Source organism: Amphiura filiformis, chromosome 18 (genome assembly GCF_039555335.1).
Source record: "Amphiura filiformis chromosome 18, Afil_fr2py, whole genome shotgun sequence".
Lineage (NCBI taxonomy): Eukaryota > Metazoa > Echinodermata > Ophiuroidea > Amphilepidida > Amphiuridae > Amphiura > Amphiura filiformis.
In genome coordinates, this window is record NC_092645.1 from 27,946,276 (window position 1) to 28,018,364 (window position 72,089).

At 36.9% G+C, this 72,089-nt stretch overlaps 2 protein-coding genes and 2 long non-coding RNA genes across 4 annotated transcripts; 2 read left to right on the plus strand and 2 right to left on the minus strand.

The window, feature by feature from the left end:
- Positions 1-9,089: 9,089 nt before the first annotated feature.
- Positions 9,090-17,593, minus strand: LOC140139423 (uncharacterized). The gene is made up of 3 exons (XR_011857115.1): positions 17,450-17,593; positions 12,374-12,544; positions 9,090-9,586 (listed from the first exon to the last, which is right to left on the minus strand). It is a non-coding gene; the product is annotated as an uncharacterized lncRNA (long non-coding RNA).
- Positions 17,594-23,130: 5,537 nt separating this feature from the next.
- LOC140139062 (uncharacterized) lies at positions 23,131-25,466 on the plus strand. The gene is made up of 2 exons (XM_072160844.1): positions 23,131-23,451; positions 23,764-25,466. The coding sequence occupies exons 1-2, from the start codon at positions 23,133-23,135 to the stop codon at positions 25,464-25,466; spliced, it is 2,022 nt and encodes a 673-aa protein (XP_072016945.1). The 5' UTR covers positions 23,131-23,132.
- Positions 25,467-29,665: 4,199 nt separating this feature from the next.
- Positions 29,666-33,366, plus strand: LOC140140086 (uncharacterized). Its single transcript, XM_072161906.1, has 3 exons — positions 29,666-29,779; positions 30,548-30,879; positions 31,491-33,366. The coding sequence occupies exons 2-3, from the start codon at positions 30,561-30,563 to the stop codon at positions 33,200-33,202; spliced, it is 2,031 nt and encodes a 676-aa protein (XP_072018007.1). The 5' UTR covers positions 29,666-29,779; positions 30,548-30,560; the 3' UTR covers positions 33,203-33,366.
- Positions 33,367-49,488: 16,122 nt separating this feature from the next.
- LOC140140087 (uncharacterized) lies at positions 49,489-64,430 on the minus strand. Its single transcript, XR_011857211.1, has 3 exons — positions 64,298-64,430; positions 57,767-58,057; positions 49,489-51,158 (listed from the first exon to the last, which is right to left on the minus strand). It is a non-coding gene; the product is annotated as an uncharacterized lncRNA (long non-coding RNA).
- Positions 64,431-72,089: the final 7,659 nt, after the last annotated feature.

Sequence of the window (72,089 nt, forward strand, 5' to 3'; positions counted from 1 at the left end):
CTAAATTGTTGGTCTAAAGTAAAGCCAAGAATTTTCTGCTTTACAAATGCTAAATTCGCTTTTCTCCGCTTTATAATTTTAGCACATTTCTGACATAGTAAAATTTCACAAGAATCTTGTCACGATCATTGCAATTTGCAAAGTTGGGATGGGTGATTGGGTATCATGGCTGCAATGGGAGGTAGGACAGGCGTTGTACGGTAAATCTATGACGGATTTTACTCTATTTTTTTTCCTTTTTCTAGGTCATTTTTGCTTATTTTTTATATTTTTTCTTAGAAATGCGTTTTTCCGCTTTAACTCAGAATTCATGATTTTCACGGAATTTCAAGAATGAAAATTCTTGGCTTTAGTCTAAAGTATATAAAAGTATACATATTTAGAATGGCAAAGACTTGATAAGTTCATCTGTGAGGTCAAATGTGGGCCAAAATGCCATTTTTCTAGCCCAAAATCCTAAAAAATAACAGTTTTTGGCCCACTTTTTTCAGTACATCGTAACAAAAAATTCTTGGGCCAAAATTTTGTTTTAAATTATTAATATTTAAAACTTGAATTCAAAAAATAAAAAACGGGTCCTAGATATTTTTTAATTTTTATGGCGCTGATAGTACATTACCCGGAGATTACCCCACTGATCTCTAACCAATGTCTGTGGTTCACATACATGGATAGGCCTCCCAAAAAGCATTTTTTCAGAAAGAAAAGTTCTGGTAGATTTTTGTTTTGCTATTAAAACCAGCTACATGTGTGTATGACCTATAATATAATAATAAAGGAATCATGGGTTTTCATTTGTGTAGTTTCATTTTTTTTTCGCCTCCAAAGGCTAGATATTTTTTTTTCAATTTTAATGTATACTTTTATGCAAAGTTGGTTGGGGAATTTTTTTTTTACTCATCAGTGAGGCAAAAATTTTTTTTTTCATCTCACTAGTGGGCGAATTTTGTTTTTTTTTTTTCGTCTCACTAGTGGGCGAAGTTTTTTTTTTTTTCAAAAATCTCCCATGCCCCCTGGAAATCTAATGGTGCGCCTTACCAACATCGTAACCTTGATATCGCCTTCTTGACTGATCTGTATTCAGGGAATGTTGAATTCCATTACCCCCTCAGTGACTCAAGAATGTAGGCCTACTATTTTCCTTCTGCCTTCAGTCTTGGAAAATAGTAGACATATACTCTCCAGATCACCTTGGGGTAATAATTTGCACACTTTCTATCATGAGCAGCCAATATTCCCACCATCCACTTGGTCATTGGGCTATTCCAGTTGAAATCCACACTCCCCCTGTGGAAGATTTAGCCAGTGTTCCACAGATGGAGTATGAGTTTTCGATTAGAATAGACAGTTGGGTAACTTCCATTTGAAATACTCACTCCATCTGTGGAAGATATAGGTAAAGCCATAATGCAGGGGTGTATGGGTTTCAAAATGATTAACCCTGACCAATTACATTTGAAAAACATACTCCCCCTGTGGAAGGTATTTCCAAAATCTTCCACAGGGGTAGTGTGGATTTTAACTGTAATAGCCCAATATGAAGATATGACCTTAATCTCCCAGGAGTGTGAATTTCAATTGTGGTTACCTGAATTGGCGACTCTACTTGAAATCTACATCCCCTGTGTCAAAGATTAAGGTCATGTATTCCATAGGGGGTGTATGGATTTCAACTGGAATAGCCCATTTGGTGTATAACAATGTGTTTGAATAATAACAATGAAAAACAGACACTTTATCACAAGTTTGTACTTAATCATTAATATCTTTTATTTGCTAAATAAAGTTATCTCCATTTGTAATAAATGTGTTTGTTGAATATAAATTACTGACATCATTTGCCACTTGTATTGTATTATATCATACTGTTATAACATGACAGTGCCGAATAACAACTTACTAAATGTATAACTATAAAGCGTCCCCATTTGTTGAATTGCTTCCCCGGGAGTGTTTCAGTTGATGCTTCAAATTCGAGATTAAGTTTTTGTATTGTTTTATTATGTCAACAGACTCACCACAGGACTAGCGTAGATATTGAAACAATATGAATTTAATACACCCTTGATGCCATTTTCCAAAAAAATGCTATGTCTCGGAGCTTGCAAACATTTCAAAATCCAATGATTTCAGATTTCAGTTCATATGCACTACAAGTTGTCATATTTGGCTGAGAAATAGCACTTTTAATCTAGGCTATGGAGCCATTTCAACAACACCTCTCATTCAGTAGAAAAAGGTCATTGAACTTTGCACTTTCAAACTTGATCATAACCATAAGGGGGTACTACACCTCTGTGGTAAATTTGTGACTATTTTTGCATTTTTCTCAAAAATTAATAACATATACTGGTAACAAAAGTTATGTATATTATTGGGGCAAGGAATCCAATTACTATACTGAAATTTCAGTGAATCAAGACAACAAGCGGTTCAGTAAATATGATACTATAGAAATGAGGTACATCCTAGCGGTACATGTACCTCATTTTCTATCACAAGTATCGAACCGCTTGTCTTGTGAAAGCACCCAAAGAGCTAATTAGGTTGAATACAATACTTGCACTTAAAAATTATGAATGATTAGAGTTTTGCCTTTTCACAAAGAAACAAACAACTGAAAAAATGGCCATTACGGGTAAAAACCTAGGTGGTACTACACCCCTTGATAAATTTGCGATTATTTTTGCAATTTTCTCTAAAAGTAATAACACACTGGTAACAATTAAAAGTTATGTATATTATATATGGGCAATGAATCCAGTTAATACACTGTAATTTAAGTGACTCAAGACAAGCGGTATGTTATTGATGATAAGAAAAGAGGTACAGCTAGAATGTACCTCATTTCTTAACATATATAATGAACCACTTGTCTTCAATCACTGAAATGTCAGTGAAGTATTATACATAACTTTTGTTACCGGAGTGTAGTAATTTTTTAAGAAAAATGCAAAATTAGTCACAAAATTTATCAAGGGGTGTAGTACCACCTTCAAACCTTCAATTTATAATGTACATCAAGGTTTAGGTGTAAGTAACATTAAAGGAGGCTGGTCAAATTTCATCGCATGATATTTCTACCATGGATGAATGATCTCGAAGTTAATACTACTGCCTATACCTTGGGACAGAATATTCCTTTGTTGCTACATCATAACCAGTGTTTACTCAGAGGCCGTATGTCTCAATTTTGGCCCAGTGAAAATTATTTTGTCTCACAAAAATTTGTAATGCTGTATTACAATTAGTGAATTTGGGGAATTACTGGGCCAAAATTGGGCCAATTTGGGAAGAAAATGTTTCATTTGGCGCACTCAATTTCCAGAGAGAGTAAACACTGATGGACATACGAGGGTTCAGAGGTCAAGTCCGCCCCTTAGATGTCAGCAGAATGGCCCAAATTTTGGATATGTTATAGAGGAAACTATAAGGTAAAAATATAGATGGGAGGGAAAATCAACGGAAGTACAAAAGAAATCAACATGAAGGGACCATCTTGGATTAAAATTCGTTAAATCACGTTAAATTCTGGTTTCTGGTCTAGATGCGCTCTGTAGAGACTCACGAGGGTGCAGAGGTCAAGTCCGCCCCTTAGATGTTAGCAGAATGGCCCAAATTTTGGATATGTTATAGAGGAAACTATAAGGTAAAAATATAGATGGGAGGGAAAATCAACGGAAGTACAAAAAGAAATCAAAATGAAGGGACCATCTTGGATTAAAATTGTTGAATTATGGTTTCTGGTCTATACGTGCTCTGTATGGACATCAGTGTTTACTCAGAGGCCGTATGTCTCAATTTTGGCCCAGTGAAAATTATTTTTGTCTCACAAAAATTTGTAATGCTGTATTACAATTAGTGAATTTGGGGAATTACTGGGCCAAAATTGGGCCAATTTGGGAAGAAAATGTTTCATTTGGCGCACTCAATTTCCAGAGAGAGTAAACACTGATCATAACACAAAAATACTTTTTTTTATCTTGAGACGACATTCCAGAAACAGTTTCTTAATTTGTTTGATATCGGCCTTATTAACAAAAAAAATAACTTAATAAATTTCACATATGCCAATATGCACAAAATGATGCATAAAATCAGAGTCTCCGGCAATCATAGCATTGTGCCTTATAATTATATGTTAGAAAAATAATTATGAAGCATGAATCGCATGGTTTATTTAAAACAAACTCATATTGACTATAAAAACGAATAAAACAGTCGGCTCTCAACACGCGATATTCAAAATTCCGCGCTGAATCTGTCCAAGTGCAATGACATAATGGTTATTTGTACCGGTACTCAATTGTCATTACACTCGACAATTTCAGCGCCCAGGAATTTTGAATATCGCCTGCTGAGAGACGGGTGTTTTTAATTGCTTTATGGTCACGAAGAGTTTGTTTTAAATAAAACCATGTGATTCGTGGCTTGATAGTTATTTTTTACATATAAGGCATAATGTTGTGAATGCCAGAGACTTCCTTTAAAGATACTTCAATGTAGGCCTAGTTCACCTGTCAATCAAACTCAGAAACAGTTTGTTTGTATACATTTTTTTTCTTTTTGATTGAAATTTTTAACCCATCGGGAAACAGCATGCCCTATGGTTAGTTTTTTACCTTTAAACATACAAACTCTCTAAAAAGTTAGGTCTTAGTAATAGGAAACTAATGCTAGAAAACAATTCCTAGAAAAGTTGCCCTTTTCCTTCCTAAAGTTCAGACATCATTGGCCATTGTCTCTGATTGTGTGCTTTTAAAGTTAAACATATCACAGGCCGTGGTGAGGATTGACATGATCGTCAGATGCAAAATAGTTCACTCATTTCTGACTATCATTATGAATACATGTTTTTGAAGCTCCTAAAAAATTGGTTAATGCAAACCATGCAATACAAACAAAATGCCCTTTTTAATATGATACATGCAGCATGCACTTTGCCCAGTGTGCTACACTATATATATGCAGTATGCTCTGTGTGATACAAAAATACACAATTACTTTACTATCAACAATAGCATTGACATAACTACACAAAAGATACAGAAAAGGGATATACAGGGTGTAACAAAAAAGTTTACCATCAACTTTTGCTTGTGAAGTTGACCAGGTGCATATAGCCAGGATATGTGGCTGCTAAGGGGCTGTTATTTTCTTCGGGCAGGGAGGGCACCTATGTTTCAGATGGACATTTTATTTTCAAAAAGACCATATATATACAATACATAAAAAATATTTCGTATAGCCCCCTCACGAAAACTAGTGCATTGCATTTGTGCTTGCTCAATTAACATTTTGTGCAAATTTTAGTACACAATTTGTTACAGTTCTTTTTTTATGGACCTTTTCATTTTACATGTAAAGTCTATGGAGATTAATATTAGAGAAGGCTGTTAATTAATGGATGCTATAGCCTCATTTTAGGCTATTTTAAGAACTTACAAGTTCATAAAAAATGGCAACAAATTGTGTAATAAAATAGAAAATGCCACTTGAGCAAGTCCAATTAAAAATACGCCTGGAGTGGGGGGCTATAGCTAAAACAAAAAATGTCCTACACCTTAGGCCAAGTAAAAAAATTAACATATTTCACGTCCGGGTTTTTGAAAAAAAGGAGGAAGAGGGGCAGGCCTTGAAATAAGGGGCGCAAAAGAGCAAATTTGCGCCTGGTGATTGGCAAAATGCTCCTGCTTCTGTTGGAAAATTACACACAAAGACATAGACCAGGAGCAATTTATTGTTAAATTATAGTACAATTGCTCCTGGTTCCGAAATCCTTATTTCAAGGCTTGAAGAGGGGCCTTTTTATTTTGTATTTTTTATCGCAAAATCAGTGTAAATACCCATAATTAGAGCTGTTTTAGCGTATACAATAATGCCTGGAAAAAGGAGGAGGCCTCTTTTTATTTGTTGTTCTGAGAGATAGGCCCCCTCTAACTATCACAAAACCTTATAAAAGTGTTCCTTGTATATTAGCAAGACTATACAAAGCATCTCTACTTCCTAGACATATTTTTTGAAAAGTTGTAACTGAATTTCAAAAAATAAAAATATAATTGAAGAAACCTCAAAAAAGGAAGCGGGAGGGGACGTGAAACATGTTTATTTTTTTATTTGGCCTTAGTGGTTATGAAACAAAGAGCTACAAAGGTGAGGGGTCATGAATATGTCAGTGAGCAGAGTCGATTTTTATGAACCCCTTCCATCGTGGGCTGAAAATTTTGTGACCCCCTATCTTTGGCGGAATATTTTGATGACCGCCCTTTTGTACGCATACCAGAGACAAATTTCCAAAAAAGTTAAGAAATGTGTGTTTGATGGAAAGGTGTGCACAGTACAGAAACATTATTTTGTCATTGTAACTAAAGATTGTAAAATTTGTGATGGAAAGTGTAAATGTGCTCGTAGGGCACCCACATTTTTTTTAAGTCACACGCCCTTTCACTCGTTTTCAGAGAAGAACGGCAGCCCTTGCTCAGATTGACGCGTATGCCCTGTTATTCTGTTAATGAGCGACATATACAAGGAGCTTTGTTTGCGCAGACCGCTGGCTAAGGCGCGTAATCGGCCAATCAAATTATCACGTCTGTAGTTATGTTTGTCAGACGATTGAATCAGCCAATCAGAACCAGTGCCGTAACTACCGGGGCAGAGGGGGGCAACGTGCCCTCGGCGCTACCCTTAAGGGGGCACCAAATTGACCAATTCAGCATCGATTCGCGCCCCTCCAAGCGATGAAAGTCAAAATTTTCAGCACAAAATCAATTGAAAGAACATTTTAAGACCGATATTCAACTTCTAGTAACCAAAATTAATTAGTGGTAGGCCTTATTTGTCCAAATGTTTCAAAAATTTCCACGTCTAAGATATTCTGGGGGTGTAGGGGCATAAATTTTGTTTCTTGCCCCAGGCGCTACCAAACCTAGTTACGCCACTGATCAGAACCCTACTACCGTGTTTACACTGCGCCCACTCTCAAAATGTAAACAAGTGCCATTCTTCTTTGAAGGAAACTGTAGTAATTATAACCTCCTTTTTGGTGTAAAAATTATGACCCTCACTATTTTTGGTATACAATTTGTATGACCCCTAGTATATTCATGACCCCATTCTGAAGAAAATGACAGCCCAAAAAAAAAAAAAAAAATTGTCTTTTATGGTCATTTTCACAGTAAAGGGTGTAACTTTTGATTTTTAGGGTCAAAATTTCAAACCACTTAAATATGTTTCTGTTTATACTGTAATCATGCATAGAAGCAACTTAAATTCCAGTAATATAATGTTTCAAGGCTTAAACCTTTTGATTTCTGATAAAAAAATTGACATTTCCATAACATTTTGGTTAAAATCTAAGAAAAAATGTATTTTACATAAGCTCAGAAAATTATGACATGAAAGCTGGAATACATGTGAAATCCCATTCCAAAGTAAGTCAACAGATATAAGTTAAATTATATACCATGTTTTGCTATGTTTGTAATTGCAATTTTGAAAATGTTTAACATCAAGGGTCATTTGCAATGGAAATTTCCCAACCTTAAACATATTTTTTAAGTTTTAATTGGGTTCCTAAAATAATTTGAATGTCTAACTTCATGTACAAATACTACTTGATGAAAGGAACCTCCCAGCCAAGTTTCACAGAAATTGGAGTTATTTTTAGAATTGGCAATTCAAGCGATTTGTGTTTCGGAGGCTTCAGTTAACAACACAGGTGATCATAAAAGTAAAATATTTGGCTAACTACTACAAGTTGACATGAAAAATAGGTAAAAATATCACAATTACCAATTTTCATGCTTTGCTTCTAAGTATTGAATTTCAGTTGTGACAAAACTTAAATTATCACAGCAAGTCATGAAATGAGGCTTGCTGTTGTTTCGGAGGCTTCATGTTAACAATGGTTAAACATTGCAGAAGTAGTTTTTTTGAAAACAACACTGTTGGGATCATCTAAGCTGTTATTTTCTTGTGTCAATGATTCTATGCGGCAGATATTGTAGATTTATAACATGGTAATTTTTTCACCCATTTGTTAAGTATGGTGTTATTTGCATGTGAAGCCTCCGAAACGGACTTTCTTGGGTATCAGTATATTTTTCAAACATTAACCATAATATCAATTTTTTTTAAATTTATGACATTCTGCACATATCATGTAACAATTACAATGCAGATATCAATATGGAACACATCAATTTAGATATGCATAGATGATAATTAACCTTAACATTGTTTCGGAGGCTTCATTTGTTTCGGAGGCTTCAATTGTTAACGGAAAGTTTGTATTGGGTCCCATTTTCAAACAGTGATATATATCTCCATGATTTAAAAACAAGTGACTTGAGGATCTACTTTGCTACATTTTGATAAATAGATTGGGTGAGCTCTTTTATTTATATTTGCCCAAGCTTGCTGAACAGTTTGTTTCGGAGGCTTCAAAAAAGTTAACGGAAAATTGGCTCTTTGAAGTCAAGATTTTATAAAAATTTTAAAAGCTTGCAAATCGACTAATTTTTGTTACCCATTTTAAGTTAAGATATCAACTGTTATGAATCAAGAAGAAGTGAAGAAATAACCAAGAATTATGAACCAAAGCTATACCCACAAAGTTTGTTAACAATTGTTAACGGAAAATGAAGCCTCCGAAACAACAAATCTCGAAGTCCGGTTCTAAAAAATACAGGGCTGTTCACAATTAAATCTAATGTGGCAGTGTTTACTGAACATATGACCGTACTTTCAGGATAAGAAAAATTATCCATGAACTAACTGAAGAAAACACAGGGTTTTACAAAAATGTTACTGTTTTTTATAGTTTTTCAAGATGGCAATATTAGGTACATTTAAGCCTACTAAAACTGAACGCAGTAACTCCCGAAGATGATTATGCTACCCAAGGTAGCTGCTAACTAGATGACTTATGTGGCCAAAAATCATGGAATTCTGTGGCTTTATTAGAACACTACGGATCAAAATATTAAAAATCCAAAGTTACACCCTTTACCGTGAAAATGACCATATGCAAAGGTCATTCAGCACTTTTGAGCCAACCTGAAGCATTCATCCTTGTTCACCTTAATTGATATTGGAGGTCAAGCTTCACCTCGATCAGCTTACTTTTTGCTCACAAATTTGAAGTCAACTTTCACTATATAAAGTGTTCTGTTGGGCCAAGCTTCACCATGCATCCAAAAGGATTTTCATTGTCTCACCATGCGTTCAATTTGTCACCATGCATCGGTTCACGATAATAATGCCTGAAAGCGAAAGCCAAGTTTAACCTTAATCATACGAATGCTTTTATTAGTTCAAGCTTCACCCAGAAGTTCATTTTGATAAGTCTAAACTTAATCATCGTAAAGCGGTATCCAAGAAGAAGAAGAAAATAGTGAAGCTTGACGTGGCTTGAGGAGGGTACTGAGTTCCAAGATTCACAATGATGCCCACATTAATGTCTTCTGGATCTTCTTATTGTGGGATAGCAACCCCTGTAAACATGGTAAATGTATTCCTTATTTTTAAGATGCTCGCTTGGCTTCTGTAACAGTATCCACATCAAGTTGTGAAGCAAGTGTGTATGCTGTGGATAGAAAAAAATACGATTATTATTGACATACCTCTGTTGAAATGTTCTCATTCCTAAAACACTATTACATTGTACCAAATCATTGTATATATTATCTTCAATTAATTGTCACCATAATTAGTTCCCTTCTCCTAATAAACAAGAAATCAAGGGCTCAGGGACATAACATCTTAACTCAAAATTGCTAGTTTGAGTGCACTAAATACAAACCATGATGTAGATCTATATGATTTTGTGTACATTAAAATTTTCATATTAAAATCTCATTTTCATCACAACGATACTGTGGCGTATATTGGGGGTGCCACCAGTGTTCAAAATATGCCTCACAAAGTTACAGGTCAGCCAGGCTTGACCTTAAAAAGTTACCGGCCAGCCAACTAGATGCCAGTCAGAAAATTTCCGGCCAGGCCAAAAAGTTACATGCCAATGGCGGCTGACTGCCATATTTCAGATGCTGTGCCACCCCAGTCCCAACCTTTCCCTGGTTCTGGAGTAAGGTGCATCTCATGCCCCTCTTGTCAAGCAAATTTCTTGTCCCTAGTCTCAAAACATGCCATTGGTCAATATATTACTGCATACCAAATTTAAAATTATTCCAAAATCATAATAGGGGGCCTCCGTGATGCTGAAATTGTTGGTCAATGACCATACCCTAATGTTAATGTTAGAAATTATTGCTGCCTTATGCATTTTAGTTGAATAAAGATGTTAAAAAAGCATACTTGTCTCAAAATTAAACATAAGGGAGCTATCTACAAAGACCAAGTTTATGTAAACACAAATGGCTGCCTTGTGCTGTCTTTACTGTGTAATTGTGAAATTGCTAAAATATTCATAACTTTCCTATTTGTGCTAACTTTGACCTGTTAGGCAGATAATACTACAGACTTGAGATCACACACTTGCATCTAGACCTTGCTCAATTTGATGAGACAACACACACAGGCCTGATGAGCTCGAGGGTAGCCTTGTTCAAGGCCTTCTAAGATTTCCTCCCTGCTTGAACTATTTTTGGGCTCATGAAGTCAGTGAGGGCCACAGATTACAGCTATTAATGACTGTGCGTATGCTGAAAAATTGAACTTGGGCTCAGTCTACGAACCTCCAAACAGCCTTGTATCGCCATTCGAGCTCACAGGCACAACCCGAGTTTGATTGTTCAACTTAATACACATGATTATAAGCAGCCACAGTCTGTGATGGTCATATCATGGACAGGGTTGTAGCTAGGATATTTTTAGTGCTGGGTGGCATTTGATGAAAATCTTGCATATTTATTTATTTATTTATTTATTTATTTCTTATTTAACCTGGGGTGACCAATCAATGCACTGGCATTGTTCTCCCTTGGTTCCCAGGTGGAAATTGTTTGCCAAAATAGACCAAATTCTTAACTAATTCAATAAAATGGTGCAATTTTGGCCTCTGAATGGTGGGCTCCAATGCTAAAATTGGAGCCGAGTGATAGGCTCCAAAACCGATTGGTGGGCTCTACCGCCCACCACCGCCCACTGTAGCTACATCCCTGATCATGGACTTGCCAAGCCCAAAAGTTGTGATAGGATTCAAGTGCTGGTCATGAGGGAGGAAACTTAGAGGGCTAGCCAGAGGGCTGAGGTTCTTCAAATCTTGAGATTGGATATCTTCGATTGGCTTTTGAGGAAATCAGAGCTGGTTTTACTCCATGCTCAACGCTCATTGATATTGAGGGCATTAATGTCATTGAGTGATGCTTTGGTACATGTATGCTTCAGAGTCTCAACATTCTGGGGGAAAGGAAATCAGGACCATATTGTTTATCTCTGGAATATGAAGTGTGATCCAAGGATCATGCACATTGCACAGCTAGATCAGCAATGGCTGCAGATGGAGTCATTTCTGTAGACACTGATGAGGGTTTCCCAAATCCAGTTCCAATAAGGCATATATGTGTCATGATCATTTACGTCATTCTGCTTCATACTTTGTCTTTCATCTGGCCTAGCATCTACAATGCTCTAGAATTTTAAACTTCTGAGTTTGCTCACCACTACCTACTGCAATGCAATCCACAACTTCACGATATAAACCACCTCTGCTGAGAACTCCCATCTGAAGATTTGAAGAACCTCAGCCTCCATTCTTTTAACATATTGGGTGCTGTGACTGCTGTCTCATCAAATTGAGCAAGGTCTATAAATGTGCAATTGTGCGATCACTCTTCTGTAGTAGTATCAGCCTAACAGGTCAAAGTTGGCATGAAAACAGTAAAGTTATGTATTCACAATTACACAGTAAAGACAGCAAATGGCAGCCAATTTTGTTTACATAAACTTGGCCTTGTTATTTTTTGAGTAAGACTGTTATTTTGATCATCTTTTATTCATTGATAGTAGTTAGTACTAAGTTACTAACTACATGAACAAAATGCATAAGGCAGCAGTCATTTGTAATGTACACAATGCATGAATAAAATAGCTGCCTTATGCATATGGTATGGCTATTGACCCCCAAAACGACTTTGGAATAATTTTAAATTTGCAATGGGGACAAGAAATTTGTGTGACATGAGGTGATGAGGGGCACGAGATGTACCCTATTCTGGAGCCACTGATTTTGTTTCTAGATATTTGTGTAACTGCATTTCACAAAATGACCAAGTGATAATTTTGACAAGTTGGTACTTTCACAGCTTTGGGGCACATCCATTTTGTATCCTTGCCCTTGGCGCACAACCCACTAGCTACGTACACCAGGCAACATAAAAAGAAACATATTTACGGGAATAGCTGTTCTTACCAACAATGGCTGGTGTGTGTCATTCATGGTCTTGTTTGATCACATCTAATCCTGTTCTGCCCCACTGTAAAAATCATCCATCAATCTTCTACATAGTTTTGCAAATGTCTTCTCCATATCCAGTGTACTTGGAAACACAAACACTGCCATGCCTGGAGTAAGCTCCACCATCTGGAAGTAGTAAAACAGTTCAGTATAATTATAACACTTACTGGCAAAGTTCATGGAGATTGAATGAAAGTTAAAAATTGGCTCAAATTTATTTAGCTGTCAACGTCAGCCAAGTAGCCTACAGGTACTGTATTCACCATAATTAGTTCCGTTCAACAAATAACCACCCTTAAAGACACTTTTGAAAGACAGCTGTACAACTAAATTCATCAAATGTCTAAATAAAAGTATACCTCAGTTCTAAACAGTGGTGGCACTACTAGGGGGCAGGGGGCAAAAAAAAAAAAAAAATAATTTTATTAAAGAACATCCATGGATCACTTCGCATGGTCTTAGGCAAGATTTGAAGGTTTGGGTGTGTAAATTGAAAAAACTGGGTGTGTAAATTTAAACATTTGTGTACAAAGTATAGGCCATGTGGGCAAAAACTGGACGTGTACAAATTTGGGTGTGTAACATTTGCTGGCTGCCTAAGCCCTACAATCAAAGAAATTAATGTTGGTACACTCGGGCATACTAAATGTAAATCGCCACCCCTCTCCCCCAGTTCAATGTTGATGAAAGCACTTTTTCCATTGGGCTCTCCAGTCTCCCCAACATTGATTGAGGGGAATGGGGGAGGAAGAGGAAAGGAGAAGGTATGTACTTCTCATCAAACATAGTTATACTAATTTCACTTAACTCTCAGAGCGGCAATGAAGAGTTCCAACATATTGTCAAGGTGTACCAACTATTAAATTCCTTGATTGTAGCTTCCAAGACTATTTGTGGTACCGGTACTATTTGTGATTTATCCCTCAGAATGGATAAAATAAAAATAAAATAAAATGCCTTGATCAAACTTCATCCAGCAGGAATATGTCCAATATTCTACATTTCAATTATTTATTTACGATTTAGCAAAGGAATATACAATAGATAATGCATGATGTATATATCGAATTATCGATGACGTATTTTATTGACACGAATGACTTCATTGACATTTTATACAGGTAAAATATGCCCTTCCTGACTGCCATTCTGCCCTTTTTTATGTCCTCTACCAACGGCTAAAATAGTACAAAATATTGCACCAAATGGCGTCATTTGCACCTCAAATTTTTAAAAATCGATAGCTTCACAGGGGGGACACGTACACCCAGGGGCGTTTATTCTTCCGTTAATCGCCCCCAAAGGGGAGGGAATAATTTTACCCCTTTGGGGAAGAATTTTGCATTTTGAAAAAGAAAAATCATAGAGGGAAAAAACAGAAGAAAGTCAACAGGATTCAAGGAAGATTAAAAATAAAATTAACTAATTTGGGGGAAAATGTATAATTGGAACATGTATTATTATGTTTTATTGAATGAAATAGATGTCAGTGGCTGGCAGTGACTGCTCTACAGGGTAGGTGAATTCATCAAGTGTCATTTAGGGAAGAATTATAATGGGTACATAGCATTAGCATACATGTGTGGTCCCTTAGATTTTTAACCATTCCCATCCCAAAAATAATTATTTTCAGGGAAACCATGGACTTTAGCATAAAACAGGGAAAGTTGGGTCAGTAATTCTTCCCTGCCTGGGCATTAGTGACTAGTGGTTATACTCTAGAATGCACACAAACATTAAGGGAGCTCTGCTTTGCATATTTCATACAAAATCAATTTTCTTTTTAGTTTGGACATCTGCCTATCTAGGGAAGCATTTGGGATTCTAAGGGAAGACAGAACCATCGATTAGTTAACAGCTCTATTGTCCAAGTTTATCTTCCCTTCAACCTCGGCTTCAGATCCAAATCCTTGATTATCCTTCCCTAGGCCTAGAATGATGCAATAGTTCAGTGGCAATCTCCGAGCTCTGCTACAGAAGAATTCTAATTCTGAGGCTTTATAAATCAGGGGCATACACCACATTATATAAAAAATCTGAAAATGCTGAAAACAGTTAGCGAAAAGCTCAAAACACCTAGCAAAAAGCTGCAATTTGGGAAGATCCTATACTTTTGTACAGAGCAAGTGTACTGGTACAAAAAAAGCTGAAAATCAAAACAAAAATGCTGAACTCTCACACCCACACCCCTGTAAATAATAAATCACAGCTAGCTCTGAAAATAATAAAGAGCCTAGAAGTGTTTGCCAGCCTGTCTTCCCTTTGAACTATTAGTCCTTAGATGCAATGGTTCAGTGTCCAGACTGTACCATCTAGGAAAGAATTTGGATGTTTTTAGGGAAGACAGAAATATAGAACAACTCACAATTTAGCCTAACAGTTGTATAAAGAAATTTCTGGGTCTGATAACACACCTATATTCATGCAGGGAAGGGAACAAGAAAATAAGGAAAAGTACATGTAGATGTCTAAAAGTAGGGATGACCAATGAACCATCAACTTGATTAGAACACTCCCATAGACATGCAGGGAGCTCAACTGTGCACTGCTTGCACATACATTTCTAAATTGATCTCATTCTTTTATTTTTCAATATTTTTCTGTAAACTTTGCGGAAGTTACTGCCAATTATATTTTGTAACTATCTTGCAAATTACAGCAACATAACTTATTTTGTTTTTCTGTAAGTGCGAGTCAAAATTGGTCCATCGCCACAGTGCGCTTAATTGCCAGTGGCTGAGTATAGCACTGCTCAAGAATGGCACAAAATATTCAAATCAGTAAGATCAGGTGAAAAACGTGGGCCTACTGAGCTGTAATTTGGCAGAGTTGCCAGTAATACCTCTATCATACCCTCTGTAAAAAGGTTAAAAATTGAACAAGTAGATCTCGAGTTACAATTTAAATCACCAGCTTCCCTTTGGAATTTTATATTCCTTTCAAATCATGTTAAGAAGACACCTTTCTGAACATAGTGAAGTTTCGTGCTCATTCGATGTATTGTTCACCTGATCTTAACCCTAAACGTTTTCTTATATTTAGGCCTATAACATCTACAACTTGCTGCTGGCTATACCTTGTTTAGGACTTTCAAAAGAAGTACCTGAATGTGCAACCATAACTGTTTCAAAATAGCCCGCGATAGTCATGCAGGTAACTCCGAGGTCAAGCATTGAATTGGTTTGAACAAAGATACTCATAATGTATTGAGTGCTACTTTGGTTTGAATGAGGAATACTACAGGAATACACATGAGCATGATGAGGATAATCTCTATTGTTGTGAATGAGTCAATGACCTTCAAAACTTAAGATTTTGTTTACATACACCTACTAATTGGTCATATTAAACCCAATAACATTGAAATTCTTGGTTGTGAAAAAAAAGTTCACCTACTTAGTGCAATTTTGATTTTGTGCCATATCGGCTATCTTGGATGATTTTTGGCAAATGTCCTCTAAATGCATGATTTCAATGCCTTGGTTTGAAAAAATAAGTTATGCCAGTGACTAGTTAAGTGCCATTTTTTTTTTTTTTTTTTTTTTACTTTCACAATATGCTTGTTTCATGTTTGCAAATATGTTAAAATAAAGAAATATATAAAGGTAAATATATGCTTATGCCAATTTTGCTCCCAACTGCTATTTTTGGACCTTGTCATTTTATTTCGTTCCAATGACCGGTCAGAATGGGAAACTTTGATAATTCATAATTCGAAAAGTTTTTGACCGATTTTGACCATTTAACCACCAAAATACTTCTGTTGATTAGTTCTACTCAGAAAACAATCTTTTGTAGCAATAGGGTCAACATGAAATTTTGATGGTTATCCCTACTAAAAGCCTAAAATTTACCCTTTTGGGTCCATTTGGGGACCTCAGTTGGGGAAGAATCTGGGGACGGATGTGGAACAGCGCGGTACGGTGAGGGAATAATTTCAATTTTCTGGAAGAATAGACACCCCTGCGTACACCCCTCTGGCTCCCCCACCCCAGGTGCTAAAGCAGCCATTGAGTGGCACTTTGCTGTTTTCTTTTATTTCATGTGGCACTTCAACATATTTGAGGAAGCCTAATCTACATGATACTTGTTGTGAAGCAGCGAGCAGGAAATTGGCAAAGTGTTTCGTAACTGTTTTCCTTTATAAAGCCATTTTAGAGTGTTTTATTTAAAAGGCTCCCCTTACTTGATAACTCTAGCTTCAATTTCAATTTTTTTGCACACGATAGTTACGCATTCGATGCTAGAGTGCATTGCTAAAATGTTTTTCGTGGGACAGCGGTGCAATCTTTTGTTATATTTATTCTGTTGAAATGTTGAAATTTGGATGAAAGTTATTTTGATGAGTCAACTACAGCACGGTATCTTTTGAGCAAGATTTGCCTATTTTGAACAGTCTAAAATTTTGCTAAAGTTTAATTTTAGCAACATTTTTGATGCGATCGTCTGTCGTGATCAGCTGTGTAATTTACTATTTTACTTCTGAACTTCCATTGCTTTACACGGCACGTGTCATGCTCCAGCGAATCCGCTAGATTTTGAATGCAATGGTCTCTAGAATGTGAAGCTATCGGTGAACAAATTCTTGGCTATCTCTTCTCGAGCAAGGCACCCATGTGTGCCAAAAATCACTTGCTCCCCCCCCCCTCGGCTCGGCTTGCCAAAAATTGCTTGCCCCACCCCTTTCGGCTCGATAAAAATTTCTTGCCACCCCCCCATTTTACCGCCAGGAATTTTTATAGGGCATTAGGGGGCGCTGATTTTGAAAAAGTGGACTTTTTTCCAGGTGGGGGGGCAATTTGCATAGCACCCACTCCCACCCCGCAACCCCCCGGGCTCATAATTATTGCACAGCCCCTACGTCAGAAGTAGGTATAGTGCAATAGTTAGAACAGTCCCAGGCATGCCCGGGAACAGCCCCGACCGAGAGAATGGTAAATATAAAGTTATCATGTTTAAGCTTACCCATGTTGTTACCCGGGCTAAGTTACTAAACACACGTCACACATATTTTTAGACTGAAGTACTTACTTATACTAGGTGATAGCTGCTAACGACGCCTCTTTCTTTCCCCAGGCATGCCAGGATATCAGTAAAAGTAATATTAGTGGATGAATTATTCACTAGAAAGAATAAGATGACTGGAATTCTTCTTCGCATGTGTGTACATCCAGCTGATCAGCTGATTCGTTGATTAGTCTCCCACCAGTCGTAAACCAAACTGGTTACGGCATGTATAGCAAGTCAACGGTGCCATAAAATCGTTTTAACTTGAAAGAGATGAAATTCCCCTCAAATTCGCATTTTGAAAAGGAAATTTTTAACTTTATCTGGCTGACCTGATAGCTTATGATTTTCTTAAACAAAATATGGCAAAAAAAAATTTTTGGAAACTTTTTTTGAGGGGTCTTGGACCACGCTCATTCCACCTCCCTTAAAGCAAATAAATTATCACTCAATATAAATAAAACCAAGTACATTATTTTTAAAAACAGATTTAGCAATCGAATGTATCACAATTCAGCCATATATGTTGACAATGTATCAATTTCAAAGGTTTCTTCTATTAAATTCCTTGGTATCACACTGGATGAGTCCTTTACTTGGAACCACCACACAACATATATAGCTAATATTGTGTCCAAATATTCTGGTATTTTATTTCGGCTCAAACATGTCTTACCTTTAAAAACATTGTTTGCATTATATATAAGTTTGGTCTTGCAACACATTAACTATTGCAATATTATTTGGGCTGATCAAAATAACTGTAACTTAAACAAAATTCACATTAAACAAAAGCGAATAATTCGATTGTGTTCGAATTCTCACTTTCTTGCCCACACTCCGCCCCTTTTTGCTTCATTCAATAGTCTCACAGTGTATGATATCCACAAATTGCAGAAAGCAATTTTCATGTATAAATTTTATAATGATCTTCTACCAGATATTTTTGCAAATTATTTTATTAAAGCTAGTACGATCCATACACATAATACTAGATCATCTGATATGTATAGAGCACATCATTTTAAAAATGATTTAGCCCGTAACACTGTTAGACGACAAGGTCCTATACTATGGAATAATGTTAGTTTAAATACCAAAAATTCACTTACTCTGATAAGTTTCAAAAATAAGTACAAATGTGAGTTATTATCTCGTTATGAATAATTTTGTTAGTTTGTATAATCATGTAATTGCATAATTATTATTAATATGTATTATAATAAGAAATCTTAAACCATTGCCAACATTGTCTGTCTCACGTGTCCTGTCCGGTCTTTGTCTGCACATAATTATGTCTTGATACGTCTTTTGATTGTGTTTCGTCCTAAATGTTTAACTTATTGTAAAGGGTGGCCAAAATTGTTCGAGCCATGCTCTGTTTGGTCTCCCACCATATGATTTTGCTATACTTATGTAAAAGTTATTTAATGGTGAAATAAAACTAAACTAAACTAAACTAAACATATGCATGGGGTGCTTTTAAGTATTAAACGCTCAAAAGTAGATATCGGTTATCTGTTAAAATCGGTAGGTATACTTGTTATGCAAATCGCTGGGTATATAAGTGCCAGGAATATGCATCAGTACCCAAAATGGTATTACGATGCCGTTTATTTACCAAAGATTAAATGTGTTTTTGGAATATTCCAGAAGTTGATTTCTTTATTGTAATTACTGCAAATAAAGTTCATGACACCAAACAAAAGAGTTATTATTAACTTTGGATATCGTAAGTTTTGTTTTTTATTTTTTGTTGAGTGAAAGACCCTCGTATTAAAGTGCCACTTAACAAAAAATGAGTGTTCAGTTGTTCAGTGCAATACCATCGTAAGTGGCACTTACCTTTGTAAGTGACACTCAACTGCGATGGTTTGCACTCAACAAAATTAAAACAAATCTATAATCTGAGTGCAAGACCATACAAAAATGGCAACAAATCTAAAACGCACTTACGATATGTAACTGTACAGTCAGCCGCCTGGACAACCAATTCTTTAGAAATGCTTAGTCGCGCTAAAAGTCGATCGATACATGTAAAAAATCAGCACAATTCAGAGATACACCTTTTTGCTATGAAATTAATTTTCTCGGTCAAATATAAAGCAATATTTTTTTTTCTTCAGTAATGTCAGTTAAAAACTTGGTGCTTGGATATACATTTTTTTTTAAATCCTGGTGTTAAAATTAAGCATCAAATTGTGTCTTTTAGTGTGATATTTTTGATTTTTATAGGCCTTGAATTCGCCTGCGAGCTTTTTACGGAATTCATGTTTTAGCGTCTCAAACTAACATAGTTTGCTAAAGAAAGATATTTCCCACCTCTGTAAAGCACATCGTGTGGGTCTATATGTTATAGTTTTGTCAGAATTTCCGTTTTTGTTTTACCCTTTTTCCATTCATGCTTCGAAAATGTCAAACTAAGTCAAAGTAGGTAATGGTGAGTACTTTTATCTCGAGAGCAACCAGAAGAAATAGTCGATATTTCCTTTGTTGTTATCCAGGTCAATTTTTCATTGAAAGCAAATTGCCCGACCAGCGATTAAATCCCCAATTGGGTGTTCTGGTTAAACATGATCAGTAGGAGCGCTATTATAGGTCTGGGAATTTCTTTGCTATATTGAAGTTCTGGCAACACTATAGCCATGCCGGTATTCCTATTAAACCCAGGGATATCGATCCACAATGCTAGATTTCACGTGTTGATTTTGAAATTTTTTCAGCCGACAGTGAAAGATGGTGAAATCAAAACGGAAATTCTGACAAAACTATGATATATCGCTCACGGTGATGTGCGTTAGAAAGTTGGGAAAAATCCTTCATTAGCGAACTATCTTACTTTGAAAAGCTAAAAGGTTGATCCAAAAAAAGGCTCGCGGACAGAGTTTAAGCCTATCAAAATCAAAAATCTTACACTAAATGACTAAATTTCACGCCTAAGTTTAACACTAGAATTTGAAAAAAAATACAGTATCAAGCACTACAATTTTTCCTGACATTTACTGAAAAAATGAAAATGATTGCTTTTCATTTGGCCGAGAAAATTAATTTTACATCGAAAAGGTGTAACTAAAAATTTAGCTCATTTCAACACCAAATTCGATCGTTTGTATTGCCTCATTAAATGACTGAGTGAGCCTTGCCAAACAAAAGAATCGGTTGTGCAGGCTGCTAACTGTGTAAATTGTCACGCGCTTCGGCGCAAAATGTACCCAATGTGTATCCACTTTCACATCAAGTAGTATGCAGTAATTGAGCGGAAGTAATGCTTACTGGGTATTTCTTTGCACCGTCCGGTCGCGTCCCCTCCACAAAAAGTCCTGGCACGCCACTAGCCAAAAATGTCATTTGCGATGATTTCGGTTGCACGATATCTGTCCACGATACATATACCACAAAAGTTATTATATAAACATTGATTTCTGCAAATGTAAATAGATCTTAAATCAGGCGCGGATCCAGGCATGGGTACACCGGGCCCGTGCCCCCCCTTTTCGAGGGTCCTAATTTTTTTTTTTTTTTTTTTTTTTTTGGAAAAGATAAATAAAACCCCTCTGTTTGGCTTTTCATTTTTACATCAACGGACTCCCATGCCAGTGGCGGATCCATGCATGGGCACACCCGGACCGTGCCCCCTTTCATAGTCCATAAATTGGCTTCAATTCGGCCTTTATTTTTATTTTTCCAAATACTGAGGGGCGCATCCTCCCGGGTCCCTCGGACATCCTCCCTCCGCGTATGGATAAAGAAGTCAATAGGCTTCTTTTTTGGACCAGGCGCGGATCCAGGTTGAAGGGCACACTGGCCCGTTCCCCTGCCCCCTTCACGGCTAAAAAAATGAGGAAAGGAAAGAAGAGAAAGGGCGAAAATGAGAGAAGAAAGGAAGAGAAAATGGAGAAGACCGGGTGAGAAGAAGGGAAAAATATTTGCACATAATTGAGTGGGCCCAAGCCTATATACTTGTCTGTGATTATTTTAGGCATTGCTTGAAGGCGGGTCCTCTGCCCAAAAGCCTGTGAAATTACTGCAGGCCCGATACGCAGGGCCCGTCACATTTGATCACCAACATCAGTATTACTTCTGAGGCGAAATAAACAGGTGACCGTTTTCCCTTCTGTTTTGGACATCCGTACATTTTATGTTTTAACATGTTATAAGCAATATAATTAGACCTACAGTAGTGAATATTGGTCTACGAGTGGCTTCAATTGTGCCTTCATTTTCACACATTTTTTAACTTCTCGGAGAGGGGAACATCCCTCCTCAGACATCCCTTTGCTTATGCATAAAGAAGTTGCCATTTTCACTTCTGCTTTGGACACCGGGCCCTTTACGTTTCAAGTAATAATTGATACAATAGTGAAAATTTGTCGACGAATGACTTCAAATAACAGTATTAAAATTTTCCACCAAATGGTTTCAATTGGGCCTTCATTTTGTACAAGTTTCCAACTTCTCAGGAGGGAACAACCCCCCTCTGCGTATGTATAAAGAAGTTGCCATTTTCACTTCTGCTTTGGACCCTTTATGTTTAAAGCAAACATTCATAGTGAAAAATTGTCGACGAATGACTTCAATTGGACCGTCATTTCACAAATTTTCGGCTTTTTCAAATCAAAACTTTACGAAATAATAGTGCCAAAAATAATGGTCCACCAAATGGCTTCAATTAGGTCTTCATTTTGCAAAAGTTTCTCACTTCTGAGGGGCAGACACCCCCTGCGTATGCATAAGTTAACCGTCTTCGCTTCTGTTTTGGACAAAATGACTTCAATTGGACCGTCATTTCCCAAATTTTCGGCTTTTTCAAATTAAAATTGCACACAATAATAGTGCCAAAATGGTCCACCAAGTAGCTTCTATTGGGTCTTCATTTTGCAAAAGTTTCTCCCCTTCTGAGTGGGGCACATCCCCCCTCAGACACCCCCTGCGTCGAGCAAGCGCGACGTACGTCGCTGCCGCGCCGATGATTCTAAGTTTGTGCCCCTCTTTTCAAAAATCCTGGATCCGCCACTGCTTAAATGGAAATAATGTCTCAAGATATTATACCCCTACATCATTTGTCACACCATTCTTTGATGCAAACAACACAACATATCGTTTTATCTTTTTCGTATCTAGTCTCGTTAAATATAATTGTCCTGCGGAGCATAGCAAGTGTAACCAATAAAAAGAAAGAATTTGCTTTCAGAACAAACGAATACGCCTAGGCTGATCTCCACAAGAAAGGGTTAGTCACGCTCACACACATTCACAAGCTAGCCAATAGGACCTAGTCGACCAAATATGGAAATCAATAATGGGAAATAAAGAAGCTGAAAGTGAATGTGTTAGTTTAAAAAGTTTAAAAACCTCATAATGGTTGGAATATATTCAATCAATATTCTATCTATAGGTAGAATATCTATTGATATGATATCGTGATATTGAATCAAGGTGTACTAATAATAAATTCGTTCAAAGGTTAATGCAATCATAATTATCATTTTCAATATATATATATAAATATCGATGTGGTGTAAAATAACTATGTACTACATTATCTATGAAATGTGAACTCTTGTGTACATCTAAGGTATTATTTTAATTTTAATAGTTGTTGTCCGATTGCCAGGATTATATAATTTATTATCATTATTATTATTATTATTATTATTATTATTATTATTATTATTATTATTATTATTATTATTATCCCAGATTCATCATGGCTGCCTCGATGTCATCTAAATCATGTGACCTTACCAAGTGCAGCAAATGTCACCAACTTCTGAAGTCTCCCCGTAGTCTTCCTTGTTTACACAGCTATTGTGCAACCTGCTTAGACGACCAAGCCAAAGATTCACCTATAAGCAAAGTGAAATGTGTTGAATGTGGAGGAGAATTCGATATCCCACCAGGTGGCTTGAAAGAATGGCAACCACTTGCGATTGTCCATCGGCTAACGGAGCAGAAGGCGATGCTAATGGAATTGATGTCAAATGAAACGATTCACTGTACTTCGTGTACTTGGTTCGGAGGAGAAGGTACTTTTATCCTTTATGCTAAATGTTACAGATACAACTTATTTCAATTTAGGACAAAAGCGTCAATTTGCATTAATTTAATTGAAAAAATTATAATAAATATTACGAGAATTAAAGCTTCGAATATTACTATAAAACATTAAAGTTAATGGATCACATTCTATTCATTAAGAAGTTTCAATTTCTTAGAGCACATTTTAATGTCCTGATTAAAAAAAACCAGAACCTTTACACTTGTCAACCTTTGAGCAAATCTCCCCCTATGAGCCTGATTCTAACCTATTTTTGGTTTTAAACTTTTACCCTTTACAGGAGAAAGGGACAAGTCAGTTCCACCTTCTGCCGTAGCTCGATGTACGGAGTGCGATGACTACTTATGTAAACAATGTTTTGCCATCCACAAGTCACAACGACACAGCAAAGACCATCCTATTATTACCCTTCAGGAACTTCGAGAAGGTAAGGTTCCGGATGCCAATGCTACTGAGCAGAAAATGTGCGTGCAGCACAAAGGTGAATCTCTGTTATTCTATTGTGAAACCTGCGATGTTCCTATCTGTCGTCAGTGCGTATTTGTGATCGGTCATCGTCACCCAGAACATAAGCAAGCTTTGTTGGAACAGGCCGCAAAGGGGATGAATGAGCAGCTTAAACATTTGGCCGAAAGCTCGATAAAGAATGAAGAAAAGGTCAATAAGGCTTTGCAGGAAATTCGTAAGATAAGACGCGATTTCGATCTAGCTGTTTCCGAATCTAGGATCCAGATCAAAGATACTGTCCAGAAGTTAAAGTCTTCTTACTTAAAACGCCTTCATGAGGCACAGAAAGTCGTTGAAGAGGAGTTAAACAACATAGAGAAGGAAGGACTAGAAACCATCAAGACCGCCGATAACCAGCTGCTTTCCATCATATCCCGCGTATCAACAGCAAAGGGGATAACGAAACTACTGCAAGAAAGTGGATCCGAATTGGAGCTTGCTTCTGATTACGGGAGTCTGAAAGCTGTTTTACAAGACCTTATTGCAGCAGAACCGGGTACGATCATCAACGCTGGGCAGAATTTGACTGAAGTAAAGTTCGAGGAAAACACCGTTCAGAATTCAGACAAGATTGACATTGGTCGTGTTTGGTCGCACAGAACACGCTGTAAACGTGACTTTAAAAAGACGCCTGTCTTGAAGAAGGAATTTGGAAATTCCGGAAATGAAAAGCTGTCCCGTGCACTAGATGTTGCTGTGACACCAACAGGAGATATCGCAGTCACGGATCACACTGCATCGAAAGTCAAGATTTTCTGCGCTAACGGTGCATATAAATCTATATTCAACATCAATGTAGGTGTCGACGCAGGGCAACGATCCTACCCATGGTGCATTGAGGTCGGCTCCGACAATATGTTCTACGTCACTGATTGGCGGTCACCACATGTGAAGATCTTTGACTTGCAAGGGACCTATAAACGATACTTCCATACGGTATCACCAGATAACGTTGCGTACTACACGCACGGATCAAGCCAAGTGTGTGGCTTAGCCTTCAACTTACAAAGTCATGTCCTCGCAGGGAATATCACACACAACTTCATAAGCTGCCATTCATTAGACGGAAAGCATCTGAGGAGTATCAAGGTGACGATACCTCCATGGTTTCTTGGCGTCACATCGAAAGGAAATATCATAGTCAGTCCTTATTGTTGTGCCAGCAGCAGCAGTGAAGTCCAAATCATAGACAACACAGGGAAAATCCTGTCCAAATTTCAGACACCCATCGGCGTTTCATCTTGGAGTCCTGCGGGTCTGGTAATAAGTACACATTTTAAGGTCGAAGAAGACGAAGACGAGGTGTTTGTAGCTGATCGAGCCAACGGACACGCCGTCTATCGATACTCCGCTTCTGGGAAATATATCGGTTGCGTTACAAAAGATGTTTCAAATATAGCAGGCTTGTCGTTATCTGGTAATGACAATCTATTATTTGTAGGAGATTCCTCATCAGTGAAATGCTTTGAGATTTGAGGTATAAATATGAAAATACCTAGACCTGCAAAATGCACGTACATTCCGTAAAATAGACATATCTTTTCTACAATGGTAGCATATATACCAACAAGGGCAACTCCCACTTGGTTCAGTCCCATTTGGTCCATGGCACTTAGTCCAATCCCATTTGGACCAAATCCCACTTGGTACAGACCCAGTTAGTCCAATATCACTTAGTAAGTGTCCCAATAGGACTGAACCACATGGGATTGGACCAAGTGGGAATAAATCGCCAACAATATTCGTGATTGCATGGTTAAGGACTGCCTTGCATGTTGTTTACCCATTTTGGGTAAACCTGTACATGGTTCATTCATGTAACCACTTTTGTAAAATTGTGTATGTTTGGATTTAACAGACGTAATTCGGAATAAATAAATATTATGTAGGCCTATATTCCACAAAGAAGAACCTTTGGACGGGAAAAATTCTGTCACCATATTTCTACTTTCAGCAATCACCTATCCTGTTAAATGAGTGTTTTTTTTGTGTTTTGTTGTTGTTGTTGTTGTTGTTGTTGTGGTTGTTGTTGTTATGTTTTTAAATTTTTCTATGATTTTTTTCTCCTACATATAAATGGATCAAAGAAGCCCTATTCTTGTCTTGATACATAATATTGTAATAGCGCTTTTGACAAAGTAGTCATTGACGTCAGTACGTATCTCGAATCACGAACGTTTGTTCAAAGTTCAAAGCGCTGGCTGTTTAATGACAATGAATTGCATAAAAGCTACACTGACGTCACTGACTGTTCTAGACAAAAAATTTTGGGCAGTTCCTTAGTTGCGGACGTATATTGAGAAGATTTTGAGGACCCAGAACGTCTAATTATTGAGGATTTTGGATTTTAAACTCTTGTATTTGAAGTATCTCTGATAGAAGTGTAAAACTGATCCCAAATACTCTTAAAATATTTAGGTAATAGAACCAAATTAGTTCGAACTTTTAATCGACACCGATGCTTTGTCGATCCTTAATATTAATGAAATCATATAATTCACTATTGTTAAGTGTGATTACATAATGAATCTTCGCATGTAATGATATTGAGCAATACAAATTTACCATTAATTCTAATTAATTAATAACAACCAATTGAAGCAGCGGCATAGACGGTCGATCCAAAACTTGAATAAATTTGCTTGTGGTACCTTTTTCATTTTATATCATAAAAACATGATTGCATTCCTATATCCTCGTAACTTAATTTGATCAAAAGCACTCCACCATCTAAATTGAGTTGAAACTAAGTTAATAGGGTTTGAAAATCTATTTCTTTTGTATTTTGTGGCATCTAGAAAAAATCTATTCTTATGTTTGACTTTTTTAATTAGGATTTGTAAATATATTTCTTTTGTTTTTCACTGTATTATGAGGAAAAGTATGAGAATGGAAAATAAAGCATCTAGACAAAAACTATTTTTATGCTTGACCTTGTTTTATTAGGATTTGTAAATATATTTCTTTTGTTTTTTATTGTGTTATGAGGAAAATTATGAGAATTTAAAATTTGCGTCTCGAAAAAAAGTTATTCTTTTGCTTGAATTTGTTTTATTAGGATTTGTAAATTTAATTCTTTTGTTTTTCATTGGATTATGAGGAAGTTAAGAAATAATATCCCCGGGGGCTGTTCAAAAATTTTAGTAAATAAATAAAAATAAATGAATGTTGACATTTATTTATACAGCGCTTCAAAGCACTTTATATTTATTCCGCTGTCGTTAGAATATGTCAGCTGCCACAATGCCCAAGGCATGCTCCTACCTTTGGGCGGCGCTCGATGGACAGAATAGTATTCCTAACAGCACCCCAATTCACCCCTCGGTAGAGAGAGGCACGTAAGGTAAAGCGCCAAGTGCCCAAGTGCACAGCACGATGGCACAGCCGGTGCTCGAACTCGCAACTCTCCGATATGCGAGGGAGAGCCCGCCCGTACCGCTGCGCCACCGTGCTCTCACGTACAGCGGTGATGTGTCACGCAGACCTTCGGATGGTGGCCCTTTCTATACATACTTTGAGTTGTTTTTGGAGCCCATCAGTGCACTCTACCAATTTTTCACACCAAAATCACTAAAACCTTTGCCTAATTTGGCGCATTGGTGAAAACCGCCTATTGATATCTATATTCACTGAAAAGGTACCCCTAAATCAGGCCCCAAACCGCCGCATATCCCCATATACTTTAAACCAGGAAGACCCCTCCCCCGGATTTTATCATGCATGAATTCATGTTTGAGTCTCGGGCTTAAGTAAAGATCTTGTACGTAAGAATCGATTTTAGTGCTTTGAATATTCAATAACTTCAAAAATGAATAGATATAAATAAAAATAACAACAAAACCTTATTGTGTTTAGATATGAAGTTGTCGGAAATAGAGCATTCCACCAGAATTTAGAATTGGGATCCCTTTGTCATTTGCAGGGGGCGGGGCAAGGATTTTGGCAGGTCGAGGGGGGGAATTTTTAGCAGGCGGGGGTAATGTTTTTGAGCAGGCAGGGGCGGTATTTTTGTGCATACCATTTTAAAACTGCCCCTTGGGATAAACTGTTAATTATTGCAATGTTTCACCACTAAACTGGTGGTGGATGAGGAGGTTGTGCACTTTGTGGTGAAGACGGGATGAATGCCAAAATTTTTGTAAATCTATGTACCTTGCCGATAATTTATCACTCATGAGTTTATATTTGGGTCCCGGTCTTAAATTGAAATTGGCATATAGAAGGATGTTCTGTAAGAATCCATTTTGTGCATTGAATATTCAATTGCGTCAAAAATCATTATAATAATTAAGAAAAAAACAACAAAACCTAATTAGTAATTAAAGCCTTAATGTACGATCTTTTTAAATTTTTAGATTTTTCTTTTTTTCTTCTAAAATAATAATATGCATTCATTATGAAAGTTCCCAATACATTTGGACGCGAAAAACATTGGGAATTTGCAAAGAAACAACATCATAAACTTCACCTCTATCACTCGAAACATCTCGCACGATTTGGATTAGGACAGCGAGTGCGGCCTCAGAGTTAGTCTCCTACGCGGCCAGTTTGGTTACGCTCCCTCCACATGTGGAGGGAGCGTAACCAAGCTAGTTTTGTAGGAGACTACGGTTTGCGATCGTGGCCGACATAAAGTCAAAATCTAAAAAATTATGGCTTTAATTATGTCGGACCAACAGAAAATCGTCACGTTTTACTACAAATAGGACGAATTTGACAGTTTGCTCATAGATTTAAGTTAGAACATGTGTAAGTATTACAAATATGCCAAAAAATCGGTTTTGAAAAAAAATAAAGGTAAATTCTGAAAAAAGATCGTACATTATGACTTTAAGTTTGGTATTGGAAAGAGAGCATTCCATGTAAGCTCATGTATATTTAGAATCCTCTTCCATTTTACACATGTATTTTGTGATTCTTAGTGATTTAAAGAGCAGAAGGAACTGACACATGGTTCAAAATTAAAGTATAGAAGACACAAAATTTTAACACTACATTATATTGGTGGTTCACAAATATTGAATGATTTATCAAAGTAGGCCTACATTAGTACATTCACAATCAAATACCATTATCTGGCATGTACTTTTGTTACTTGGACATTTGCAATTTCAAAATTTCAGGCTATTTTTTATGCTTCAGTGTTAATTTTGGTAACGTTTTTGCATCCCCTCTATACATGCCCAAAACTTTTACTCCCCCCCACACACTTATTTGTACACCCACAACTTTTTAACCCCCATTCAGAACTCAAAAAAATTCTACGACCTTCCTACATATTTGCCAGCCCCCACCCCCACCAAAGTATTTCTGAACACTCCCTTACCACTGCATCAGACATTGCGTGAACGGAAAGAGACCGGGGAATCCCTAAATAATGAATGCATGGAAGTGATTTGGGGACACAACTGCGAATTCGCGGGAAGAACAGAACGATCTTTCCAAATTTAACACAACCAAACGAATAAAAAAAAACCAAACATAATAAACTGTGTGTTTCCGATCGATGTTAAAATGTCTTGCTAATCGTATTCTGCATCGCTTAGTTTGATATCAAAAACGAGTTGCCTGGTGTATAAGCTTTACCCGGTGTACAGTCATGTCCTGTACAGCTTTCCGTCGCGACATGATGCGCCGTCATCAGCGGTTCATAGTTCATTACTTTTAGTCCTCCACTCAACGGCACCGTATACATGTATACATGTATTTTCCATTGCAAGCTGAAATACGGACCAGGTTTTGGAATGAAAATAATCCTGAATTTCAGTTTATAAAACCGACAGTGCATGGTAAGTTTATGAGGCTTCATACATTATCATTTTAATAGTGAGCAAGACTAAAGAAAACCCCGTATCGTTTTAAAAAGATTATTTTTAGTAATTTCATTGATATATTAAAATAGCCCCGGAAAATATCGTAATGGAATATATATGGAGCCATGCAATAATTATCACATTTTTATAATAAACTCTGGGGCTGATCGGGGCATGTAATACTAAATATCGTGTTAAATTTCTCGTTTAAAACAATGTGCACCCATGTTGTTTACAAGTTAATTAGGCCTAGTATTTCTCATTCATTTGGATGAGAAAGCATGCACAGGGTTAAAGTTGCATAGAAATAAGAACATTTTCAATTCTCATGTAGGCCTATATATATTTCAGTTGTCCAATTCTCATCGCTTTTGAAAGAATTCTCGTTTAAATTTCCACTAGTGTATGACCCAGGCGTAAAATTTCCGAAATTTGGCCTACTCTACTTGTTCTGCAAACCGCTGGAGAGCTGTTGTTCATATAGTTCATGAGCGTCCTAATTCCAGTTTGGCGAATGTATACAGGAATAGCCTATCAATGAAGCTTAAAAAGAAAGCCCCGCCAATTCGCCAAAGCAGTTGTTCTTCTGCATGTGGTGAACTAAACCTGCCTGTTATCAAATTGATCAGTGACAAGGTTATCTCTGAATTTTCAATCTTTTACATTTTATTTCAGACGACGTGTAATTTTGTAACACATCTATAACTCGCTTATTTTTTACTATCATAATTATTATTATAACAGATAGGCCTACATCATGGCTGCCTCGTTGACCTCTCAATCCTGTGACCTTACCAAGTGCAGTAAATGCCATCAACTACTGAAATCTCCCCGTAGTCTTCCGTGTTTACATAGCTACTGTGCAACCTGCTTAGACGACCAAGCCAAAGATTCACCTATTAGCAAAGTGAAATGTGTTGAATGTGCAGAAGAATTCCAGATCCTACCAGGTGGCTTGAAAGAATGGCAACCACTGGCGATTGTCCATCGGCTAACGGAGCAGAAGGCAATGCAGATGGAATTGATATCAAAAGAAACGATTCACTGTACCTCGTGTGTGTGGTTCAGCGGAGAAGGTATTTTCATCATTTTAATTATCAAATTTATTTTATACATCTATTTCGTCTTTAACCTAGAACAACATATTAAATAAAACACATAATAAATAAAACCATATAAGATTAGAATAATAACATTAAAATAAACAAATTTATTCCATGTTCACTACGGTCCGTTTTGCCCGAAGGCTCCTCAGGTGAATGAGAGAAATGTAGAACAAACTTAGAGTCATGCGTTAGCTTGTTCTACATTTCTCTCATTCACCTGAGGAGCTTTCGGGCAAAACGGACCCCTTAGTGAACATGGAATAAATTTGTTTCTTTTAATGTTATGTACACGCTCTCCTTCACAGGATCGAGCACTCTTTGTAATGAAAGAAGAAACACAACTTTATGTAAGATTACAATAATATATTTTACAACTTATCAATAATGCGGAAATTTGTATGTGTAACACAAACTAAGCTAGACAATTACAATAAACCACTGGCATTATAAGCACACAGCTGTTTATGGATCAAAAAGGTACACTAAAGTGTAGACGCATTCTATTCACAAAAGAACCTCAAGATGTAACCATTTAGCACCCTTTTATCATATTCCCTGCTTTTACCATTTACCTCCTGCAGAACATCAGGAGGACAAACAAGTTCCACCTACTGCCGTAGCTCGATGTACGGAATGTGACGACTATTTATGTAAACAATGTGTTGCCATCCACAAGTCACAACGACGCAGCAAAGACCATCCTGTGATTACACTCGAAAAGCTTCGCGAAGGTAAGGTGCCGCATGCCAGTGCTACTGAGCAGAAGGTGTGTGTGAAACACAAAGGTGAATCTCTATTTATCTATTGTGAAACCTGCGATGTCCCAATTTGTCGCCAGTGCGTTGTCATCACACATAGTCATCCAGACCACAAGTATTCTGAGATAGAACAGGCCGCCAAGGAAAGGGGTCAAAAGCTTCAACAACTGCACGAAAGCTCTGGAAAGAACGAGAAAGAAATCAATAAAGCTTTGCAAGAAATTCGTAAGAGCAAACGGGACTTTGATCTAGCGGTTTCCGAAGCTAAGATCCAGATCAAAGATACTGTCCAGAAATTAAAGTCTTCCTATCTAAAACGCCTTGATGAGGCACGGAAGGTCGTTGAAGAGGAATTAAACATCATAGAGAAGGAAGGACTAGAAACCATCAAGACTGCTGATAACCAACTGCTTTCCATCATATCCCGGATATCCACAGCAAAAGCGATTACCAAAGTACTGAAAGAAAGTGGATCCAAATTTGAACTTGCGTCTGATTATGGGAGTCTGAAAGTTGTGTTACAAGAAGTTATTGCGTCAGAACCTGCTAAGGTCATTAACGCTGGACAAAGTTTGACTGAAGTAAAATTCGAGGAAAATACGGTTCAGAATTCAGACAAGATTGTAATTGGTCGAGTTTTGCCGCGCTGCACTCGTCGTAGTCGTGAGTTCAGAGTTACAAAGACACCTCTCTTGAAGATGGAATTTGGAAATGCTGGAAATGATAAGCTAGCAACTGCACTAGATATTGCTGTGACACCACCAGGAGATATCGCAGTCACAGATAACTCTGAAGCGAAAGTCAAGATTTATAATGCTAACGGTGCATTGAAGACTACATTCAAACTCAATGTAGGTGTCGACGAAGGGCAAACATCCCAACCATGGTGTATTCAGGTTGGTCCCGACAATATGTTCTACGTTTCAGATTTGAAGTCACCATATGTGAAGATCTTTGACTTGCAAGGTACTTACAAACGATACTTCCATACAGTATCACCAGATAACGTTGCTTACAATACGCACGGTTCAAGCAAAGTGTGTGGCTTAGCCTTCAACTTACAAAGCCATGCCCTCGCAGGTAATATCACTCACAACTTCATTAGCTGCCATACACTAGACGGAAAGCACCTGAAGAGTATCAAGGTGACGATACCGCCATGGTTTCTTGGCGTCACATCAAGAGGAAGTATTGTAGTCAGTCCTCACTCTGCATACAGCCATGCTTCCAGCGATGTCCAAATTATAGATAATAGCGGGAAGATCATGTCCAAGCTTCAGACACCTGTCGGCGTTTCATCATGGAGTCCTATTGGTCTGGTAATAAGCACACATTTTAAGGTTGACGAAGACGAGGACGAAGTGTTTGTAGCTGACCGTGGCAACGGACACGCAGTCCATCGATACTCCACTTCCGGGAAATACATCGGTTGTGTTACGCATGTTTCAAATATAACAAACGGCTTGACACTATCTGGTGATGAAAATTTACTATTTGTGGCAGATAGGTCATCAGTGAAATGTTTTGAGATATAGGGTATATATAATATCTAGACTTGCAAACTCCACATAATAAAATTGATCAAGTAGACATATTTTTGTTCTGGAATTTTTAATCAATTACATCAACAACTATGGTAAATACCTGAAGTTCACCTGGGATATTTCTAATGAGAGTGTTAACTTTTTTGATCTCAACTCAGTATATAGTTTCATGCCTAAAAGGCAATCGTCACACGACAGGATGAAATGCTTTAGAGGGACTACCATCTATTCGGAATGTGAATGAATTGTACATTCCATGGTGTCAACACAGCCAAAGTCTATCATAGAGTCAGTCTGTCTATCGGAGATAGTCAGAAAGTGTCCAATAAAAGAGCGTGATAACAACTTTTACTATCCCTCTTTGGGATTGAGCACTTTATTCAAACTATGAGTAAAAAGTTGTTATTACGCTCCTGGTTTGTATTATTTTTTGATAGACTGGAGGGCTATACGACATTCGACATATAGTTTTGTCAGAATTTCGGCAAGGACTATTAAATCAGGATGTAACAATAGATCATTAGCATGTGTCCAATTCTTAATATGTAAAATGACATCGTGAACTTGATAGGAGCGCCAGTAATGTCTACAGACGGAGCTTGACTCGAATTCAATGTTGGGTTAGAACATTTTCTTTGGTTGAGTTAAGTTAAATTAAGTAGCTGTTGTAAAAACTGGTTAAAGTAAATATAACCGTTCAATTTAGTGTGTGTAAACTTGAATTTTGTACGTGACATTTTAGCATCTAAAGAGCCGAGCTCGGGTGGAATCTAACTAAATCTTGTAGTATCAAAGTTTGCGGCATCAACCCGTCTGAATGATAGAATTAAAATATTGAATTCTGTACAGAAAACCACGATTTATCAGCATTTAAAAGAGATGTTAATTGATAATTAATCGAGTATACAAATGACAATTAACTACATGTAAAGCAGCCGCAATCTTAAAATCATCAGGCTGCCCACGTGCTTTCCGGGAATCCCAAAAACGTCACTGCAACAGCAGTGTGTCCTCAGTCAGACTTTTTGGTTCATCGGTGCTTTACTCTTACAGCGTAGTCACTATTGTGTCATTTTCTTTACCTACCTATAAAATCAATATTTCATTCCGGGAGCCAAATTACCATCTGATTAGATATCATCTGATTGATATTCTTTTCAGACGAGAACATAAATTCAAACACTCAGGCAAATACGGCGCCAAAATGCAAGATCACGTGAGGTGTCACATGTTTTGTGACTTCAATACTCACTTGCATTTCATATCTTATACCTGTCATACATTTCTTTCGTATTGTTGAGATTAAGTCCTAATATTTAGTTTTACTTTAGCAAAAAGACATTTCCTAATCAAATTAGAAGACATTCTTGAAAAATTACGGGATCATAGTAGTTGACCCCATTTCAGCACGTCATGACCGTTATAGAGGGCGTTTTTACTCTTTTCAGCAGGAACGATTATCTAAACTCACGACACCTTTATGTGGTGACCTCAATCACATGGACCGAGTAATTTAAAATTTGTTCTATCATGTTGTAATGTACCTCAAATTGTTCCACTTATTGCTAGGAATAAAAAAAAAAGGCAAACTTAATGTCATTATGTATTAGAATGTTTAGTTCAGGAGTTATGGATTAAACTAGGTCAAATGTCAAATATCACAGATGCCAAATTTTTCCAAAATGCACCGATTCAATCGTAAATTGTCTGAAATTACTCCTCTTGGCAAACGAAATATATAAGCTCAGAATGGCTTGAAATCATAGGTCAAAGGTTATGCTTGTACATATTTCTATTGGACTTTGAGTGCATTAACTCTGAAAGGGGACATGACCATAAATATTGCACCAAAATTGTGAATTAAGTACATGTGCGAGATGTGTTACCATTGTTAGGCAGGTGCTTGACAAACATGCTCCGGTGAAGAATACCATCCGTTCTCGACCATCAAATCCGTGGTATAATGAAGAAATTAATCAGTCTAGACGTTTCCGTCGTAAGCTGGAAAGGAAATGGCGGAAATCTAAACTAGAATCGGATCGCCAGCAATATGTAACACAGCAAACTGTTTATACTAATGAAATGATTGAAATAAAAACAAAATTTCTACAGGAATGAACTTGAGAATGCGGACAATAAAACTGTATTTAAGAAGGTGAATGGTTTGCTAAACAAAGACACCAAAGTACTCCCAGCCCATGAATCGCCGCAGGAACTGGCTAATGACTTTGCTAGCTTTTTCAACAACAAGGTCACTACCATATATCAAGATCTTGGTAAAGACCAACCTGATCTAGACAGATATGACCCTCTGCCTGAGAGACCAGTTTCTGTTTCATTCAGTGAGTTTGATCTTTTGGGCGAGGAGGACATTCTGAAAGCCCTTAACAAAGCTTCCACAAAGTCTTGCTTGCTCGACCCTGTGCCGACATGGTTTCTAAAACAAAATATTCACGTGTAAACACAGAAATTCAAGAGGTTTCAAATTGGTTCAAAGCAAATAGATTGTCGTTAAATGCAAAGAAAACAAATTTAATGTATCTTGGTACACGTGCACATACTAGTAGTGTAATAAATAACAAAGAATTTGATATAATCTTGGATGGGTGTAAATTAAGTCGAGTTAGTGAAGCAACATTTCTGGGAATTACTATAGATGAAAATTTGACTTGGAAAAAAACATGTTCAATATTTGTAAAATATGTACCAGAAATATTGGTGTACTAAACAAAGTTAAATTATTCCTGCCAAGAGACGCCATGTATAAATTATATTGCACTCTAATTACCTTGTCTTAATTATGGTTTATTATTGTGGGGAATGCAAATAGAGAACACATGAATAACATGTACCGTCTCCAAAAACGTGCCATAAGAGTAATCTCCAATAGGGAGTATCTTAGTCACACTGAACCAATTTTCAAAATGTTTAAGGCGATATAATACCCTGATTTTCATCAGTACCCATCTTCTTTTTTGTTGTTGCAAATTTATGAAGTATATAAATATGTTCATCATCTCATGTCCTGAACTTAGAAAATATCTCTACATACAAAGTGGTTTTAAACCATTTTAGAAAATCATTTTAGCCCTATATATATTTTTTTGTTTACTCTATCCTGGTAACTGAGATGTGTGTTTCATAACAGACAATAATACATTCTATTGAACATGTCCAAGTAGAATACATGAATAGAATACATTAAATCCTTTGTTATACTATATATAGAAATGTACTCACTGATTATAACACTGAATAAATTAAATAGGCCTAATCTCTTCCACATGGACAATTTAATACTACACCATGTATGTATCTTCTATAATATGTTGTTAGGAAAATATATTTAAATAGGCTTTCAGGTCCTCAAAGGTCAGGTGATAGGTCAATTGTTCAGGTCAAATTCAGGCATCAATTTTGAATACATGTGATAGTGTGTGATATCATACATGTCATAATGAGGCATCAATTTTGATATTTTGTCTGTTACTGGATATATAATGGAAATGTGTGAGGTGGATATACTAAAATACCTTGGGATGTAAATGGTGAGTACAATTTAGATTGCCTAGTTGAGTTGGATTGGGCAAATAAATAAAAATAGTTACCAAAATCACAAAAATGAAGCTTACGGAAAACTACCTAATATGGTGGTATAGGTGACAAAAAATACAATCTTTTTCAACATTGCTGTAGTGTGGTTGTGGTAACCTGTTACCTATGGCTTAGTTAAGTTTCAGTGACATAGTGTCGCAAGTTCAATGAAGTCATAAAAGAAATCAGGGACCACTTATTCCCATTTTACATATCAACATTATTTCCCTAATGTGTTAGCAACACATATCCAAAATTTTAACGAAATCCGTTGATAGTAAGCTTTCCAAAATGAAGTGAATTTAAATCATCAGTGATGTACCTCCTTTTGGCTTCTATTTTCAAAAGCATGTAAGCTACATTGATACCGATGCCACCAATAAAACGAGAAGATTTGCCCCTTCATTTTGCATACCACTTTGTCCAATTTTTTTGTAATTTCTTCACAAAATGCAAAAAAATGCAAAAAAAATCAATGGGTGTAGTACCCCCTTAAGGTATCAAATATATTTTATATGTTCACTAAGGAAGTTGCTATATTTATGTTTATGTATAATAACAAACTGTTATCTAGATCTTTTGAAAATTTCTTCCAGACTCACAAAAAAAATCATAACTATAATACATGTAATAGGAATGATTATAAAATACCTATCCACAAAATCAACAGTATCTTGACGGTTGGACCAAAAGTTTGGAATACATCCAAAAAATGTTAAAATGTCAGCAACCTTAGGTCATTTTAAGTCAAACTTGAAATCTGTTTTTGATATTTACAAGCAGAATTATGTTTATTCGTTGATATGATAACATTTAGTTAATACTACTGAATTTGATATGAATAATATTTATTATATTTAATTTTATGTGTATACCTTTTTTAATTACATGCCTATGACATTTTTTGTAGTAGGGTGTGCAGGTGTGAGTGTGAGGTGAGAAATCAAGTGTATTTTCTTTTTTCCCTGCAGGTTTGGCATATTGTATTTTTTTTTTCATTTTGTGTATCTGTGTTTATATATTTAGGCCCTTCTTTTAAGTGTTTCAGGGGGCACAGCATTTTACAGGCTTCTGCTTCTAGTTGTGTCTCCTCCATCGTGTTTTATCATGTTTTGTTATTTGTATGTTTTAATTTTGATGGAAATAAATTTGATTGATTGATTGATTGATTGATTTGTTCCTGTTATCACGCGTATCATCAATGAATCTCTTCTTACTGGTGTTTTCCCTGATAACCTGAAGCATTCTATTGTCACACCCATTATCAAAAAACCATCTCTCAACTCAAATGACCTGAGCATTTCAGACCTATGTCTAATATTCAATTCATATCAAAACTTATTGAGAAACAAGCTGTTAAGTCTTTAAATGATCATATGGAAAGAAGCAATCTGGGTGAAAAATTATAATCTGCTTATAAAAAAGCACACAGCCCAGAAACAGCATTAATGCGAGTTGAGAATGATATCATGAAGTGTGTTTCCAACCACAAAGGTGTCTTTCACCTCGATTTGAGCAATGCTTTCGGTACTGTAAATCACAACAAGCTGATCAATAGATTACAGAATGAAATTGGAATACAAGGTAAAGCTTTGCAATGGTTCAGATCCTACCTGTCTGAGAGAACCAGCAGAGTTTGCATTGATGGTACTTTTTCTGACCATGTTGATCTCAAATTTGGCCTACCTCAAGGTTCAATCATCGGACCCTCAGGGTTTTCTTTGTATATTTTACCTATTGATCGTATCATCAAATCATTCAACTTATCTTACCACCTGTATGCAGACGATGTACAGCTGTACACCGGGTTTGATCCCAAAGACCCGGTATCAATTGCTGCTGCTTTAGATAATCTATCTCGTTGTATTGATGCTCTTAAGGCTTGGATGAGAATGAACATGCTGAAACTTAATGACAGCAAAACAGTTTTTGTGACCACTACTCCACACCTGAAGCGCTCAATGATACGTACCGGTTGATACATATAAAAAGGCGGGTCTTTTCCCTTATCCAATCATAACAAGATTTATATCTACGGAAACCTGAAAGTATTCATGTTGGAGAAAATAAAAAGCGACAGGCTAATTGGCTGTGTACGTTAAAACGGACGAGCCCCTCTGAATCATGCAACAATTTGCCTACTTTCTCATTGAAAACCAGACAGAGTGAGAATATTTAATGAAAAACGCGTGTTTTTCGTAGTCACAAAAATTGTTGAAGGCTTTTGTTTTTAAATAGGCTTTTAACTTTCATATCCCGAGCGTGGAGCACAAGTTTTTTGCAACGTAAATACACAATAACCAAAGGCAAAAGAGCCGGTGGGAAATCAACAGCTGAATTGGCGTGTACTAGTATACGAATTGTGCAAACTACCGGTAGTAATTAGGCAGATACGCGAAAGTTTGTCTGGCTAAACCCAAGTTTCGGAAGCTATACTATGGTATTGATGCCAATTCTTAGGAATCGACTGCAAAACCCTAGAATCGCCATCCGATTGGATATTTGTTGAGCTATTCCTTAGTTTGTGAAGCAACACCCAAGAATGGGCTGGCAAAACCCGGAATAGCAACCGATTCTTGGGTTTTGCTCAAAATGATAACTTATGCTTCCATAAACACCCGCCACGATGAAAGTACGAAAATTCGTCATTGGGCAGGTAAGGCCCCGTATCCATAGGCTGTTCCCTTGTGGCGTGTGCCCTTGTTCCGTGTTCACTTGTTCCCATGTGACCTGCCACACAGACAATCTTTGTTTTGCTTAGTGGCCGTATCCATCTGTTGTCTGTGTGGCAGGTCACATGGGAACAAGTGAACGCGGAACAAAGGCACACGCCACAAGGGAACAGCCTATGGATACGGGGCCTAAAACCTTCTATGTACTTATGGCCCTTGAACATATGTGACCAGCTCCAACAAAACCCGGAACAAGTCGCCAGGCATGCTTTTGAGTTATAGACCTTTAAAGACGACATTCCCATTAAAAAAAATCAAATTTTGGAATTCTTAATTACTATGTATTTGACCTTTGGACTGAGTGGACTTTCAAATCCTTGAAATTAAAAAGAGGTTTATTGGAAAAGGACTCAACCACCATTTTTGGGGAAAATGAGTTATTGGTGGTTTGAAGTCATTTAGGGACGATTTATTTTTTGGCAACATTTTTAGGCATTTGACCCCTTCCCTGTAGAGGTCACGTTGGGGTCAAGTAGTGGTCAAAATTTCAAAATGATCAATTATGTATATCAAATTACTCGTTACGTTGTAAGGATCCCGAATATATATACGTTGCTATATGTTAGACGTATGGTTATGGAGATAATGACGAAAGGTCACTCAAAGGTCAAGTGGGGTCAAATTTTTTTAAAAGTCGGATTTTCGTGAGAGATATATCAAATTTTTCGTCTTACCTTGCACATTATAAATATATATACTTTTATATTATTTGAACTTGTAGTTTTAAAATAATTGCAATTATTTGAATTTTGACCATGATTATAGTGGAAAAAGGACTCAAATCCATAATGGCAATTATTGATTACAAGAAATCGATAATTTATATGACCTTGTACCAATTTACATAAACATAACAACTCACACAAAATATAAACTTCAAACTATAACGTGTTCTGGATTTATGGAATTTATAAATGTTTAATGGCCTATATCTCAAAACGTATACTAGTATTTTGGTGGTTGAGCTCTTTTTCACTATTCACTTTTCAGTCTTGAATTCAGCATTTGAGAATCAAATATTGGACTTTCAGCTATGATAGCAAATATATATTGCGTGGTTGTGAAATGAAGGAGAAAATTTTCCTGATTTATTTACGTTAATTGTTTAAAAAAATACTAATTCATATCATGAAAGCATGATTGTATTGCGTGATCGTGAAAGAATTATTTTCCTCGTTTCTCTTTTTCGCCAAATCACACCTTTTTGATCTAAATTGAGCTGAAACTCGAAATCGTTTTTTTTTTCGATATTGTCCTCGTTTGCTTGATCGGTCACAAATTAAGTTTATTACAATAAGCTCCTAATTTTAAAAAAAATGACTTGTACAGACTTGACATTTAGTATGATATAGTTTTTTTTACTTTTTTGCACAATTCCAAGACTAGTCTGGAAGGGGCCTGCATAAACCACACGGGCTAAATATTAATTGGGTGTGTCGGGAGATGGTGTAAAATATTTGTTTGACAGAAAATGTGCTTTTCACTAGTTTACATTATGGCGCTCATTTATTGAGGTTTGAGGTGATATATTACTGAACCTAAATACCAATAAGTGTTCGTTAGAACTGAAATGCACCTGTAACCTACCAGTTTTGAAAGTGGGAAGAGCTTTAAAAATATGGCTCTTAAAAGTGGTACGCACTCAGAAAGTTTGAATGTCCCCCTGGGGCCAAATTTTATAACATTACTGTACACAAAGAAATAGCGTGAGTTCATTGGACAACCAGGTATTCGCGCAGATATTTTTGTACCGTAAGTTTATAGCATTTGACCCCAGGGGACCATTCAAACTTTCTGAGTACGTACCACTTTTTAGAGCCATATTATAAGCTCCTCCCATGTTAAAAAAATGGTACATTGCAAGTGCATTTCAGCTGTGATGAATGCCAATTGCTGACGAAGTTTAGGAAATATCACCTCAAACCCCTATAAATTTGATAACAACAGAACAATGTTGCATAAAATCCAAAATTGTGTCCCCCTCAGCCTCCTTAAATCAGCAATTTTAGGCAAATTCGCTACATTATGAGCACCATATGGAAAACTCCCGACACAACCCGTGCGGTTTATGCAGGAAAAATATTCCATACTAAATGTCAAGTCTGTAACTTGTAACTTGTAAGAATGAACACGCTCCTAATAAAAAAAATCGTAAATTCAAACTTTTAATTTGGTTGTTGTATTCAGTAAGAAAAAAAAGATAAACTGTTTCGGTAATTCCCGAAATCCTTTACAAAGTAACCCAAACTGCGTCAACTAGTCCGTACGATCACCAAACGATTTCCAAATTGATGGTGACGTAGTTTTGGTTTCTTTGCTAATAAATAATAATCACCGAAATTGTCAATTCTTTGTTTGCAATTCAACTACAGGGTGTATCAAAATGATTGGTACCGGGCTATGTGACATTTTCAAAACTATATCAAAAATATAAAATTGCTAATTAATATAGTTTTTGTACTACAAATAGAAAGGGGCATATGCTAACTTATTGATCTATTAATCTGAAGTTGATAGGTTGATGCATCTGAGAGCTATTGTCATTTAAACGAAGATCGACGTAATCATGGTTGTACTTACACAACACAAGATAAATAGGTTCACTGCTTGGACCATTTATTGCAAACATACTCCTCAGTATACATAACCTAAAATTGCTTTACACATGCTTTTAGAAAGATAGTTCCTGAAGTCCCTGCCTTAAGACTCTTGCAGTGTGAGGTGAAGCCCTATCTTGAAAGAACTTAACACCTGGGATGGGTCCATTCTGTAACTGCCCATATCAAATTTAGAAGCATTGCAAGTTATAGCATGTTTGCATGGGATATACGCCTTGCTCTTAGAAACGGTCTCCTAAATCTTCTCTGCACTTCTCCGTAGATTCGTGTCGACCAGTGATTCTTAACTATGAATGCACAGTGAAGTGTGGAATACTGTGGAGCCATTCCAATAATTTTTACCAGGTCTAAACTAACCTACACTGTCTACACTCTATAGCCATTGTGCACACCATCTACTTAGTAATCTCAATAATACAATTTAAATTACCGCCCTGGATGGTGTTGATACACAAATTTCTTTCACCCCACCTGAATTATTCAAGTCAATAATATTACTCTTAAGCAATAAATATTGATTATAACATTTATATATATTTTGAATGAAGAAAAAGGCAAGGAAAATATTAATCATTTCCATAATTTTCAACATATCATCCTCACAAGGTATTTGCAGTAAAATAGAGCTTTGAAAATGGTGCGCTACTGATCCAGCGTTATGATGAAAAGTGTAAAAACACCTACTTTCCTTAATAGAATCATGTAACTTCTTAATAGAATGTGCTATCTTTATGATCTAAAATTCTTAGAGAAGATAAAACTTCTATAATTACAAATATTTAAACAATTAACCCCAAACTGGCACAAAACATAGCATAAAAATTCGGCAAAAAATCAAAAGTCTTCGGTACCAATCATTTTGATACACCCTGTATACAATGGTTAGCTGTCGATGTATTTTGACATGCCACTTCTTCGATATGATAGCTACATAATGTCAGCTCATTTATACGCCTACCTTTCCTAGTAAACGCGCTTACAGGCATATCAATAATGACGGGAGTCATCATTGACCGGGGACATGTGGACGGATCTAGTCTTATCCAAAGTATCCCAGCATTATTGATTTTTTTTTAAAAGTTAGTGGTGATTTTTACAAGGAAACCAAAACCTCCACCTCCCCCGCCAGACCTTGTCTAATCCCAACGTCATATCTGCTAAAGAGGATTTGATCATCCCCGAAGTGGAACCGTACATCATGGCCGAATCTGACCATCAAGCGGGATCTACTGACGATAGCAACAAACATGGAAAGCGATCCAAAATATTTGGGAATGGAAAATCAAAGAAAAAGAGTAGGAAGAAGAAGTCTAAAGATGCTGACGTACCAGATGATATAGGGGAAGATGAAATCGAAGCGGTTATATCTGGACTAGATCAAAGTATCCAACAAGCTGCAGAGAGATATCACACACATAGCATTGCAAGTTTGTCCGTGGCATCAGATATTCCTTCACCAGATGGCATTGACAATCATGGATATGTTAGTAGCAGCTACACACACGAATCCTCTGCAAACCATAAACAACACATACGAATTCCATCTGAAGTCAGCGGCATGGGTCCCGCAGGTCGTAATGTTGGCTCCAGTTTATTGGCCCCCTTTCCCGCAGTCCCTGATACGATTCCAGACGTTGATGAAGTGTTCGTAGTAGTCCAATCTTCGGATGGCAATCGTGTGGATTATGTATCTAAAACAGAAGAAAATCCACCTCGTGATTTTATTCTGCCTGGAGAAGGCTCAGATGACTTGCCGGTTGATTTGGATATGTTTGGTGGTGGTGGAGACACGGGGAATTATGTTCCACCACCACCAACGAGCTTGGATATGTTTAATGACGGGGTACCAGAGAATGGTGTTCCACCTCCTCCATCAAGCGCACCTCCTCCACCACCACTTTAGTGGTTGAACAGGCTAGTTAACCTCATCAACCACCACCACTTTATTGGTTGATGACAGTCACCCCGTCTTCACCACAAAGTGTACAAGCTAATCATCCACACCACTTTATTGATAGAGCAATTGCTCTATCACACGGTTGTTCGTCCCACCCCATATTTGGATCATAATACTGCCTCTTTCGCCAAGTGCAGAACTTCACCCCCGCAATTACAGTAAATGGGTAATTATATCGCATCCTACCAACATCCTTAGTTATATTTACTATAACTTCTAAATATCCATTTCGGTAGTGGATTATTGAGAAGTTCTTATATGTCCCATACCAACTTATATATTTTTAATGGTGTGGATACAGATGATCATAATCCACCTTCCCCAACAAGTGCACATCCTCCATCTCCACTTTAGTGGTGGCGGGATGATCAGCCATGAGTCCTCGGTCATGAGCCAAACTATCAACAAGCTGAAGTGATATAATCACAAACATACCTCATGTACTTCCACTGTTTTAGTCACGAGTAAGCAGGTCCTACAATAACCTGATAGTTAATGAGGTAACAGGAAATATGCCACATGCAACCAGTGGACCACCTCCATTCAACACCACTGCAAGGGAAAGTGTCCAATTATATCATCTTGTGATTGATTGCGGACATATTAATCTTGAAGGGTATATGCTCTGGCGAGATCTTGGCAAACACCTTTTAAATGTAGCCCTTCATGTAGACAAAATATTCATTCAATACATCGAACTCTCACCAGTATTCTACCAGTTTACCGACAATCGAAATAGTGAAACAGGAAATTTTTCCTCATTTTTGAGAAAGTCTCACTCTGGCATCAATTTTGTTTTTAATATGTCGCCTTGGAAATAAATGGGCTATTCCAGTTGAAATCCATACACCCCCTATAGAAGACATGACCTTTATCTTCAACACAGAGAGTGTATATTTCAAATGGGGTTACCTAAATGGGTACCTACATTTGAAATTTACAACCCCAGTGTTGGAGACTAAGCTTAAGTCTTCCATAGAGGATGTATGGATTTAAAATGGAATAGGCCAATGTAATCAGGGAAACTGGTAGAGAAACTATTTAGGTCATTGATGATGTTTAACTCGAATACGAGAAGGAAACTGGAACTTTAATTTTACATTTTATTTAAAAAAAAATATTTAATGAGTCGCTTTTGATAAGTATATGTATTCAGAAGATAATATAATTAACACGCTACAAAAAGGTTAGGATGAGTATTTATGTACTTGCGTTTATGCTGTGCTCAAGATATTGTGGTATTTTACATTTTACAAAAAAATGTGTACTATAATAAGATTATAATGTTAAATAACTTTGTCTCAAAACAGTACTATTCATAGAAAAAGTAACTATATTTTTGTATTTATATAATTATATTGTATTTTTGTATATCTAAGTTAGAATATTGTAAGTGAATGCGATGTACGTACGTAGATACCACTATACATAACTATATCAGTCCGGGGCACTCATAATTCACGGACGTCTCTGATATCAAATACTCTTGAAACGCCATGTCACATAACATTATCATATTTCAGAGACATCTCATAAATCACATACTCCATAGTTTCAAAACCCAGTCACAAACGATATGAGTAATGTTGTGAACGTGCCAGGGCAGTGGGAATAATTGTGTGAGTAGGCCTTATCAGGGTTGTATCTAGCCCAAGTTGAGTGCCTGCTAATTTAACTATCCAATTCATGAATTAGAGCGCAGGCTCGGGATTTTTTTTCTTCAAAACATTTGATTTTGGTCATTGCAATCTAAATGTGTTCTGGGACCATTTGTCAGAATTTGCTACAGGTAGATATTTGCTTAACATAGGAAAGCTTATTCTAATACACTCAGCTTAATTCCGATGTGCTGCATCGCGTGCCCGGCTGTCAACAAAGCTCAACGTATGTGATATAACAGACCCCCGTATGTGAAATCACTGACCCGTCTTTGAAATCAGAGACGTCCATGATTTACGAATGCCCCCGAACTGATATTGGATGCAAATTTAGGGTAAATATTTGACCAACAATGTACGACATTCCGATAATGGTAAATGATAAGTATAATTGTCCATCTGGATCAAGTGGTCGGCAAGCACTTCGCCAAAGAAATTTAAAATCAGTATTGCTCAATTTTGCGGGGAAAATAATCCGCCTGTTTGCTTCTGGCCACCGAAAGTTAAGAACTGCTTGTCCGAGTAAAAGTGAAGACCTAAGCGCAAGAAGACCGTAAGTCCACTTGGCCCCTCAACATGTATACACTAAAGATACGTATAGTTTCTTAGGGTTTTATGTTTACTACATGTTCCAGGGTGAAAACATCATGACAGGTTGTGAAAGATGTGTTTTTGCCCCTGAACATGTCTAAAACATTACCAAACTATACGAAACTATGCGCAACTTTAGTGTATACATGTTGAGGGGCCAAGTGGACTTACGATCTTCTTGCGCTCAGGTATTCAAGTGCGATGGATGTTATCCAATTTGTATCCTTATTTTTATTTTTGCAAGTTTATTTATGCGTATTTCGGCGTCGTACTCGTGACGAATCTATGTTTGAACTAATCAAAATAAAGAGAACCTTTCATATTAGAATAACGCATGTGTTATATCATTCTTTTTATCCAATCAATCATGTTTCCACTTTGAGCAAGAATTAATATATACTATACGTATATACTGCGCAAAAGAATCTATCGCTACACTTGAAAAAAAAATCCGAATTTAAAACTAAACCATATTTGGGTAAATTTAGTTTTTGAAATGATGCACTGTCTAATCGATGACCCCTGGTGACCCCAAATGACCTTTCAAATATTTGACTCTAAATGTTGACAGTACCCACTGAGATCCATGCTAATACGACAGTTTTTAGTAATTTGACCTCAGATAACACCTGGGTGACCCCAAAATGACATTTCAAAAATTGGCTCTAAATGTTGACTGTACCCACCAAGTTTCATGCCCATAAGACATTCATTGGTAATTTAACCTCAGGTGACCCCAAAATGACCTTCCAAAAATTTGGCTCTAAATGTTGAATGTACCCACTAATTGGTTTCATGCCCATACGACAGTTTTTGCTTATTTGACCTCAGGGATGACCTCGGGTGACCGTGACCGACTAACCAATACAAATTTGTTCTGCCTGGGGTCAAGATGCACCCACTCACCAAGTTTGAGGAGAAAAGAGGCGGACAAACAAACAAACACAGATTCTGGTGATTATATATAGTATAATTGACCAAGTAATGGATCATCAACGAAACGAACGACCACCGAAGTGAGACAAAACATGTCCAGATCATTTGGGGTCAGATCGCCATAGATTGTCGCAGGTTCCTGAAATTTGCATGTGTGAATGTGGCGTCACTGTCCTACGTAAATTTGTGGGAGAAGAAGCATTTTAAAGGTATTTTGTTTTATACCGGAAATGACCCCTTAATAACCTTTGACCACACATCTGTGGTAACAATGCATGTGTGCAAATGGTGTCACTGTCCTACGTAATTTGTGGGAGAAGAAGCATTTTGAGTTGAAATCACGTTTTTGACCCCTATGACCCCTGCGTGACCTTTGACCCCACGAGTTTCATGTGACATATAGGGGCATGGTCAATGATGGTTGTGACCAAGTTAGGTCAAAATCGATGTAAGTATGTGAGTGCTAGAGCAAATGTAATGGTCGGCAGAAAAAAGAAAGAACCTGTAAGAAGTCACGGCTGTGTAAGAAGCAGAAGATTGCCCAGCACAATATACCAGTGTGGTATTTCATGCCACCCTTGATATAATCAACAGGTTTCTGACACATAATGGTTTCATATTCAGAATTTTTTCTATTTTTACTAATTATTCAAGACTGAAATAGATTCAAAGCTTTGTCTGATCATAAACGTTTGAACGCGTGACGAACCAAAAAATTGTGGTTTAATAAAATTATGATTTATAGATTTCCGTCTGACCCCGGTGTATGTGGTCTTTGAATGGTCACATACTAACCGGAATCGCAAGCGGACAAGCGAGACAGGGGGATGTCATTTTCTTCGGCGGGGGGTCATGAATATGTCGGTGACCGGAGTCAACGTTTTTATGACCCCTATCGCGGGCAAAATGTTTTACGACCCCCTTGGGTCGAAAAGTTGATGACCCCCCTTCACAGGTTCAAGACGGAACAAAGGCGTGGAGCGCACCAAATAATTTTGCATTATATAGCGGAAGATTGTGCGCACATTTTTATTGTCAAATTAAAATGAAAATTTTGAGACACAAGCCCTATATTTGGTCTAAAATTCTATAACCCCCCTCCCAGTTTATTCATAACACCAGTGGGGTAGCCAGGATTTTGGAACCGAGGGGGCACAACTTGTAAATGTACCGACGGAAATATTTTTTGCCGACGGAAGTTGTGATTTGTTGACCCAAAATTAACCCAAAGGAATTATAGGCGGTACCAACATAAAAACACGAAATTTTTATGTAAAATTCACTTTCACTCACAATTTTTCATCAGTTTTTTACAATTCTCCCCTTTGTTCTGTCACCCTGGGTAAAAAATAGTCTATTATTAACCCAATTTTTTTTTTTTCACCAAAGCCTTCCGTCTACCGACGGCCTTGGGGGGTGGCACCGGCCCCCTGGCCCCCCACTGGCTACGCTACTGCATAACACCCCACTTCCGAAGAAAATGACAGCCTCCTAAAGGGAAATCCGGAGAGAAATCCCATGTAGTGTTTGTGATTTTATAAAGGTGAATAATCAGATTTTAAAATATCATAAACTGACAGTGATTAACTACGTACAAGGTGAATCCATAAAATGTTACAATTTTAAAAGAATATGCCTATCCAATTTTCACTGGTGGTGTGTAGCTTTTTTTGTTAAAGAGGAAGCCCTGACAGAGCAGTTATTCTGGGGTGAACCAAAGCTGCCCGGTTATCAAATTAATCAGTGACAAGGTTGGTTACCTCTGAATTTGACAGGTGCTATTAGATGTTTTCATGTTATTGCATCAATTAGAACCTGTCAAATTAAAAGATAACCATTCTTGTCACTGATTAATTTGATAACCAGTCAGGTTTGGTTTACCCCAGAAGAACGGTTCTGGCGGGACTTCCTCTTTAAAGTGACAGTCAATTTACTGGGGCATGCCCAATTTTTCCTGGTAAAATTTCTATAATATTGAGCCATAGCAAATATTTAAGAGATGCTGCTCATACCACGCTTATAAGTATAGGGAAAAGTGGACCAACTAGGACAGACTGTGTAAATAATAATTTGATCTAGACGCTACTATAAGGTAAAAAAAAAAGTGTTGTGTTGCCCTCAACCGTCCTACCCTAAATCCTGAAAAATCAGGGTCACAATTCTTTTTTTTTTTTTTTTTGAATGATGATTTTTACAGATTTGTTCAAAAACTCAATGTTTTTCACTTAAAATTAATATTTTATTGAAAGACTAGTCTTTAATTGATGTCTAACAGCTACCCAGAAGTCAAAATTGACAAATGTCCCCTAATGAAGAAGCATTATTTAATATTTGAGGGTATTTTTAAAAACTGAAGGTTTAAAAAAAAAAAAAAAAAAGAAAGAAAAAAAAAGAAATCCGACCGTCCTACCCAAATTTCCCATTTTCCCACTTGAGGGCAACACAACAATATTTTTTTTTTGGCCTAATGAGGTGCGATAAAAGCCTGCTTTCTACTGACATATCATGTAAACAAAGAGATCCCTTATATTTGTATCATTTTTCTTTGGATTGTAACATTCTGTGAAATACTCGTACATGTATATCTCATCCCGTTTACAATGTAATAATATACTTATATACTTTATATACACTGGTCGTAACATCACCAAAATAGAGGTTTCATGGTAGCTCGTGAACATGACCTAGCTAGCTCTAGGTTATGTGTGCAAAATTGCAAATGGTATGCGTTCTATAAAGTAGACCACAAGGCTTAACGATAAGGGTAATTCCCGCACAGGTGAATGGTTTTCTTGGGTTGGGGAAAACGCCCAAAACTTTGGATTCTCTCACGGGAGCTTTAACTTTAGGACTCACTCAAGAACCGCAAAAACATGGAAATACAAATTCAGTTATTGCTTTCTTTGACTTACTTGCTATGAGATCAATGTATTAAATTAAGAATAAACTGTGAAAAAAATATGGCTCGTGTTATCCGACTCGCCTTAACTTAGCCCTCAATCGGGTCCTATCAATTGAAATTCCGTAATATGATTATAAGGTTCTTCCTATAAAACAAAGGGTAAAAGGTTGTTCAATTAGATGGCACCAAACATATCATTATAGGGCACCTGACTATGTTATCGAGGGCTTAGAGCAAGAACTAGCTATGTCCACAATTACATGTTACTCATTTCGGCAACAAATGGACGGTTAATTCTGCCCTCTATGATATAATGTAAGTGACTTTAGGGGTATGTACATGGTCACTTGCGTCTAACTAACCATGCTAACTGTTTAAGTGACCATGCATATACCCCAAAGTCACTTGCATTTATTATGGAGGGCAGAATTAACCATCCATTTGTTGCCGAAATGAGTAACAGGTAATTGTGGACATAGCTAGTTCTTGCTCTAAGCCCTAATATTAAACAAATAGGACCAATACCAAATTTAGGCCCTATACCGGTATAGCGCTTTAAATAATGCGAATTCCACCTAATAGCGCCGAAAAGGATCAGATTATTCACGTCATGAACATGCTCTTATTGTCCATGACGAGGTTAATGTCTATCTTTTCACCATAATCACAGGACCTTGTCATTGCATTTGAAAATGTTCAGTCTTTCCAGTCTCGTACCTGGCCTTAATCGTTTAATAGCACTCCTGCTTTCTTAACCCGTGGAGTTTCGGCCAGCACTTCTCATTTATAGTGCCGAAAACCTCTATTTTGAGGATGCTGCAATACGTATGGTATGGTCAGTGTATAGAAGACTATAATTAATTGTTTTACTTTAAGACAAATAAGTTAATATTATTGAACGTCAAGGGCGCTGTTCTGTCCTTGGTCCCACTGCGTCACGTTACCGCAGACCAACTACCCTGAAATTTAAAATAATAATAATAATAATAATAATAATAATAATAATAATAATAATAATAATAATAATAATAATAATAATAATAATAATAATAATAATAATAATATGTACATAACTTCAACATATCGGGTACATAGAATTAACAATATAGGCAGAAAACGTACCATATTTTCGGGATTCCCCTTAAAAACATTAATTCTGTATTATACCATATGATACACCATTATAATCTTGTAATAATTATTGTTGAATTCTCAGGCGCAGATAATACGGGGGCCTAATCACAAGAGGAGAGAAACGGCCACAATTTTGAAAGAACTAAACTTTCTTTTGGATGAGAAAGTTGGTGGTGTGTGTCAATCAATAGTGTATAAGTAATCCTCGCTGAGCCCCCCCCCCCCCAAAAAAAACCCAAACCAACTTTCCATTTTGGCCATTTCTCACCAAAATGTATGATTTCTCATTCAAAACTTCGTCAAGTGACAGGAGCTTCTCGGCTTAAATTTCGAAATATTGTAGTGGACTAAAATTATACGCTACAGAGATAAGAAATTCCAAATTTACCAAAAGTTGAGCTAAAGACCTACAATAAAAATTATTTTTGGCAGAACTGGAACACGATTCCCAGATGTTGGTCTTCAGAACTGCTGGAGAGCCTAAAAAGGACCATTGACACCACACATGAGTATTTGTCTCCAAATAAAATGAGATTTGTCTCCAAAATGCTTCTCTTCCTACAGATATCATGGTACAGTAATAAGATTAGGACTTTACCTTGGTCGGGGAATATGGGGTCCTCTCAAAGGTAAAAGGTTATTAAGTGTGTATTTCCGGCACATAACCAAATACCTTCAAAATGCTTCTTTTCCTACAGAATGCATCTGACTGACACATATTTGCCATTATGTCGTATGTATGTATGTTGTCCTCATAGCAGGGGCTATTTTAACGTGCCTCCTGGCCCGTTCGTGCAGTGAGAATAAAAATCCGTGCAGTGAGAATTACAAATCCGTGCATAAATTTGTCTATACTTTTCAAGTTTCAACCCGACCAATGACCAGGAAATTAAGCTCCTTACAAAGTAAGACTGATGGAGATATTATAATTCTCTGCAAAACAAGTTTGTGGCAATCAACCAAACATTCATTTTGAGAAACAATTCAAGCAAGTATCTCCTTACAACACATCTGGCAATGCCCCAATTTCTCCCCAATTTTTCGGCCACTCGTGGGTGAAAACCTCGGGAAGATCAGAGGCGCAATATAGGCGACAAAAATTATACCGGCAAAAATTAACTAGAAATATTATTATTGTATATCATGATTTAGGGGCAAAATAGATTAAATATATTTCAAATTTTCCCGTCTTTACACAAGTTTTATCGTGCTCCGCGCACAATTGTCCCAGTAGAGCAGCTTAGAACGGGCCAAAACGCTGCCCACCCCTAATACACCCACTGGGGCGAGAGCACAGACGAAAGAGCAACAGACCGCGGACTAAGATATTCTCGGATGGTGGTGGTTGGGGGGGGGGGGGACTTATTTTTTGCCCCGAGCAACTATGCAGGGTTTGTGTGTGTGTTTTTGTATTATAATTAACATTTTTAAGCATAATACCGTTTGGTTAACTTGATATCAGTAAACCAGCTGTGTACTTTATCGAGCTGCAGCTAGGTATTAAAAAAAATCTGATAAACATTTTACAGAGATTGTAATTTTATGACGTTGTATACATGTGTGCATATTACTTTTATCGAGCTGTAAATTTTTCAGCATAATACCGTTTGGTTAACTTGATATCAGTAAACCAGCTGTGTACTTTATCGAGCTGCAGCTAGGTATTAAAAAACATTTCTGATAAACATTTTACAGAGATTGTAATTTTATGACATTGTATACACCTGTGTGCATGTTTACTTTTATCGAGCTGTAAATTTTAAGCATAATACCGTTTGGTTAACTTGATATCAGTAATATCCGTATACCTTCCTCGATCGAGTCAGTCAAGTAAAATAAAATTTTGAGATTTTCTCATAAACTGCTCATTCTGTTATGCTAGTTGGATTCCTAGCATCAGTTCCTTTCTAAAATTGTATACTTTTATATATTTCTCATAATTACATTTAGAGATTCAGTAAAAAAATAATATCTTAAGTACTGAGTCGATGAATGTATTCATACTATAATAAGACCGGCACAAAATATTATCGTCTTCCCTAAATTGTAGTGGGTCTCGATTGGGTACACGGATTAGCTCCTTTATTATTTTTAAAAAAACCAGTGGTTTATAGTGCGCTACGCAAAGGCACAACGCCCAGACGTTGATCCGCTGGCCTCAGCACATTTTACATGTTGTTGCTGACCACTACGCCCCCACAGCATTACATACACCATTTAGGGATGCACCATTAGGTTCTCAGGGTGGGGTAGGAAGATTTTGAAAAAGAAAAAAAAACTTCACCCACTACATGAGGAAAAAAAAACTTTCCCCCCCAACACTAAAAAAACCCAAAAAAACTCCCCCACCTAACTGTGTATAAATGCATGAAATTAAACAAGAAATGTCTTTAAAAAGACAACACCATGGATGAAATTCATGTTTCATAATTTTACATGTTGTTGCTGACCACTACGCCCCACAGCATTACATACACCATTTAGGGATGCACCATTAGGTTCTCAGGGTGGGGTAGGAAGATTTTGAAGAAAAAAAAACCTCACCCACTACATGAGGAAAAAAAAACTTTCCACGCCAACACTAAAAAAACCCCAAAAAACTCCCCCACCTAACTGTGTATAAATGCATGAAATTAAACAAGAAATGTCTTTAAAAAGACAACACCATGGATGAAATTCATGTTTCATAATTTTACATTGACAAGTACTTGAAATGCTAGTAATTTTTTGTGTGTAGCACATGCACAACTAACCGGGTTGGAAATGTTGTTATACCACGAATACCACCAATAAGATACTATAAGCTAAATTGAAAAATGTGTGTTAAATAGGTCTACATTTAATTTATACTTAATTTATACTTGTACAAACAAAGGGATCAATGGAAATCACATCCACCGAGTTTCGCATCAATCCAACAATCTATATTCAGACGACTTTGTGATTACGTTTTATGACATGACTTTGAACATTCTGACAATACAACAATATATACTTATTCCACCTCAGGCTCAGATGACCTTTTAACAATTATAATCAAAAAGACTGATTACTCAATCCCAGGGGCTCAATTCAATCTTTATTTTCTGAATGTGTTGATTATAATTGTTACTACTAACTGCCCAGTTGCTCTCCCAAAATGTATAAAACCAAAGCAACTATCTACCCCAATTACTGGTATTTAACACCCCCCACTAGTGTCACTCCCAACATCAATTAGTGATGGTATAAACTAACCCTAGTTAACAGAGCAGGTGCCTGGGCACCTTATACCCAGCTTGGTTCCTGTCTGGTCAGACAATATTGGTCATTATAATTGTTGAATTAGTGGTCACTTGTTGACAGCTTATCAGTAGCCTGGATCAGCAGGGGTGCATTCCCAGCAAACACAAAACGTTTTCGACATCATTCGCAAAAGGTTATAAAAGGTTGTCAGAAAACGTTTAAATGTCGGGTTATATACAGGGTATATTTAGAGTATAAAACGTTTTCATAACCTCAAAAAACATTTTTTGATAATCTACTGCTCAGCAAACAAAAATGTTTTACAGAAAATGTTTAAATGGGTATAAAAACGTTTTAATAACATTCTAAAAACATTCTTGAAAACTTTATACAAAACATTCTAAACAGAATGTTATTTTGGGGTTGAAAAAATATTTTGCGAAAAATGTTTGCTAAAAATATTTTCAATAACGTTTTAAAAACGTTTTCATGACCTTTATATAACCCGACATTTAAATGTTATTAAAAGGTTTTGAAAAAAACATTTTAAGAACATTTCTGTGTTTACTGGCTTCAAATATTTTAACATAATGTTATTTAAGTATTGACGCAATATTTGGCAAAAATATTTGCAAAAATAGTTTACAATAACATTTTATGAAAACATTTAAAAATATTGTTTTAGTGTGTTTTCATACAAAAACGTTTAAAACGTTATCATGACCTTTATATAACCCGACATTTTAATGTTATTAAAACATTTTTACCTAAACCAAAAGCCAAAATATAACTTATTTAAAACGTTTTTTCATAGAGCAATTGTTCAAAATATTTAATGTCAAATGGTTCCTAAAAACCTTATTTGTGAATGGATTTTTATAGTTGAGAAAACAAAATGTATGTTTAATATATCAATTTTTCCATTAACAGCAATTTCCCAAGTTTCCATCCATAAATAATCACAGAGTATCATCTGTTTACAAAATAAGTGTTTATTTTCAGATTTCCAATTAACCATTATCAGTAGGGTGCCAATACTAGTCTCAGCTAATAGTTATAGTTATAAACAGGTATTTTGTCCTGTAGTCCCTGGCAACCCAGTCTCCTAGTGGCTCACTCGCAAACATACACGACAGAAACCGGCAGTGAAGGAGCCTAATGCACGTAAACTTCCTTATAACATGTATAATAAAATCTGATTATGAGTATAATAAAGAAAGTCATGCATATGCAAAATGAAGCAATTACCTATTGCTAACTTGGTAAAATGCATACTCGTAGCCCAATCGTGTACATCATAGCACCCAGTTTTGGGTTGTGGTTTCAAAATGTTGCAATTAAACATTAGTTCTTTCAAATATGAAACGCTAAAACCCAAATCTAGAACAATCATATATTTAGAAAGATATAGCAAACTTTCCATGATAGAGATTGGACCCAAGACAAAGTGCACCCAAATTAAGTGTCAATTCAGAATTATCCCACCATGGTAGAAAAACAAATATTTTCCGTTCAATACGGGCCGGGCATTGCAACATTGTCGTCAGGTCTTGTTGCTTGCCTGCCCAGAATGCAATTCACGCATACCAAGGTATTGGATTGCAAATTTGGCTATTTATTCACATTTACGCTGAAAATGCTCTCGTTTTTTCACAAAGCAGCAGCATAAAGAAGGCGATATTTGATATTATTATGTAATTTTAAAGACAATCCATATCCAAAACCAATAGGGTTATCCCTTTAATAGTTTGGATTATTATTGATATTGCTTTTAACATTTTTATTATTGTTGATATTGATGTTAATATTTTTGATTATTATTGATATTGATGTTAATATTTTTGATTATTATTGATATTGATATTTTTGAGTGGATGACCAGAACGTTGTGGAGAGTGGGAACCTCAAAGTGGACTATACGACCCGCACACACACATGCTTTGATGTCGGCCGCTGAGTCACGTCATCATCGCCGCAATCCACCGTCAGCTGCCGTTCCTTGCCGCAAGCAAATCCGCTGCTAGCCGTCTGACCTCGTTGCTTATTGTCGGGCTCCGTCGAGACATCGTCACTCGCCGCCCAGACAACGTCCGGTTTTGGTCGCTAGTCTCCGTTTCCTGCCGCAGCCATTCGTCCCTTGCCGCCGTGTTGTCGCTGAAGGTCGTTCCCACTCGTCAGCGAATCTTGTTTTTCCTCTTTTTGCCGTCGCTTTGCCGTCAACATTTTGTGATTTTCACGTCCGTCACCTTTCGTTGGTTATCGGCCGTCATAGTGTGACCGGGCCTTAAGACCATGATTGTCCTCTTTGGGCCATTTTAGCATTAAGATTGCAAATTTGTTCCGGTGAAGTAATTATAGTAGTCAATTAGTGAGACCATTTGAAAATTTTCCCTTGCCTCATCTGCCTGGTCAGCCTATATCTCCCATGTTTAAAAGAAGTCTACGTGAGGTCACACATGTATCATCAAAATAAGTGCTTAGAACGCGTGGTTAAAAAACAAATCTCAGAACTCGGGGGGGTGGCTACCACCCCCTCTCTAATGCCCACTGCGACCAATGTAACTGCACTGTCTTGCCAACGTGCAGTGACTTTTTCCGCCTAAAATAGCCCCTGCCTCATAGATTTAGAGTTGAAGTTTATACAGGAGTCAAACAGGGTTGATTACTTACAATAATTTTCAATTCACTATTTGCTGTATAATAAGTACTGTGATCATCATAACAACTCTAAACAAAGGGCTCTACAATCCTGGAAGAAAATGTTGACACACTATGCCTGTCTTTTAGCATGTACCTCTGTCTTCGCTCCCACAATTCAATGCTGGACATCGACAAAGCCATGTTGTCAACAGGTTCGTGAGATTCTCCAACGATACAGGGGTAGTCTATGTTTTGACATGGCACACATTTCAATTGTTTAGAACAAGTGTGCCAACTACTGTTTCCATGATTATCGGTCAAAATAATTTTAAAAAACACCCACAAAATTATTTCAAAATTACAATTGTGGATTTTAGCCTCCGACTTGTACAAACTACAGGTTTAAACTGAAATTGTCATTAATATATACTCAGACAAACTCTCACACGATTTAAAAGATAAAAAACCCTGCTAAACTAGTACTACCCAAGTTGAACATGGTGAATAAAATCAACAAAATGCAGACATTTTTAAAACCACAATCAACTGAAATATCGTGCTTACTAACCCTGTAATTCAAACACAGATATTCGCCAAGATCCTCCGCAAATTTCCGATGCATCCCCAGAACAAGCCATATCGCAATCTGCTTCCGCGGCTTGTCCGTGTTTATCATAAGAAACACCATCGCTTCCACAGAAACATTCCCATTTGTATTCCACACCGGCGTATCGCGATCCTTTAGATTGACATTGCGAAATGCACGAATCGATTGTAAGAGATATCCGGTTGTCGGGTTCTTGGTCGGGTAAAGCTCTGTCCCAAGTATCGATGTAACATCCGAGATACTTTACACTTTCTGGAGATTTAAGGACAAACATTCAAACAAACAAAATTATATTTTTCCGTGCTCAAAATGATCAATCTTCTTGCCTACATTAACACTTTTTAGCACTTTTTATGCAAAGTACATGTACTGCCAGAATTAGTTTAGTAAGTATTTTAACTGCTGTTGTTCTTTGGATTGCTTTGTGTGTGTTTCACTGTATGTAGGGGTATGTGGCGGGGAGGGGGGGGGGGGTCACTCATTAAAAAATTGGAAGGGGTGTGTGGCGCACGAACTTTGGGAATTGTGAATTTTGGGCAAAATATGGGCTTCTAAGATGAATTTTCAAAATTTCGGGTCTAGTAAACTAAAATAAGACCAATTTATAGGCTGTAAAGCTAGGAAATTGGTCCAAATTTGTTCACAATTGAGCTACAATTTTGGCTGACTGGGAGCATGATTCCCATATTCTTCTTTGCCCACATATTACATGGTACAGTAATGATATTTGGACATTGACATTGCCGGGGCCTATGGGATCCTCACAAATTTGAGGATTTCCGGCACATAACCAAATACCTATCTACAAAATGCTTCTTTTCCTACAGACTACATGGTACAGAGATCCGACTGACACGTATGCATTAGCTGGTGTGTATGTTGTCCTCACAGATGTTGAGTTCAAGGTCATTCAGGGGTCAAACAGGGTTGATTACTTAAAATTACACTTTAAATTCACCATTTACTGCATATCAAGCGTTGTGATCATCATGATAATGCCAAGGACTCAGTCCTAGAACGAAATGTTGACACACTAGGCATGTATTTTGGTACATCTCTGCCCCCGCACACCGACATCGCCTGGCTAATAATTACTTGGCACAGCAGAGATACTAAAATAAATACCCGGGATCGATACACGTGAATTTGCTATGCACGAGTTTGATATGAGAAGGTCGATATGTATAATGGCCATGCGTGGCGGTGGATCTACCATGGCGATTTCTGCCATGAAGATATCGGGGCGATGACACTGTGCCCCGCTCCCCGCAATTCAATGTTGGAAATCGACAAAGCAATGTTGCTGTTGTCATCATGTCCGTGAGATCCTCCAATATTGAAAGATGGGGAGCAGGGAATAATGAGATACAGGGGGAGTCTGTGCTTTGCATATATCACATGCATGTTTCACTTGTCTTCCCAATTTTACAGGGAAGTGGATTAAAATAAGTAAAAAACAAACTTATAATTATGTCTTAGTGCTCAAATTGATCAATCTTCTTGACTTTGTTAACACTTTTAGTGTTAATGAAGGCGAGACGATTTACCACTTTTTATGCAAAGTACTAATGTACCAGAATTTGGTTTGTTTATTATTCTAACTGTGTTGTTTTCTAGATTAGTATATTAGTGTGTGTGTGGGGGGGGCACTCGATTTAAAGTGTGTGTGTGGGGTGTGTGGGGGTGGGGTGGGGTGGGGGGGTGTGTGGGGGTGTGCGTGCGGCGAGCGTAATTTCTTCATAATACATTATATGTGGGGCTAGATATAACACAGGTTTTTATGGTTTATTACCATTATCATCTCCTCTTACTTAACAAAATAAAAATATATATTTATTAGAATTATAATTCTACAAGAATTTAACCGGGGTTCGAACCCACAATCTATGGATCTAGGTATAGTCCACGGGGTATACCACTATGCTACGAGTCCTATTGATTACGGAATAAAGTGCATGCATACGATATGTAGGACTAGTATAATTACCAATGAATACGTATATAATTAACCTTAACCCGACCCCTAAATCCTAAACCATGACCCTAACTCTAACCCTAACCCTAAACCCTAAGCCATACTCTAGCGGTTAATGTTATATTGCGGCCTATTATGGTTGCAGAGAGAAATTAAGCGAACTGTGAATTGATTTTGGGGCAAAATACACTAGATGATTTTGAATGAGAAAATGGACATTTTGGTGAGAAACGGCCAGAATGGAAAGAATTTAAATTGTATCAATATTTTTGATGAAAAACTTCGCGGTGTGTGTCAGTCATTATTGTCTTATTAAAACTGGTGAGAATTAGGAATCCCCGCTGAGCTCAAAAGAATGTGAGGAAATTTAAATTCTTTCCATTTTGGCCGTTTCTCATCAAAATGTCTAGTGTATGATCCATACATAATAATACAAAATCGATTTTGATTTCGTACACATGCTCTGTGCTCAGGACATCACGTCGGTTTGCAAGGTAGGGAGCCTAGTTAGCCTACCATTTTTTTCTGAATTTTTGTAATAAATACAAGTCCACACAGGTTCCCAAAGTTTCTATCAGATATTACATGTAAAAGATTAGATTCCCATAAAGACGAAACAGTAATCTTTAGTGGGGACCTATGTAAATTATTATTTTTTCACCATCAATTCAGTGTTAATTTTGACTAAATTCAGTAAATATTTTGGCGTATATAAAATTGAAATAAAGTTCTCTGCTTCCTAAACCACATAAACTGTAGCACGATTGGGTATCACGAATCGTTATATATGATGTACAGTTACTCGTATGATGCTTCAGTTTACACAAACCTATTTCATTGAAAGCCCTCCCACTCGGCTTTTTTTAAAAAGGTAATCAGGCTTCCTCTGCATGTGCAATAAATAAGCATAAATATTTTTCTTATTCAAGCAGCCTTTAAACAATACTTGCTGAATCGCGGCAACTGCTGTAGTTTGGAGTCAATCGATACAAGATACATATTTGGTGCATACGCACCAATATGAACTTCGCGCCAATCGATCCGTGTTCAAAGTAAAAGGGACGTATATTTTATTGCTTAAGGGGGTACTACACCCCTGTCCAATTCTGTGCCTATTTTCACATTTTTCTCAAAAATTATAGCGCAATGGGGACAAGTAAGAGATGTATGTTATAGGGGCAAGGACTACAACTACTGCACTGGAAATTTTATTTCAGCACAGACAACAGTTGTGGAGTTACAGTCAAAAATGAGGGAAAACCAATACTTGATCAATAAATCAATAACTACTTGCTTTGAGTTGCTGAATTTTCAGTACAGTAGTTGTAGTCCTTGCCCCTATAATATACATAATCTTACTTGTCACCAATGTGCTACAATTTTTGAGAAAATGCAAAAATAGGCACAAAATTAGCCAGGGGTGTAGTACCCCCTTAAGCATTGGAGAAATAGGTAACCTTGAAAATAGGGACCCACATTTTATGATTTTTCCTATAACTATAAAACTTTTAATGTACGACCCCAGGTTTTTTTTTACTGTATTCATTATTTGGTTCTCATTCATTTGACACCACCCGGGGGTCTTACTATGTATTGTCTCAAGTTCGGTAGTGACGTCAGCGCGTATGTTTCATCAACCAATGATTCTACAGATATGTGACCACTGACTTTTTGTTTCTTACGGCCAGAAGAAATGTTTGACATATCCCACGACTCTCTAGGCTATTTGGTTAAAAATATAGAGGGTTGAGTGCACAAAGTAGAAAAGAGTTACTGTATCTCATTAACCAATGATCCTACATATATGTGACCGCTGATTTTTTTTGTTGCTTCTTGTGACCAGAGGAAACTTTTGACATATCGCACGACTCTGTAGACTAATCGGTTAGTACAATAAGTGACTATATCACATTAGACAATGATCGTACAGATCCGCGACCGCTGACATTTTTGTTCCCAATGACCATAGGAAAAGTTCGACATACAGTTTATTTAGTGACGGATGAACACAAACCGGCTGGGACCGAGACAAGGCCTCTATACCACCCCGAAACATACTCCATACACCTACCCCAAAATCAAATCAAATCAAATCAAATCAAATCAAATCAAATCAAATCAAATCAAATAATCATTTGAGTGCTTTTATTTTTCCCCTTACCTTCATCACATTTGACTCCAGTGAAGCCATACGCACCAATATGAACTTCGTGCCAATCGATCCGTGTTCAAAGTAAAAGGGACGTATATTTTATTGCTTAAGGGGTACTACACCCCTGTCCAATTCTGTGCCTATTTTCACATTTTTCTCAAAAATTATAGCGCAATGGGGACAAGTAAGAGATGTATGTTATAGGGGCAAGGACTACAACTACTGCACTGGAAATTTTATTTCAGCACAGACAACAGTTGTGGAGTTACAGTCAAAAATGAGGGAAAACCAATACTTGATCAATAAATCAATAACTACTTGCTTTGAGTTGCTGAATTTTCAGTACAGTAGTTGTAGTCCTTGCCCCTATAATATACATAATCTTACTTGTCACCAATGTGCTACAATTTTTGAGAAAAATGCAAAAATAGGCACAAAATTAGCCAGGGGTGTAGTACCCCCTTAAGCATTGGAGAAATAGGTAACCTTGAAAATAGGGACCCACATTTTATGATTTTTCCTATAACTATAAAACTTTTAATGTACGACCCCAGGTTTTTTTTACTGTATGCATTATTTGGTTCTCATTCATTTGACACCACCCGGGGGTCTTACTATGTATTGTCTCAAGTTCGGTAGTGACGTCAGCGCGTATGTTTCATCAACCAATGATTCTACAGATATGTGACCACTTACTTTTTTGTTTCTTATGGCCAGAAGAAATGTTTGACATATCCCACGACTCTCTAGGCTATTTGGTTAAAAATATAGAGGGTTGAGTGCACAAAGTAGAAAAGAGTTACTGTATCTCATTAACCAATGATCCTACATATATGTGACCGCTGATTTTTTTTGTTGCTTCTTGTGACCAGAGGAAACTTTTGACATATCGCACGACTCTGTAGACTAATCGGTTAGTACAATAAGTGACTATATCACATTAGACAATGATCGTACAGATACGCGACTGCTGACATTTTTGTTCCCAATGACCATAGGAAAAGTTCGACATACAGTTTATTTAGTGACGGATGAACACAAACCGGCTGGGACCGAGACAAGGCCTCTATACCACCCCGAAACATACTCCATACACCTACCCCAAAATCAAATCAAATCAAATCAAATCAAATCAAATCAAATCAAATCAAATCAAATAATCATTTGAGTGCTTTTATTTTTCCCCTTACCTTCATCACATTTGACTCCAGTGAAGCCATACGCACCAATATGAACTTCGTGCCAATCGATCCGTGTTCAAAGTAAAAGGGACGTATATTTTATTGCTTAAGGGGGTACTACACCCCTGTCCAATTCTGTGCCTATTTTCACATTTTTCTCAAAAATTATAGCGCAATGGGGACAAGTAAGAGATGTATGTTATAGGGGCAAGGACTACAACTACTGCACTGGAAATTTTATTTCAGCACAGACAACAGTTGTGGAGTTACAGTCAAAAATGAGGGAAAACCAATACTTGATCAATAAATCAATAACTACTTGCTTTGAGTTGCTGAATTTTCAGTACAGTAGTTGTAGTCCTTGCCCCTATAATATACATAATCTTACTTGTCACCAATGTGCTACAATTTTGAGAAAAATGCAAAAATAGGCACAAAATTAGCCAGGGGTGTAGTACCCCCTTAAGCATTGGAGAAATAGGTAACCTTGAAAATAGGGACCCACATTTTATGATTTTTCCTATAACTATAAAACTTTTAATGTACGACCCCAGGTTTTTTTTACTGTATTCATTATTTGGTTCTCATTCATTTGACACCACCCGGGGGTCTTACTATGTATTGTCTCAAGTTCGGTAGTGACGTCAGCGCGTATGTTTCATCAACCAATGATTCTACAGATATGTGACCACTGACTTTTTTGTTTCTTATGGCCAGAAGAAATGTTTGACATATCCCACGACTCTCTAGGCTATTTGGTTAAAAATATAGAGGGTTGAGTGCACAAAGTAGAAAAGAGTTACTGTATCTCATTAACCAATGATCCTACATATATGTGACCGCTGATTTTTTTGTTGCTTCTTGTGACCAGAGGAAACTTTTGACATATCGCACGACTCTGTAGACTAATCGGTTAGTACAATAAGTGACTATATCACATTAGACAATGATCGTACAGATACGCGACCGCTGACATTTTTGTTCCCAATGACCATAGGAAAAGTTCGACATACAGTTTATTTAGTGACGGATGAACACAAACCGGCTGGGACCGAGACAAGGCCTCTATACCACCCCGAAACATACTCCATACACCTACCCCAAAATCAAATCAAATCAAATCAAATCAAATCAAATCAAATCAAATCAAATAATCATTTGAGTGCTTTTATTTTTCCCCTTACCTTCATCACATTTGACTCCAGTGAAGCCAGATGTACATTCACAGGTGTAGGCCTCTGTACCATCCACACAAGTCCCTCCATTTTGACATGGGTCAGAACAAAGAGGATGATCACAGCGTTTGTTGCAATACTTGATGCCTGGAAATTAAGTGTAAAGTATATATATAAGAAGAAAAAATGTAAGGAAAATCTATAACTGTGCATTTAATTTTGAGGAATTAATTTTGCTTGTACCGCCCCATCAGAAGTTTTTGGTGGGTATGTTCCCCCGAAATTTGGAGGTGGTGGGTTTTTGGAGCTGACAGCGTAAAAGCTGGTCTTTTCTAGCTGAACACAAGTAAAAGGGGATCTTTTGGGGCTGCGAACATTCAAAATAATGAAGAGTCTTTCTTTACTTTCTGGTTGAAAATCGCCTGAAAAAAACCCCAGAAATGGTCTTTTATCCAAATCAAGGGTCTCTCGGGGCTCTATTTTGGTCAAATTTAGGGGATCTTTCGGAACTGCGAAATCCAAAAAAAAAAAAAAAAGGGGGGGGGGTCTTTCTGGGGGAACATGTACCCGTGTGGTCATTTGTGTTAAGTGCCCCCCCCCCGGGTGGCGGGTCCTATCAGGATTTAAAAACCCAAAAACGTTTCAACCATTTAAATACCACTACAAGGACTAGTATTCCAGAAGCGAAAGACTCTAATCAATTCAAATTTAAACACCCTCCTTCCCAAACAAAGAAATCTACGCCACTGACCGCTTTGAGGCTTTCCACTGCTGCCTGTTGCGTCTATGCCCTTGCAAATCACAGCAAATACCAAGCAAAGCAACACAGCCTTGTTGAAAACGTCCATCTATAAATGATTAATAGGGGTACATAAGGATTATTAATCACCCAAGCACACTGAGAAAATGCGAAATGTAAGCACCAGTGGCAGCTCCAGCTGCAGAGTTGTTTTTTTTCGGGGGAAAGCAAAGGTCAAATAGAATTCAATGGATAAAAATTTGAAAATTTTACTTAAATTCGACGTTTTTGCACTACTAATAGTAGGTATGTCACAGTGGCTGCACAATAATTCTGTCATACGGTGCACGCATACATAACAGTGAATCAAAAAGCGCGCGGATCAATGTTGGCCAATTTTTGAAAACATACATGTCAAAAAACGATTTCCTCGTTATGTTTCATTGATCACAATAATTTGTCTTTTTAATATATGGTAGGTGAAACATTTCCTAAATCACTATCAACTCCGCCGAAATTAAACACTGCCTAGTTTAAGAGTTAAGACCTGTTTTATGAATTTTTTTAGATCGTCCATAAATCAATAAATATAGGTCTCTCGAAATAGAGGAACTAGTACCACCGGTCTGAAATACCAGTGTTTGTTATCATGTATTTTTTTTCCTTGGACAATGAGTGAAACACTTCCCTATACCAATTGAAAACTCGGTGCATTTAGGCAATTAACTGCAGTTTCTTTATTCAACATCACAGCAGGTTCATATTTGACAAAATCATGCTGTATGAATAAAACATAAATAAAACATTGAAAAAGTAAAATTACATATGCCTAATTAACATAAGAATGGCATAAATATATAATTAGATGTAATTAGCTAATTTGCATAATTAATGACTTTTTGTGTATTTTTTGTTACCAAATGAAAGAACTTTGGGTACTTATGTGTGCAAAAAAACCGCATCCTCATATCATGTACGGTTCTCTGTTGGCATTATTTTTGCATATTAATTAGCTGGACTTAGTCATTTTAAGCTTTTATTTGTCTGCAGATTGGTCAAAATGGCTAAAATTGTATATTTGGTGGATTTATTACATTTATTCGAGGAGAGATTTTTAATCTTGTTTTCTTTAACGAAGTCCGGAAAGATATGCAATTAATCTGTGATACTTAAATCAATGCTACCTTTTCAAGTAAGTGTCCGAATAAGCATTACAAATCCCAAAATTACCATTTTGCCATTTATAGCAATTTGTGGCAGGTTTTCACCCGATTTCCGGGTATCTTCAAGTTGACGTTACATCACTTTGCATTATCCGATTTCAATTCTGTTTTTTGTTTTTTGAAGCATTCATAACGATGATTCAATTAAAAGCGTCAAATAACATGTTTCTGCTGCGCTTATTTTTGGGGTGATATACCTACTAATAGTGGAATCACCAGTGATATTTTGTCGTGACGGGTGAAGCTCACAAGCCTGGGGTGGAGCAAAGATTCTGATATACACCAGGCACAAAAAGAAACTCGTCAGTTATATTCATCCTTGCTGTTTAATAACTTGACAATTTTGGATTATTCTGAAATATACATTTTGTTAATTGGACTTTGCTTTCTCATTTGACACCCTGTTCGTGAAAAACGAACAAGAATTGAACATGATATGCGCCTCCAAAGCCTCAAACCCCAAAATTAAAAGTTGCATTTTCAACGATTTTCAATGGGAATGCATCGTTGTATTGCACACAAGCACCACTGGCCAATCAATAAAGCACACAGTATAACAGGCACAATTGAATCGTTAAAATTGCAACTTTTCATTTTGGGGTTTGATAGTTTGGAGGCGCATATCTTGGTCAATTCTTGCTCAATGTTCACGATCAGGTTGTCAAAGGAGAAAGAAAAGTCCAATTAACAAAATGTATATTTCAGAATGATGTCGAAAACGTTTTGTGTTTGCTGGGTAAGCAATAACAATGTAGAAATTATCCAAAAAATACCACCAGAAATACATATACAAAGGCATTTAATAGCGACGAATCAAAAAGTGTGACCGGTACAATGATGAGCAACCCAGGAGAGGAATAATAACATTAATAATAATACTAATAATAAAAATATTAATAATAATACTAATAATAAAAAATAATAAACCCAAGTATGCGAATGAAAAATGCATCGTCAAATTTGGTTTCGACTCATCTATAAAATACAGTGTTATATATAAGCAATGTCTGACAAATAATTCATTTCAACTCAAATCACAATTATAGTACAACGAAACAATATAACATGTTGCGCTTACCATGTTTGTATAAGTTCTTACTTCTGAAGTTCAACGTCGACGGGAATGCGATAATTTCCGATTTGCCGTTCTGATAATACTAATTCATCAGAGGAGCTGCTTGTTAACGTCTTGTTTGCAGGACCGTAGACAGAAATAGTAAACCGTCAAAGGAACAGCTCCAGTAATAAGCTTTTGCAGCATCCAGGGTCCACTTGCGGGCCTAGAACGCTGGAGGCGGTTCTCATCCTTGCACCAATCACCTATGAACAAATCTGATCAATCGCTACCACTAACGCCCACCCAACTAAATTTGCATGCGAAATCTGAGATTTGTCGACAAAAATTACCAGAACCGTAAATCAACCAATCATTTGTCAACACGTCAACACGATCTATTACATGCACTGCATGAAGAAGGAGCTTAATTGTCGCATAGTGAAAACTAAATGTGATTTGTTACCGTACACCACGAATGAGCCGTAAATTCGGCCCGGTCAATTTTTTCGTGTTTAGAAAATATATATCATAAGCTTTAAAATGGTATATCATTTGACTTCAAACGATATCCAGAAGCGGGGTTACGGTTTGTTGAACTTTGCTCCTTCAACAAAATGGTATACCTTTTTCGGTTCTACATGTGTCTCTTTTCCCACATTGTTGGTAATAAATAACAAACAGTCATAATTGGCGGTCATTTTAAATCATCCTCAAGTCAACGAGGTTCAGAAATGTCCCCTCATTGTTAATTGTTGGTCATACATACCTAGACAAAATAAAATGCTTTGTAACCCACCACTTGAACAGGATTTAGCCAAAGCAAACAAAGACTAGAGATATTTAAGAATTCTATAGACATTATTAGAGGCTAATTATCCTCTTCAACAATAGGATTATTGATTCGTTTAAAAGGTGGTTGACTAGCGCTCAAAATAAGATACATGTCGCACCAAATTGAGGTGTCTAAGAATACGACCTTCATGCACATTTTACACTGTAACTCAGAATATAATTTGGGACATTTACGGCTCATTCGTGGTCTACGGTCACATTTTATCAGTTTCTGAAAAAAAACCCGACACAAATCTCAATGTGCGGCAAAAAAAAATGGCAAAAAGTCTTTGCAAGAACATTTGAAGAACAATAAATATAGAAGAAATAGCTCTACTACTGAATAGATTTGCACGTGAATAAAATACAAAATGACTGATGATGCAGTTTACAAAAACAATGCATACGTTTGCGAGATGTTAGAAGCAGCATAAGCCTATTATAATTTTGATATTTGGAACCCTACAATCATATACGCTATAGCTGTGTCTTGCACCGTACCGATGCACCCCAGTAACACTTTCAAATTGTTCTTCCAAATAAGATGTATTTTAAATAACTTCAAATAAATGATTCAAAATGTTAGGCGCCTAACATAAACGGACAAATTTAACTCTTTATCTTCAACACTTAAAAAGAACCCGGATTGGGCTGATCCATTTAAAGTCCGCATTCCCCCTGTGGAAGATTTTGGAAATATCTTCCACAGAGGGCATATGAATTTAAAATATAATTAGCACATTAACCAACTCTTATAGACCTTTTTCCCTCTATCCCACAATGCACTATTCCAGGGGGGTATGACGTAGCTCATTAACCTCATAGATCGTGTGCATTTGCAATTATTTTGTCTTAATATGGGCATACTGATTCCATATATGCGGATTATCGTAAAGGCCATCGATGTTACTAATTCTGCAATTATTGAATACACGAGTGATGCAGTTACGAAGCGATGCAGAACATCTGTGTAAGAGATTTATGTTTACGTCTTATTTTCATCTCCGAAAAAAAGTGAAACGGACGCCGACAAAATATCACTGCGTGTCCCGTCATTAGTTTTTCACCATTAGGTCTATAAAATGTATACAAAGTTAGGTTTCAATAGCAGGAAACTTTTTTGGGTGAGGACACCATGTCCATAAGGCATAGAAATGTTGTTTTTTGCCCCCGAAAGGTATTAGTGATCGTGGCGCCATTATCATCATTATCGGGGATTCCTTTTTTTGTGATGAAGGCACCAGTCGAAATGTCCGTATTCCAGAATGTAATGAACATAACGCTGTACTCCCCCGGGGAGATGATGTATTTTGCGACACTCATACCCCCCTGGAATAGTGCATGATGGGAAAGAGGGAAAAAGGTCTATACCCTCCTCCCTCTGTGGAAGGTGCAATTTGAAACTTTCTCAGAGGGTGTATCAAATTCAAATGGATCTGCCTATTATGTTCATTATATTTGAAATTCATGCTCCCTCTGTGGAAGGGATTTCCAAAATATTCCACGGGGGAGTGTGAACTTTAAATGTGAGAGCCCATTTTACATATATGCCATGCATGTAATGAAACTAATATAATACAACAGCATATACCCTGACTTCACACAAATCTCATTATCATTATCATTATCATGTCTAGTGCATTTTATTGTCTTATGAACAAGATAAGAACATTTTGTCATTCAATCAAGTATTAACGTGTTTTTGTCATCGTTAGTATCAGCAAAACCAATGTAAAATCTGATCAAGCCCGAATGAGCCATAATTGCACAAAAGCATTAATGAGATTTGTCGCTCATTGTCGAATGTCATCAACGCGTTTTATATCCTTTTGGGAGAGATTTCACAAAACGTTTTATACCCTTTAGGGAGAGCCTTTTTCACAAATTATGTTATTAAAACGTTTTAGGGAAAGAACCAAATGATCAATATTAACGTATGTAATTAGTTTCGTTTCTCAACCGACCCCCTCCCTCTCTGCCAAAATCGTAATCCTGAAATGTTGACAATTCGGGCTCATAAGGTATACTAAACGATAAACTATGCCGTAGTCGAAATTTGATAAATAAAAATATACAAATAACGCTTTATTTTCTTTCGAACCAGCCATTGTTTGTAATTCAGTACAAGATGACGTACCACTAGGTATTGCGTCTAGGGGAATAAATGAACAAAGTTGAAAGTAGACTTTGTTAAATTATTTTATTATTTTTCATTTGTAACATAAAATGGCATGTTGTGTTCGCATATAGTGACACAAAATGATAACATCGATGCGCGCATATTGACACAAAATGATAACATCGATGTGCGCATATTGACACAAAATGATAACATCGATGTGCGCAAAGGGCACAAAATAACGCCAGCCTTTATGTTCTTTTGAACCAACCATACCAAATGATAGAATTGTGAAACTACATTGTTTGTCATTATGTACAAGATGACGTACCATTAGGTGTAAGTGAAATATTATGTATTATGACAGATTTTCTTTCTGAAATTTCTGATTTTGAAATTAAATTTTCGTAATGTGGGAGGATATTTGTTACGTCAGGACCAAAATATTTCGTCGGAATAAGTCGTACAATTATGTTTGGGTGAAATGTTTTTTTTTCTAAACTCACGAGTGTTCAGTTTGTGGTTTGATTTTGTCGTAACTTTTTTTCAACGTTGGAACAAACCTTTACGTCGGGACAAATTATTTCGTCGTAATAAATGGTATCGTTGCGTGTAGGGGAATAAATCAGCAAAGTTGAGAGTATAGACTTTGTTAAATTATTTTATTATTTTTCATTTGTAACAGAAAATGGCATGTTGTGTTCGCATGGTGTGAAGATATTTGACTTCCAAGGGTCTTATAAACGATATTTTCATACGGTATCACCAGAAAACGTTGCTTACAACACGTATGGATCAAGCCAAGTGTGTGGCTTAGCTTTCAACTTACAAGAGCAAGTTCTTGCAGGAAATATCACTCTCAACTTCATAAGCTGCCATTCACTGGATGGAACACACCAGACGAGTATCAAGGTGAAATGACCTCCATGGTTTCTTGGCGTCACATCAAAAGGAGGTATCATAGTAAGTCCTTGCTGTGTTGAGAGCGGAATTAGAGAAGTTCAAATCATAGATGGCATAGCAAAGATCCCGTCCAAACTTCAGACACCCATCAGTGTTTACTCTCTCTGGAAATTGGGTGCGCCAAATGAAACATTTTCTTCCCAAATTGGCCTAATTTTGGCCCAGTAATTCCCCAAATTCACTAATTGTAATACAGCATTACAAATTTTTGTGAGACAAAAATAATTTTCACTGGGCCAAAATTGAGACATACAGCCTCTGAGTAAACACTGACACCCATCGGTGTTCCATCCTAGAGTCCTGCGGGTTTGGTAATAAGCACACATTTTAAGGTTGACGAAGACGAAGACGAAGACGAGGTGTTTGTAGTTGATCAAGGTAATGGACACGCCGTCTATCGATACTCCGCTTCTAAGAAGTTCAACAGTTGCGTTACAAAAGGGGTTTCAAACGTGTACAGTTTGACGCTATCTGATGATGACAATCTACTGTTTGTGACAGATTACTCTTCAGTGAAGTGTTTTGAGATTTAAGATATTGAAAGTACCTACATAATTACAAGCTATATGTAGATTTGATAAAGTATGTTGTTTCTAGATTGGTGACATAACAAAATAAAACAAAAACCTTTGTTTGGATAGAAATTTACAATGTTGGTGAGTTCATACATTGAAATTATTTGTTAGCAGAATTAGGTGATTTTGTAGGCGGATTTGCGTAATTTGATTATTTGAGCAAATGGTATTTATAAAACAGAAGAAATAAAAGTCTAAATATTAATCAATGTTATTGGTTAAATATTTTTAGTTTAATTTATCAAAGCAGTAACAAAATATGGTTTAAAAATTATCGTTCACGTAATCTGTCTT

Coding starts and splice junctions, on each gene's coding strand:
- LOC140139062 (XM_072160844.1), top strand. CDS start 23,133: ATGGCTGCCTCGATGTCATCTAAATCATGTGACCTTACCAAGTGCAGC. Junction 23,452..23,763: donor TACTTGGTTCGGAGGAGAAG/GTACTTTTATCC, acceptor TACCCTTTACAG/GAGAAAGGGACAAGTCAGTT.
- LOC140140086 (XM_072161906.1), top strand. CDS start 30,561: ATGGCTGCCTCGTTGACCTCTCAATCCTGTGACCTTACCAAGTGCAGT. Junction 30,880..31,490: donor TGTGTGGTTCAGCGGAGAAG/GTATTTTCATCA, acceptor TACCTCCTGCAG/AACATCAGGAGGACAAACAA.